General features: G+C 36.6%; 1 protein-coding gene across 1 annotated transcript; it reads right to left on the reverse strand.

Annotated features, from left to right (window-relative positions):
- Positions 1 to 29861: 29861 nt before the first annotated feature.
- LOC307105794 (chromosome-associated kinesin KIF4A-like) lies at positions 29862 to 33536 on the reverse strand (the record flags this gene model as incomplete). Its single annotated transcript, XM_079781675.1, has 1 exon — positions 29862 to 33536. The coding sequence occupies one exon, from the start codon at positions 33534 to 33536 to the stop codon at positions 29862 to 29864; it is 3675 nt and encodes a 1224-aa protein (XP_079637801.1).
- Positions 33537 to 72089: the final 38553 nt, after the last annotated feature.

A 72089-nucleotide genomic window follows, 5' to 3' on the forward strand; every position in this document is an offset into this window, starting at 1 on the left:
TTCTGTGTGTGTTGCATGTCATAATAAAGTTGTTAAAAATAAAGCAGAAAAATAAAGCAAATTTGTACAATTAGCTGACTTGCAATCAAATTATAATAATAAAGTGTTTATAATATTATTTCATAAAAAGGAAGCAGAATAGTAAGGGGATTTAATGAATAACAAGTGATATTTTCTATGAAATCAGTTTTACTTCTTCTTTATTCTCAATTGGTGGCTTTTTCCCGATTCTGGTCCACTCCTAGCTGTCTTTCCCTATCCGCACTTTTTATCAGAAATCCCAGCTTGCCCCACCTCGCTCACCTTTTGGCTCCTATCTTTTTTCACATGTGGAGTGGCTACTTCAAACTTCATCACTTTCCTCTTTGTAATCAACCTCGGTCGTTTTCTTTCTGTTTTCAGGCATATCCAGTGATCCTTGAAATGCTCTTGTTTGACATAATTACCCTTTTCACTTACCGTTCTCATTTTGATTCTAAATACTTAGAGTGTATGTTCTTTTCTCGTTATTTACCATATGTTTTTGCTAGGCTCACTTTAAATTGGTTTTGTCTCAGGCCACACAAGTAAGATGTCTATGGACCACTTCAAAAGCATCTCCAATACCCTCTTCTAAATACCCTAATGTTAGTGCCGCAAACAGCCATTCTTCCCAACTTCAACCTTTCTGCCTAGGCTCAGTATTTACTCACTAACCTTTTGGATGTATTTTTGTATGTGCCTTACTAACCCTTCCTCTGTACTTTCTAATTAAAATGAGAAGCTCACCAGCACTCTATCTTAAAATCTCAGCTCTCCTCACTCTACTTTCTTGCTTATTTAGATAAAATACCTTCGAATATTATCAATTATGTAGAATTGAGCTACTTTTTTCCTTTCCTTCATTAAATCTGTACAAAACATATTCTTGTACACCTGCCAAAAATCCTGAAAGATATTTTGCATTTTGTATTGTATTTGCTTCTTTTATACTCCATATATAAGCCGTAACTGAAATTTTCCTCTTATTTTATTGCATTACTGTACTCACTTATTATAGCTTGATTACAGGATGAAATGGCTGAGAGAGGTTGTATCAATCGAGGTTCAGGATAAGCTTCTTTAAAAAAAATAATATATATATATATATATATATATATATATATATATTATTGATTTCAGAAAGGAAGGAAAAGGAAGAGATAGAAACATCAATGATGAGAGAGAATCATTGATTCGCTGCCTCCTGCACACCCACTACTGGGGATTGAGCCCGCAACCCAGGCATTTTCCCTGATGGGAAATCAAACTGTGACCTCCTGGTTCATAGGTCGATGCTCAACCACTGAGCTACACCCACAGGGCCAGGATAAACTTCTTAAATTAGTCAAGGAATGGCACAATATGCTATAGTAACAAACAGCCTTTAAATGTCAGTGGCTTACAATAACAAAGATTTATTTCTTGCTCACATACTAAGTAACCAGAATCAATGGCCTAGGCATTGCTCCATGTTGTCTTTAGTCCAGAAACTAATTAGACAGATAAAACTCTACCTGGAACATAGACATTCTTGTGATATAGAAAATGTGACCCAAAAAGCTGGCTCTTAAAAGCATTCTTTTTTAAAGTATTTCATCCCCACTCACATTTCATTGGCCAGAGCAAGTCACACTAACTTCAAGGGACCAAGAAAATGACAAATCCACACTAATGTAACACAGTAATCTAAAGCAAGAATAACTTTTAAAAAAGAGGATTACTTTATATAACAGTCTTAAGTTAAGCAATTCATGTATGTAGGATGGTTCTGTAATCAATTGTTAATCAGGGCTCCAGGTTGATTCTATGTTGTTGTCTACTAAGAGTATTGTCATTGGGTACATAATTGAAACTGAATCACATGCCCAGATACCAGTTAGTACAATGAGGAAGCGGGTTAGGAGGAACACAATCTTAAGACCCAGTCCTGGAAATGGTTTAAATCATATCCCTTCACATTTCATTGATAGGAAGTTTGTCACAAATTTTTCACAAAAAATATTTGGATTTGGATTAGAATTTCATTGAATTTGTACATCAACTTTTTGCAGAGGTGAAACATTTATAATATTGAATCATCCAAACCATGAGTATGGCATACCTCTCCAATTATATATATTTGTTTTCAATGACAGTCAAGAAAGGCCACACTTAACTACCAAGTTCAATAAAAAGTGCCACTCCCTTGGTTTGGATAAAGGGGAGAATGAATTTTTAGGACTATAACATTTCCATCTTAGTGATTCCATGGTAAAATAAGGCATAATTAAAAAGTAAGTTTTATTTCACTGAAATGTACTACAATTCCATGACCTAAAGTTTCATATATTGAATTTTCAACATTATAAACCAAGGAACCTGAACGTTTTAAAGTGCATAAAACATTAAGATATTAGAGCCAACTCATCATTTTAATGTATATCTTCAGATGTTCTTCTCATTAAATAGAATAAATTCTTCAGGATGTATACCTTCACAAATTAAAAAACAACAACATTTGTTTACATTTTTAGTAAAAAAGATAAATTATAGTCACTCTTTTCCAAAGTTTGGACTTTATTTTAATATTTGGATAATAAAAATAAATATATAGCAACAAGAGATGAGTGTGACTACAACTGATGACTGAATGTGCCTGTGTCATTGTCTTTTTGCCTGTGCCCCCCTCCCTTTGAGAACAAACAACTCCCAAGTTCTATGCAGCTGTAATAACTTAAAATTCTCTTTTTCTTGTTGCTATTTTTGCTAATTCCCTGATTTTTCTCATAATTTTTAAATTGTGTGGCACTTTATATTTCAGATCCTGACTTCTTGAACATTTGAAATAATTGCTCCTTCTAGAGTTCAAATGCTCTTTCCTTGAAGACTTTAAATCTAATCTCTCAAGTTATCTTATTCTTCTTTAAGATATATAAATGTTAATGTTGAAAACATGTATTTTTTACTCCTTTGTGCCTTTTAAAACAAAACTTTGATTTATTATTTACTACATTTATCATTTTGCCTGCACCTACAAATTTTGGAATTGTGCGTTTGCGTATTAGTGACAAATGTCCCACTAAGCCAATATTTTGATCCTTCCATTAGCGTTTTTATAGCCAATTACCATAGAGAGTTTCTAGAGAATGCAGAGTTGCCTATGTAATGCAATTGTAAGCTGGCGCACAAATTAGCATAAACACATTTACACTTTATCATAAAAATGTTTAGCGATACATTAATTCCACAAACTATGCCTCTAACTGCAGCTCTATAAAAGATGGAAACGACAGAGAATATTTTCTAAAGACTTTTGTCCCTGCCATACTTATTTACCCTGAAAACAAATTGCAAAGTGATGACATTAAGGCAGCTTGTCTTTATTTAATAAGATATAAAGGGTACACTAAAAGTAATAAACCCATGGGTTTCTCTATTCTAATTACCATCAATGTATGGAATTTTCTGAAAGGAAAGTGATTTAATAGTGGTTTATATGTAGCTGAGAAGGAACAATGAAAGTTGTCAAGTGATATTGAAATAGTTCTAATGGTGGTTATTTTTAGGAGAACTCTCATAATGTAAACCAATGTAAATACAGTGATTGCTCTGTGGAAGCATCTAAATTCTAGAGAGATCAGAATTTTAGATATTGCCTCCCCTCCAAAAAAACATTTCAGGAGTAATTAATAAGCGTCCACTATTTGCTGAACTCTAGGGAAGGCTCGATAAAAGGATATAGTGGAGATAATAAACAGAAATCTAAGATATACTATTTTCTTCTACTCTCAACTCTTTTATTTGTCAAATATATGAGGAAGCCCAAATTAAAGAAATATATTAAACATTGAATATTATTATGATCATGAGGCAAATTACCATTAACTTCTGTTTTTCTCCTCAATTATCTTTAGGCGAATTTTTCTTGAGATGAGAAACTTAATTAGATCTCCCTAATTCTGAAAATGAGCTAGTAACAGAGCATGTTATTGTGTTCATCTTTTGTCTGGTGCTTTCTTCTCTCCTATTTTCTTTGTCTTGGGAATTATATAATTTTATTCTTTTCCTATCATTTTGCTAATCCATCTTCTAGGTAAATATGGTCATCCTTTATTTCTCTTTTTAGTTGTCTTTCTCAGACTTTCTGTATGTCTTCACTGATTTAAAGGCAAAACAATTCATTATGCGTAGCCAAGAAAATTATGTATCACAGAATATTTGATGGACAAAATAGTTCTGTAGGAACATGACAGAGATCACATGGCAAATAGAGAAGTGGGGGTCCTGGCCCGGCAGATCAGTTGGTTAGAGTGTGAGCCCCAAACACCAAGGTTACAGGTTTGATCCCTGGTCAAGGCACATACAAGAAAATCATGCGGGTTGGATCGTTGGCCAAGGTCCATATAAGAAACAACCAATGAATGCCTAAACAAATGAAATCGCAAATCAATGTTTTTCTCTCTCAATCTCTCCTTTCCTTTATATTTAAAATCAATCGATTAAATGAAAGTGAAGTGGGAAGCAGAAGAAACTATCGAGGCCAGTTTGTGAAGGATTTTGTGTGTCATACTAAGGGCATATAATTTAACAGTGTGAATCACAGGAAGACAATGAAGGGTTCTAAGTAGTCATACTCTTGTTAGCATTTAGAAATAGAAGGGCAGCAGCTGGTACCAAGAACAGGAGAGAATAGATAGAAGCCAAAAACCCATTTAGGAAAGTTGACAACAATCAATGGGTAGGGTGATGAAGACTTGAACAATAGTGGTAGTGAGGATAAAGGAAAAACAGGCATGATGGGATGTGTGAGTTATATGACTGAAATGTTTCTAATAACTGAAAAGTTTCATGAAAAATTGACTAAACATAAGAGATGAATGAGAGAGAAAATCGAGGAGTAGTTTAAACTGGAGGTATGCAAACTTCTGGAAAAGACCGTAGTTTGCTGTGCCTGCTTTACACAACTGAGTGAGTTGTGGTGGCATTGCTTGCTTTCTTCTAGGAGTTTTATGGTTTCAGGTTTTATGCTTAAAAGTAAATTCAAACTATCAAAGAATGCATGGCAGTGGAAGCAATTGCATGAAGAATTTTTTGACAAGTAAAATCAAAATAACTGAAAAGGCAAATACATCAAATGAGAATACTACTTCATGTTTTTTAAAACCTTATTTTAATGAAGACAAAGTCACTTTTAGAATATTCGAAATGATGTCATTCAGAAAAGGGTCAAAGAAAAATACATGCTATACTGTTTGAATCATAAAATTCCTTTTAAGTTTTATATTTTACAAATTAGGTTCAACCAAAAGGTCATTTCCTTATTTCTATTCTACTTCTGGTACTTTGGTCATGGTATTAACTTTTATATATTAGTTCCTTTGGGGTTGTTTTCTAGTGCCTGATACACATTCAGTCTCACAAGCAACTTAATCTGTGAATTCTAAAATAGTTAGTAGCCTAGCCATTGTGGCTCTGTGGTTGAACATGACCTAGGACCAGGAGGTCAAGGGTTGATTCCTGGTCAGGGTCCATGCGTGGGTTGTAGGCTTGGCATGCAGGAAGCAGCCGATCAATTATTCTCTCTCTCATCCCATCTCTTTCTCTCTCCCTTCCTCTCTGAAGTCAATAAAAATATCTATATTTTTTAAAAGTCAGAGTATCCATGAGCTCCCAGTTAAAAAAAATAATTTAAAAAATAAAATAAAATAGTTGCTTTTTACATCAGTCATACTAAATATGTTAGGTGGCTTTGTTTTAATCTTATAATTTTTAATTAATTGACTTTTTATATTGGTAATGTATTTATAGGATGCATTTACATAATCTTGGGCTCTCTCATCCTGTGAATACTTCTCTGTCCCCTGAACTTCCACAGTCATTCACTGGGGAGGGCCTTCTCACTCTCATCTGAGACAGGAAAGAAGATTGCACAAAGTATGAGAGGCAATCTGAAGGTTGGGAAAAATGAAAAAGTCAGAGTCAAATATGTTATGAAGAAACCCAAGCACTTATTACCATGATTGATAAACTGGCACCTTGAAAATTGAGTTGAAGGTAATTGCCTCCATTATTTTTCAAGATAGGAGCCAAATTTAAATAAGTCAAATTTAACAAATTTTGAGTTCCCAGTAAAGGAAGTGGAAAAAAAATCTATATGAAATATTTTCCCAGGAAAAAGCATTAGACTTTAATGACTGCACACTGGGTGATGGAATGCATTTAAATTTACCTAAGAAAAATGTTTTTTAATGACTTCATTTGTTCTTCTTCTTTTTATAACCCTGTGAAATTGTCATGTAAAAATTTCAGAGATACACTGGAGTGTGATGTTGAGAGGCAATTTCAACACCTATTACAGAACTTCACAATGTAATATAACCTGTTGTGCCTCACTGCTTAATCACATAATGGCACTTAGAAATTGTTCATACTGCCTGGCAAAAATATCTTGCCATACGCTATTATGGTGACATGTATTTTTATTGTGATCTTTATGTCATAAGAAAAAATATCAAAGCACTCAGGAAACATCTTAAATGAGTAACCATAACAGAGTCACCAAGCAGAGCAAGAACTTAATGAACAAAAGGTATACCTAATAAAAATTACATTTTCAGAAGCTTTTGATATTGTAAAATATGTCTATTTTTAAGCTCTCCTAATACTGTGCTACAGAAACATCATCCGAGCGCAAGGGCCAGTGAGACCACTTAGTTCCACATCATTATATATTTTCAAAAAGAGCAATAAATTGATAGTACTTTTAGCATACCAAAAATAAAAGATGATTACTTAATATATCCTGTTATAGAAACCATAAAATATGACAAATTGTTTATAATAAATTCCTTATCTTTGTGTTAGGCGCACCTCCCATTCTTAACCATAAAATAAAGTTGTAAACAAATTCCTGAAATGTTTAAACTGTAAAACAAAAGCCTGCTATAGGGCAAAATAAAATGTCTCATGATTTCCTTCACAGGAACAACATGGATTGGGAGAAAACATTTTAACTTAGGTTGTTATGTTAAAAATATGTTAAAGAAATTGTCAGACATGTGTTTTAGATGAAAAAACACATATAATAAAGTGCATCTGAGGAAACACTACTTCAGAAAAAGTATTTTTTAACAACAAAAAAAATAGTCAAAACAGTAGATGAGAATGCTCTCCTGTTTTAAGATCAGTTTCATGTGGGTGACCACTTTTGGGACAAGTAAAGTTGTCCTTTGAAGATATTATTGATTTCTATTGGCATTGTGTTGTGCTCTTTTAGTATGATCATGTGATTTTTTTTTTTTTTTTAGCTTGGTGTGATAGATTGCATTAATTGGTTTTTGAATGTTGGAACCGCTTTGTATATCTGGAATAAACCTCACTTGATCATTGTGTATAATTATTTTTATACATAATTTAATTGAATTTGCTATTATTTTGTTGAAGATTTGCATGTATGTTTGTGAGAGATATTGGTTTATAATTAACTTTTCTTGTATTGTGGTTTTCCAATTTTGATATTAGGGTAATGCTGACCTCATAGAATGGTTTAGAAAAAATCCCTCTGCTCCTACCCTCTGAAAGATATTTCAGAGTTAGTATAATTTCTTTCTTAAATGTTTGGTAGAATTCACCAATAAACCCTCTCTGTCTGAGCTTTCTGTTTTAGAAAGTTAATTATTGACTCAATTTCTTTAATTGATATAGGCCTATTTAGATGATCTATTTCTTCTTGTGTGATATTGGTCAATTTTTTTTTTTATGGAATTGGTACTTTTCATCTAGCTTATCAAATCTGTGGGCACAAAGTTGTCCACAGTAGACCTTTATTATCTTTTTAATGTCCACAGGATCTCTAGTGATATCTCTCTTTCATTTCTACTATTAGTGATTTGTGTCCACTCTCTTTTTTATTGTCTTGGCTAGAAGCTTATTAATTTTTGTGAAATTCATTTAATTGATTTAAGAAGATTGAGAAGACTATGACATTACTTTAATTCATTTTCTACTGGGTGGTTTTGGCTATAGAGGAAGTGTTAAACTCGAATCTCAATATTTTGCTACCATGTGGTAGACACATTTCTGAAATTTAATTCACGTTTAGGAATACAATGGAGAGAATCAGAGGGTGATCCTGTAGTTAAAAAGGGAATTTATGCCTTCCTAAAACCATGATCTTTTTAAAATCATGGTTTTCTAAAATCATAATTTCAGGTTTCTCTCATCTCTTTTATTAAAATGGGCTCAACAAAACTATTATCTGGGCACATAACACAACGTTATAAGCCACTTGGTACATAAAAATTACCAAAAAATATCGTACTCCTTTTTTTTGTGCAGTATAGATAATTGAGAGATATTTTTTTAAATTTCATGTTATCTTGAAATTCAATATCATTATTATCATTATCTTTATAATGTGTTCCCTACCTTAGGGAATGATCCATAATTTATAATATTTAAATAATGATTCTACTAATATTCTTAGCAATTTTTGATTTTAGATGGATTAGACTGAAATGGACCCTCTGGAATGGATTTAGAGTCACATTTACACATATACTCCCCATTTATTTCTTTTTTAGACAGTCATTTAGAGCAAGTATTTGAGACATAAAGCAGTTGAGCCAAGTGTTAGAATGACCCTGATATTTTGAACTGGAACCATTTCTATATTTAAATTACTGTATCCTAAAACAATTCAAAGATCAGATATAATGGAAAAAAAATAGTGATTGTGGTTTTTGAAAAAGATGCAAACATTCTGGTGTATAAGGCGGTTTCCATTTTCAGAGTTATTATTGTGTCACGTGTGCCACATTAGCTTTGTTAATTCCATGCAGGAGGCAGTATTGTTATCGTTACATTATTTCTAAAGAATGTTACTCATTATTTCCTGTAATCTTTACCCCTTGAGAATACTAAACATCATTGTTGATATTGCCATTCATATATTATCTACTGATAGATAATAAGAATAGTTTAAGAAATTTTTATTTTAGGTGATATTTGGGAAGTATAAACCAAAATAAAATAAGATTTTTATCCCAGTTACCTTGTTTATTGAAGTGCTTAACTGTGACTGTTATACAGTATCAAGATACATTAGACCTTTCCAAATGTGTTTGCCAGATTCCAGCAGATATTATTTATATTATGGCAAACTGTTTACATCTGGAAGCTTCTTTTGGAGCTTATTGTTTCTGTCTTTTAAAAAAAAATATTTTACCCACAGTCTTCTCACCTTCGATATAAAAATCCTATATGCCTTATTCCTCTTTTTTTTTAATTAAATGTATCAATTTTTAAGCCATATGGTGCTAAAAATTATAAATGTTAATTACGGTAGAAAACAATTTTTAACATGTGCTAGCAAATGTCCTGGAACATCAGCTGTACAAAGAATCTCCACTAAAATTTCCTACCAAAGACAATTTGATTATAAACCTCTCAAGCAGAAAATAGGCAATCATTGTACAAACAATTTCTCAGAAAGGTTTTCAACTTTCAAACAACCCTAAGCAAAGCATCACGATGACATTGGCTTCCCTACGAGGAAAGCTCACCGGTCCCCACAGGAAAGCACGCCTGGAGCAAAACATGAAGAATGGAGTCATTGGCGAGTGGGAGCCTTTCATGATGCACAGAAAGGGAAAATGTTTCTCCTTCCCTGGGCACTTAAGAGGAGTCAGTTAGTTTCAAAGTCTTTGGGAAATGGTACAGGCTTGAATGGTAGAGATTGCATATAGACCATAAAAAAGGACACCGAGACTTATTAACCTCTTGGTGAACTGAAATACAGCCCTAGCCTTTTTTCACAATTCAACGTAATTAGTCTGGAGTCATTTAGAATATAAAGAAACATAAAGGTAAACGCCTTGTTGTTTTCCTTTACACTTTCTTTTTAAGAATACCCTTAGCCCAGCGGGTGTGCCTCATTTGGTTAAGATCTTCCCATGCACCAGAAGAAATCGGGTCAGGGCACATGCCTGGTTGTGGGCTTTGATCCCTAATAGGAGGCTTGCAGGAGGCAGCTGATTGATGTTTCACATTGTTGTTTCTATCTCTCTCTCCCTCTCCCTCATTCTGAAATCAATAAAAACATATTTAAAAAAAGATTACCTTTAAAATGTAAGACATTGGGTGGGTACTGCATGTCCCTAAGACTCTGCCCCTTGATTATTATATACATACTAGAGGCCCGGTGCATGGAATTTGTGCACTTGGGGGGGGGTGTCTCTCAGCCCAGGTTGCACCCTCTCGCAGTCTGGAGTCCTTGGGGGATGTCCGACTGATGGCTTAGGCCTGCTCCCATAGCACTGCGGTAGAGATGGGAGAGACTCCTGCTGCTGCGCTCACCAGCAGTGAGCCCAGCTCAGGGCTTCCGGCTGAGTGCACTGACCACCAGAGGGCAGCTCCCATGGTGAGCATCTGCCCCCTGGTGGTCAAGTGCGCATCATAGCAACCGGTCATTCCACTGTTCGGTCGATTTGCATATTAGCCTTTTATTATAATAAATCCAAACTCTATCTCTTACCTTAACACAACTTTTAGATAATTACATTTTGAATACAATTACATTTTTAAAAATTTAGGTACTGTCGGCTGGTGTTGCTCAGTGGTTGAATGTCGACATATGAACCAGGAGGTCACAATTCGATTCCTAGTCAGGGCACATGTGGGCTTGACCCCCTAATAGGTGGCATGCAAGAGATAGGCAATTAATGATTCTTTCTCATCGTTGATGTTTCTATCTCTTTCTCCCTCTTCCTTCCTCTCTGAAATCAATAAAAATGTATTTTTAAAAATGTAGATACTAATACGTTCAAGAATAAATTTGAAATTGAAGTTAGAAAGGGCATTAGGAATTATAGAAAATCTATCCTAACAGTTGACTTAAAACATCATGACAAAATTTTTCCACAATTCACTAAAATGACCATATCAGAATTAAGAAACATAATCTAAAATTTGAAACTACTATGTCCTAAAGAAAGTTGACAAGAAAGCATATATTTTATTGTAAAGGAGACTCTTAGTGTAGAGGTGATCCAAGCCCTGTTTTCTTACCCTTAGGTTATACTCAATTATAAAATGCTTTCTTATCTAGATTGTCATTCCTAACCTATTATTATCTTCAAATGGAGGCTTCTAGGCTACAGTGTTTTAAGATGCAATCAAACATAGGACATGATGTTAAGGTAAAATACAACCATAGGACTAAAATGCCCAGTGTAACTTAGCAGCATAGTGTAAATAGATCGACAAAAGCATGTGCTCACCTTCACATCTATTAAGTGCAGAAAGGAATCAAGCAATGAGGTGGCTAGGAAGCAGCCCCAGCAGCTGGGTTAGGACCCTAGGTCTTCCAATACCTTGCACCGGTGACTCTTACTGAGCCTCAGTTCATGTTTTGCAAAATGAGGGAGTTGAATTAGACTAAATGTCTTTCATCTCTAAAGGTCAACAATGCAAATGATTATGAGCTGAATTCCTCAGAAAACATTTAAAATGTGTTTACTATTTTGTTGAAGGAGACAGTGTTATAGAGAAGGGATTCTAAGAAAATTCCATTAAAAATGGAAAAAATAGAAACACGCATTGGTGATTAAAGTGGATTAGCTTCACTTACTTTAAAACTTTAATGTCTGTATAATAATTTATTTCTAAAAACAGTGAGCAAATTGACAGTCACTGCATTTAAATCAAAATTTAAAAGTATTACTAATTCAAGAGTGAAGTATATATTATTGATCCTAACATGCATACCTAGTATAAAATATCTTGTATTCTTAAAAATTAGGTTATTGAATCTAATTAGCTATATACTCCAAAAATTCCAATTCACTCATAAGTTTGAACAAAATAGTAATGGATTGAAAGTGGTAGCTCAGGATACATCTGTAGCAATAGAATGTGGAAGGTGATAATAAATTTTCTAGAAAGCTGTGTGGGTTATAAAAGAACAGTTTTGTTGATTGATTAATCCAAATATAGGCATGTTAGGTATGCAATTTCATGACAAGACTGTAGTATGCAATTTAGGAACAGAAGTGGTTGACAATTTAAAATATGTGTCTTATTGAAAATGCATTGAATAGATGTTTGATCGCCACTAAATCCTATCATTTTTATTTTTTAAAATTTTTGTTTTGTTCATGTTTATGTGTGGCAGAAGTAAAAGCAGATTGGTGTAGGGTTGAGATACTTGGATTCTACTTTACCTTTAATTGGCTTGATGGCCCAAAGTGATTCGTGGAGGTTCGTTGAATTAGAGGTTTTGACTAATGACTATCAGCTTTCAATCTCTCAAATAGTTATCTGCTTATAAAGAGTACGTTGGGGGAAAATGACTAGCAGGGTAGTCTGGGGTAATTTATTTCCACCAATGAGTGTTTCTTATTTCACCCTTTCTGATTTTGCCCCATTTCAACCTGTCCACTTCTCCAGTAACTTTTGACAACTGTACATTGACGCTGTTACTTCTCTCAATTCCCCACCTACTCAAACCTCAGTAATCTTCCCCTTGTAGCTACTGTCTTTATAATTCATAGCTGTAATTTTTGTCTCCTGTATCTTTACATATATTTTTAATTTTTTTGAATCTGAGAACAAATATAGGAGTTGGACTAACACAAATATAAATGGACAGCCTATATATTAGCCAAACTTTTTGTTCAGGGACATATTTGATACGTACACACTTGACTACATAATGACACAGACTGTGAGCCTCACAAAGTGGATGATCTAATCAATGTTTCCAGAGAATGTTGTTTTGGCTATGGATTTGGCCAAGTAGATCCATTACATATTGTGTTTGTAAGTAGTGCCTGTGTCTGTACATGGTTGTTTGGCTTAAACTGACATTTTAGCCATATGTCTACTAACTGATCTTTTACACACTATTGTTGGTTTTAATGGGTTTTGTAACTGAAAAGGTGCCTTTTATAAATTTAAGATTTTTTTTTAATGTAATCTTCATGAAAACCCAAATATGTAGAATTTGGGGAATTCTGAATTGTATTAAGGTGACACAACACTACTATTACTCCTCCTACTACTACTACTAATGTATATTCATGTGACAAATAAATACCCTTCTGATAAAGAAATGGAGCCAATTTATTTATACTGGGTTTTTTTAAGGTAGTTACTATTTCTAACTAATAGATGGAGTGAGCTTTGACATATACGGTGTGATTTAAACTATACTGAAAGCACCACCTTTCTATACCATGAAATTTCTGTGAATTCTTAAGGATTGCTCTTATACTAAGGAGACATACAACCATGGAAGTCCACTGTTTGTTTGTTTTAGTATTAATTTATACTTACAGTGAGTGAGTGTTCAAATGTGAGAAGAGCTCAGATCTACATTTTGTAGAATAAGAAAAGAAGAAATACTTGAAAAGGAGTTAAGTATCAGGAAACTTCTGAGTGAGGCTGACCTGTCTGTATTGCCACTAAAAGTTGGGTTCTGCATAGCCAGAGGAGAACAGCAGAAGAGAACAAAAAAGAGAATTGAAAAAGCACAGATGGGAGATGTGAGGGCAGTGTTCCCAACTTTAGGGTAATTATCCTTCAAGCTTCATGGCAAATTTTTTTTAATTGTAGTTTATTTTTTCCTTTTAAAATTGAGCAGTAAATATTGCAGATAAAGATTTCTTTAAAATATTTTTTATTGGTTTCAGAGAGGAAGGGAGAGGGAGAGAGATATGGAAACATCAGTGATGAGAGAGAACCATTGATCAACTGCTCCCTGCACATCCCACACTGGGGATCAAGCCCGCAACCCTGGCATGTACCCTGACCAGTAATCAAACCGCAACCTCCTGGTTCATAGGTCGATGCTCAACCATTGAGCTACGCTGGCCGGGCCAGATAAAGATTTCTAATATACAAGAATCAACTGATAGTATATATTACTTTGATTGGGAGGAGCAACTTCATAGTGTTGTTTGTTTGTTTTGTTTTGTTTTTGGAAAAATTCTAAGTTCTCATGCGATAATTTGTGTACAAATGGAGAAGTTGTACTTTCTATTAGGAAGACAAACTTTTTAACTTTCATAACGGATCTACAACTCTAATAGACTCATTCTGGGTTTGGGAGCATTTGAATTATCTTCTACTTTATAGGACCCCTATGCTTCTGAACCTTATATAAGAGAGCAAATTGGAAATGTCATCTATTCACCTCTTGTCAAATGTGAAGTGGTATTTGGAGAAAATTTTATGTTTATATAATTTGTGCTACTCAAATATATTTTCAGATCAAAAAGATACCAAGTAAAGTATAATTTGTTCTAACCATTTTAGTACATGATGAAAGTGCTTTGAATAAATTCAGTTTTGAAATCCACTATGTGAAGCTAGGTTATGATGAGTAATAAACAACTCCCCAATCTCAGAGACTTTAAACTGCATCAGTTTTATTTCTTCTTCATGCTTTATGTCCATTATAAGTCTCCAGAGGTTCCGCTCTAAATTATTCTCACTCTGGTACACAAGCTAAGGAATCGCTACCATCTTGAACATTGTCATTGAACCATGACAAGTCAAGACTGCTGTGGAGGACCCACACGGGCAATTAAATAACACATGGTCCTTACACTTAGCCACCATTAACTAACCCGTCCACATTACTGGACAACCACAGGGAGTCAAGAAGTGGGGCTGTCACCTGTGTCTAGAAGAATGAGAATCGGATACATTCAAGAAGTAGAATATATAACCATCACATACATAAATAGTTTAAACACACATCTAAAATATACTACGTGATCTTTTTATGCCATTCTTCCTATGCATATATTATTAAGAATATACTTTAATTACGTAGATTGGTTTTAAACATGTCATAATAGATTGTCCAGATACACATGAGAATTTTATTTCAGATTACATATGAAGAACAGTTCCATTTTTGTTACTTTATACTCTTTGATTTATTTCCTATCTGGTTATTTTTCAATGTATGATTGACAATATTTTCCTTATTGTCATGGCTGCCAGGAAACAAGATACATTTAAAACTTAATTATAACAATTTTGTTGAACTTTAGAATTATAAAGTGTTTGTGTGTGTGCAAGTGTGTATGTGTTTTGTTTTCCCTGATAGGGATTTTCTATTTGTATTTCTAATTTAAGGTTTACTGTCTGTATTATTTGTTGTGAAAAGTATGACATTTTTGTAGAATAAGAAAATATAGCATAAATAACGCAGAGCCCCCCCTCCCCACACACACACACTGACACACACGATGGAAAAACAAATTAATCAAAATAGAAATTTAAAATTTTTTTCTAAATAATTCAAGTTAATGAGGAAATTGAAACTAAATTCAGCAACTGTTAGGAAAAAATGATAACCAAAAATTGCATACTGTATTTCAAAATGTATAAAAGTAAAAATTGTATGTAGAAGAAAATGTTAAGGTATTAAAAGCCTGTTAGAAATTTTCTTAAAAAATTAACAACATATAAAAAGAAGAGATAGTTAATGATTAAAATTTAAAATATGTTCAAATATGAAATAAAGTAAAGAAAAGCTTTTCTTTAAATAAATAAAATAGCACATATTTCTAAAGAATCAAACCAAAATTGTCTGAAATGATTGTCACATTGTGAAGCATCATTAGCGTCATAGAGTAAATTTGCATATATATTGTAACCATTTTCGAACTGAAAGCACAAAATAACTTCTTTTTACAACATTAGTATAATCTGACAAAATTCTGACATATGGAAAGAAAGTGTTTTGAGGAAGAATCGCTTCTTGATCACTGTGTAGAAGCACCATAGGGGTGGTGGTGGCCTGCTGGCAGACACATCACATTATACTTCATTTCTTCAAATTAAGTAAAATGTTTACTTGAAATGTTTAATGGGGACTTTTTAAACTAGGTCAGATTTGACAATGATATTATTATTATCTAGTTAATTGTCTCAATGCAATGCATTAGTATGCTCAAAGTACATAAACTTAAGTATGTAGCAATTAAAAGCACTTCTTAAATGAGTAATATATTACATTTAGAAAATGTTTAAAAGTGATTTTTTATAATAAATTCAACTTGAAGATAGTTGTCTCCTGGATATGATTACATAATCATATCAGCTCATTTTCACTTTAATTCTATGCATCCTATAATAACAAATGTGTATAATTTTCTTGTGACAGTTACTTAGAAGTTGGGATTTCTTTTTTGCAGGAAAAAAAACTTTCACAGTAAATGGCCAGCATGCATGCATATATTTTACATTTCCTCAATCAGTCTATCTCCATAGAGCTCATAATTAATGTTCAGAAGCCAGATTTAATTAAGAGGATGCCAAAAAAGTATATGTTGGAGCTGAATGATTTGGGCGTAGGAATGTTTTATATGTGCATCTCAAGTTTGTAATTAAGCCAAAATAGCTTTGGATGAAAAAGATGATTTAGCATCCTTAACTGAACACCCAAGTTTTTAAACAAATGTGTAATTTGCATATTTTAGGTGATTTATAGTTGCAGAGCCTGTATTTTGAGTTCTATACCAGGCTATTTGAATTCAGGTTAAGTGGGAAGGAAAACAGTACAATGCATCCATACTTGTGAAAACAACAACAACAAAACCACAGCCAAACTTTTAATGAAGTGCCCGTGAACTTCTATAGTGATTTCCCAGGGTCAGACTGGGAGTTGCACTGATCATTCATATGCTCAAAGAAAAGCTACCACGTCCGTGATAAAGAGAGCATCAGCAAAGGAAAATGGAACCAAAGGAAATAATGATATTTGTGGACTTCAATACTATTTGATTGGGATGTAAATGAATACGTCTTCTTTAGTATGCTCAGTAGACCTTGAATTCTTCTATTTACGAGATTTGTGTAGTCCTTAATAGACTGTCTATCTGTTTACTTCCCCGGGACCCTGAGATGAGTTAGCCATCTTCACAAACCTCTGAAGAAAATGAAATGAAAGGGATCTGATCACCAGCATCACTGTATGGCAATCATCCCTACCTTTTGCCTGAAGGTTAACACTAATATTCACCCCTGTCTGGGATCCTGTTTTTTTTCCACTGAAATCAGGAGCCCAGGGATTTGAAGTGTCTTTTACTACAGTTTCCAGTCTGTAGTAGAAATATGCCATAAAACTTTACAAGGATACTTTTGTACTCTTCTCATGTCAACCTATATAGGTAGATTTCTCTGTGTTTCTTTCCTCTTGTTTTAAGTACAAAGGCTGATGTAGGACATATAAAGTCTGTTATTCCTAATAATAAACTTCTCTCTGATTGAGTCACCTTGGTTTTGCCTCTTTGTGGATTATTTAGGTCATTCTTTCAAACTTTTGCCATATCTTATTAACATTCTACATAGTCATTTTGCTTATTATTTATTTAAGATCTCTTATAGCAATATATCTCTCCTAAAGATTTTATTTTATTGTTGTTGTCATTGTCTTGTTTTATTTAGTCATTGTTCTCCTGTTTCATGGTATATGGAGTGTATGTGCAAATTACATGCAAATTATCATGCAAAATTAAATTATTTTAACTGTCTTTAGATTTTTTCTAAAATGATTACTACAATTTTAGACATATACTCCCAGAATATTACTATTTTTCTTTTGAATATTTAAAATCTAAGTAAAGAATATTACTTAGATATACAAAATACAAAATAATATAAGACCTTGTATTATTCAGATTGATATTCCCAATACATAAAAAAGTACCTGGAATATTCCTTAATGTAAATAACTGCAAAGCAAAAGAACAGGATTGAATAAAATATAGATATTGAATATAGAATTATATTTTTCTAAAGAATCACTGAGTGCTAAAAAATAGAAAATATTAATCATTATCAAAATAGAAATATGTCATGTTAGGAAAGAACTATTATTTTTATACTTGAGTAAACTGTAGCTTTAAAATGAAGGATTTATCCATTTATGCTACCTACATCCAATTATACAAAATTGTACATTGCCATTGTTTCTGTATCCAATGATAACTGAATGCTTTTTGCCACTTCCTACTTCTTTTCATTCAATAATATATTCCACTAAAGTACTATGTGCAGAAAATCAAGATGCTTTATAATATCTGCCCATAATTCTTACTGTTGCTATTGATTGTTATTAGAGAATAAAAACTGTTTCATCACTGTTGCAGTCAGTTGGAAATGCTACATGTAGGTTATAACACAGCAACTCTGGCTGTCAGCAGCTTTCATCTGAAATCAAGGGATTTTTAACATCATACAGTCTAAGCTTTTCATTATATTTAGAGAGAACATAAAACTCAGAGATAAAAGTGATTCGTCTTAGTCACACAGTAAAGGTCAGAGCTATACAAACCATATTTCTTTTAACTCTCAAATACACATAGAAGGAAGAAATAACTCAAGGTTTAAATTTTCTTATGAAACATACTGAGGAGTATATGCATATCTGTTTTTATATTTCTTATATTTTTGCATTCTTTATTGTGAATATGTCATGAGAATGTATGATGTTTATTTAAATAATAATAAATAATAACCATAATAACAGATGTCCCCACTAGACAGCAAAAAAATATAGACTCTTACCAATGCCTTGGAAGGCTTTAGTTTCTCTGTCCATAGTTGTGAACTCCTACCTCCTCACTTCCTTTATTTATTTATGATCTCATCACTAGAGAAAGATGCTATAGAATAGTGTTTTAGGAAAGTGAATTGTAGATTAAAAGGAAGGAGTCATTTTTTTCAAGGACTCATAAAAGATTTAAAAAAGGATTAATTTTGCCCAAGGAAAATTGACAAATGACAGTCAACACCAAGCCATATGCTGGCTCACATTCAAGGTTAGAGAAGGAATCATGAGAATACCTGTAGAAGACTTGGGGAAAATCAACCTGATAAGTTTTGCACTCGGCAATATTAGTTTGCTGAATATAGAATAACTAGAGGCCCAGTGCACGAATTGGTGCACGGGATGGGAGTGGACCGTGAATGGTTGGCTCGATGGGGGAGGGACCACTGGAGGTTGGCCACTGGCCCCCAAAAAGGGAGCTGACCCTCAGCCCCCCTGGGAAAGGGGACGCGGCTACTGCCACCCACCCCCAGTTCCCTGTCCCAGCCTGGGCCCAAAGGCCTCGGTGGGGTCAGGAGAGGAGACAACAGTCGCCAGGCCAGGCACAGAAGGGGAATTTGTGACAAAGTCTATATCTTAATTGCTATTGAGAAAAAATCTGGGCATGTAAATAAAGCTCATGAAATTGAGAAATGTGGATGAAATTCATAGTGCTAATTACCATGTGAGAAAACATTTACTGTTTTCAACAAAAATAGTCATATAATCCAAAATATATCTGTTCATACATAAACTTTACTTACTTTTTTAATATTTTATGTTCATTCTAGTTGTAACTTTAACAACTTCCTTTGTTACTTATCTAATGACATAGAATACCCTCTAAAGTTCAGAGAGTAATTAGTTATGCATGGGTGAGCAGTTTTTCTTTTGTTTGAATTAATAAACCTGTGCTTTGATTCAGACAGGATTTTTAAAATTTGCATTTCATACAGAGTATTTTAAAAGGAATCCAACTTATTGTAGTGTGATTTATTGTCAGTTTTATTTGTGGGGGGAAATTTTGGAAATAAAATTTTAGTGTTCATTATTTTTTCATGGGAGTTGTAACAAAAATCCATATTCTCCTTAATCAGGAAGATGTTGCACATTATTATAATAAACTGAAAATGTTATGATGCAAAGCTGCAGTTGAAAATACTTAGTTCAGAATTTTTCCAGGGGACTTGTTAATGTTGCTAATAATGCATGAAGAAAGATGTCCCCATCACAGTCACCTTAAATCAGGTAAATAGAGTTGTCATTGGTTATCATCAATGCTAATTATATCTGCCCTCAAAAATGTTATAAAAGAACTCCAAATCCCTCCCCTTTAGAGGTAAAAGGTTTGTATCCAACTCTATAAAATGTAGGCCGTCTCATTCTACACAGACAAATTAAAACCTATGCATCATATAACCAAAGGTCAAAACTCTGTGATAATACTGGAATAATTTGAATGTTTTGTTTTGTCTTTGATTGTTTAAAATTAGTGGATAGTGAAGCAGCAGACTAATAAATTTCTGCCTACACAATAGATTGTTAGTATCCTTTATTTTCTAGCTGTTTGATTAATTAAATATCACTTCAAGCTTAGAGAAGGGAGTCATCCCTGCAATAGGCAATATCTATTATAAGTTGTATTTACAATTAAAGAGGAAATTTGATGCATTTGTGCCTGAGGAGTCATGATATTTAAAGAGTACATCATTTCTTCCCTTTCAATGCATCATGACATTAATTCAATTAGAACATTAAAGTTAGATACCTGATTGATGTCAATGCATATTAAATATTAGACTATAATTGGAAAAGCTTGATGAATCTTTGGAGTTTATTTGAATAATAAATGTGTGCATGTTCCATACATAATAGCATAGAGATTTAACTTTGCCCCATGATCAGTGCTTTATTTGAAGTTGATTATAAGCTCGTTAAGCATGAGGAAGCTCTTTCCTTTATGTTAATTTTAAACTTATTCATCATCTATCTTTTGAAGAATCCTAAAGACTGTTATAACCACACAACTAATTCAATATAATAATCTTTGAGTCCTAGGGGAATATACTTATGTTAATAATCATCTTAAACTCAATTCTTCTTCTTTGCCTTTCATCCTTAGATTCCTGCCAGTGAAAGTTGTCAAACCTTCAAATTCTTGAAGTATAATCTATCTGCTCCTAGATAAATTCTTACACAGGAGTAGACGGGGATTCACCTCTCCTTATGAGCTTGGGGGCAGTGGGAAGCAATGAACAAACCCAAGGTCTTTCAGATACTTGAGGGGATGGCATTGGGAGATGTTTCTACTCTCAATAATGTTCCTGACATATTAGACATTCCAACATTATCAAAGTTGTCTGTTTCTATTTGAAAGTTCCATTTTGCAGGGATAGGCTCCCTATCACTGCCCTTTCTTTCACATAAGATACCTGTCAAATTGTTATATTTGTTGCTTCTACTCTGCAGGCATTGCATTCATATTCTAGGCTTTATTTCAGCCACATCTGACCTTTAGAGCTACATCAGATAAGGAATTACTTTAAAATTGTCTAAGGGGCTTTGTAAGCTTTCTAATTTTTAATCATGTTTGTAGAATTTATTAATTTAAGACATTATATTTGTACTTTACTGTGTATGATCTCTAAGGCAGCAGAAGTGTCCAGACTACCCAATAAATGTTGGTAATCACCATTGACGCTATATGACTAAGTGCTACAATCACTTTTTTAACAAATGCTCAATCCTTCATCTCTGTGTTACCGTAAACCACTATTGTTGATAACTTATGTACAACTGCTTACCATGGATTGATAGTTCAAGTATTTTATACTGCTTTATTTTCTTCGACATCTATGTGTTGCTAAATTTATCAATATTGACTTATCTCCAAGTCATAAAGTTTATCATTTTCCTAGCATGTTATTATTGCCCAAACACATTGGAAATTTCTCATTTGGATTTATTTTCAGAGAGAAAAAAATTTAAAAAAAACTTTAAAATAAATATTATAAATGCGAATATTTCTCCTAAAACACAGTAATTTAGTAATTTCCTTTGAAATTACTAAAAATTATTCAAAATAAAGTCTACTCTTTAAAGTGAAATACAAAATTGGATAAAACAATAAGCGAACAATGTTCATTTAAAAGAACATTGCTGGGGCTGACCGGCAGACCCTGAGCGACCGATGAATGATTACTCTGACACACGTTTCTGTGAAAAAGAGGGCTAAGGGACTGCTTGGCTTGAGAAACCAAACAGCCCTGTTCACCTACCTCCTTAGGCTTTTATTGTAACAACAACTTGAACTAAAATTAACTATTAGATACTATCACCAGGGTAAGTATCCTTGAGAAGACACATGCATCTGCAGTGTCCTTTAAGCAAGGACGTCTGAAGACTAAGCATAAAGATTTTAGTAAACACATGGGGGTTCCGACTTGTTTGGAAAAGTCGAGGCAAGGGCAGCCACCTTTAGCCAACTCTTGTCCCATGCCTCCCCGCAGAACATCACTAATTTATTTATGACAAAACTAGACAGATGTCTGAAAACTATAAAACAAAATGAATAAATGTAATAGATTCGTGTCAAAAACCACAACAATTATAATATTGCAATCACCTTTTTATAAAAGTATTTTTCAGTAGAGTTTTGAAGTTTGATTTAGAAAATGAGAGAGAACTTAGCAGAAAAAATATTGAAGCAAAGCATCTGCATCTCCTATACTTGAATAGACTTGACCCCAGTCATCGGGTCACCGTGTATTTTCCTGTGTCGGTCTGCTTGGACTGCCACGACAAAATATCACAGACTGGGTAGCTTAAGTGACAGAAATTTATTACACCACATGTCTGCAGGTCAGAAGTTCCAGATCAAGGGTGCCTGCAGATTCATTTCTGGTGAGGACTCTCTTTATGGCTTACAGATTGCCACCTTCTTACTGTGTCTGACATGACTTCTCTATGCACACATCAGAAAGAGAGGGGGATCTCTGGTATCTCTTCCTCTTCTTATAAGGATACCAGTCCTATGGAATTAGGGCCTGACTTTTATGACTTTATTTAACTGTAATCACCTGTTTAAAGCCTCTCCAAATACAGTCACCTTGAGGGGCTCGGGTTTCAACGCATGAATTTTTGCAGGGGGACACAATTGTCCATAATATCACTTCAGCACATATCAAACCCTAAAAACAGATATGATAGATGTAGTATCAAGAAAGGAGGCAAGTATACTTATATTGAGGAATGCCTTATCAAACTTTTTAGGGAAAACATATAGTTATGAAGGCTTTGATTCTATAGTGAGCCATGAGGGGCATTAATTTCTATCTTCAAAACATAACTTCTGCCATCTGAAGTAGAAAATACAACATAGCAGAAAATGCCAGATGAGTTCTGAAAGAATAAAGTATCTTAAAATTAATATCAAATTGGTGCAGAACAAAAGCTAATCAAATGTGTTTTCTCTGCTAACACATTTTTCTCAGCATTGAGAAAGGAAATTGAGTTATATATATTTAATCATAAAACCTGTCATAATTGACCTGTGATTAACATGCCTTGAAACTGTATTATATAACTGATAAGGTTTATGTAAACATAACCGACACCAAGTGACATTCAAAGAAGGGTGACAAGAGAAAGATCAATCTTTATTATATTTGAAATTCTTTAGTGTAAGCAAAAAAAGATCTGTAGTTCTTAAATATGCATGAGCATTTTGAATATGCATGACTGTTATAATAAGAGAACTTTGCTGATCCTAGAGTCATAAGAAAGTCAAAAGCAAGAAAATTCTATTCAGAAAAACTCTATTAGGTAAAGTAATATTATGAAAAATAATAACTGAAAGCCAGCATTATACACAATAGTCATGAGACACATTCTAGGAATGAAATTATTTTTTAGTGTCAAATAGATATTAAATCTTTCAAGTTATTGTAATGCTATTTGCTACTTATGTAAATGGATAATAGTAAATTTCTATCTTTCTGTAATTGTACACAGAACTGGCTAGATGGACTTTTCAGAAGCTATTTGAAATGGTCTGACCTGAACCACCACACTGGTCCTCTTTCCACATTTCATTTTTCATTGCCTGATTTTCTTTCTCTGTTAGATCCCTAAATGTTGACATGCTAGGGCTTGATTGTAGGAAATCTTCTATGTACTAGTATTCTTTCCTTGACATTGTCACCTGGGTATAATACATTAAGACACTTGAACAATAAGGGTTTGAACTGTGTGGGCCCACTTATATGCGAATTAATTTCAATGGATACTGTACTGTTTTTGAGCATTGATTAGAAGTCTTCAGATGTGAGGGGCTTATTGTATGTATTTATATTTGCCACTTCATATAGGAGACTTAAGAATGCTCAGAATTTGGTATCTGCAGGGGGTCCTGGAATCAATCCCCAATACAAAGAGACAACTTAACTTTTCGAGAAGCCAAAAGTTATATGTGGATTCCCAACTGCTTGGGGATGGGAACACCTAACTTCTGTGTTGTTCAAGGTTCAACTATATGTGCTTTCTACTACTAATTTTCCACTCCATGAGTTCTAAGCATGTGCATCCAATTGCTTACTTGATATACCATTTACTGGTATGGCAAAACTTCCAACTTAATGTGGAAAGAGGTAACAAACTCCTGAGTTTTCATCCAAACCTCATCATATTATATTATGTGGTCTCAGGTTATTTTCTATAACAAACATTATTTTATATTCTAGGTAACATATTTATGGCTCCTTTAGATTCATTTATTATCTACCTTTTCCATCCTAGAATATAAGCTCCTTGGGAGCAGGAATTGTATTTATCTTGCTTAGCACAGAATTTCCATCCTGGAATGAAACAGTTGCACAATAAATTTGAGCTTAATAAATTAATGAAAGGAAGGTTAAGACAATGCATATTGTTGATAATTTACTTGAAATAAATCAATAGTCATAATATAAAGATACTAATGCTAAGGTATCATTAAAATCCCTTGTAACTAGGAGATATATGCCACTTGGAAATGATGTGGACAAAAGACAAATAGTAGTGGTTTCTGAGCAATAATTTTCTACTAATAATTATCTAACAACTAGAGGCCCAGTGCATGATTGAATCATGCACGTGTAGGGTCCCCTACACACTTTCGCTTTCGATCGTGGGGGAGCTGGGTGCCTGTCTGCTGGTGCACCAGGCCTTTTGGAAGCGTCCGGCTCGGCAGAGGCTTCTGAAAGGCCTGGTGCTGGAGCAGACAGGCACCCAGCTCCCCCGCTTTTGATGGTCCGTGGCGGGACGTGAGCTCGCTGCCCCAGAGGCCCCTTCTGTTCCGCAGCACAGCCATGGCGCAGACGCTGGCCCAATCGGCTACCCCTGCCACCCTGAGTCCCGCCCCCTGCGCCTCCTGCTGGTCCAATCGTGGGTGTAGCAGAGTGATGGTAATTTACATATTACCATTTTATTAGGTAGGATAATATCTGGATGACCTAATCAGCTATTTAAATTACTTCTTTTTTGTATCAGTTTTGATAAGTGTGGTTATCCAGTTATCTGTGAATTTCATCTAAATCAATAAACTTATTGCCATAAAGTTTTTAAACTATCTTACTACTTTCTTAATGTGTATATCATTGGTAGTGATTTCTTCTCTTTCCTTCTTTTTATATCTGTCATTTTGTTTTCTGTAACTTTTTTTCTTGACTACTTTTGTTAGGAGATAATCAATCTTATTAAATCTTTTGAGGGGTCTATTTATTTCTATGTTCTTTCCTATTATTTGCACATTTCATTGATATCCACTGTTACTTTTTTTTAAATTTATCTTATTATTGAAAGTATTACAGATGTCCCCTATTTTACCCCATTGAGCCTCTCCAAACCTCACCCCATACCCCAGGCCTTCATCACACTATTGTTTGTGTCATGGATTATGCATATCTACACTAATAAAAGAGAAAAATGCAAATTACCATCACTCTGCTATACTACCAGCCAATCAGAGTGAGTATGCAACTTAACCTGAAAAACATGGCAGCAGCCCCGCGCCCCCTGCCGCTCTGGGCCTGTGGGGTCGGAGAAGTTGGGCGCCAGCGTCTGAGGCTGGCTGCAGCCCGGGAGATGAAGAAGCCACCTGCCGTGTGATCCCAGGCCAAAGACAGCAGCAGAAGCCTCACGTCCACCCTGCCCCACATCCTGGGGAGACAGAGAAACCGGGCCCCAGTGCCTGAGGCTGACTGCAGCCCGGGAGATGAAGAAGCCGCCTGCCCCATGATCCCAGGCCGCAGACAGCCGAAGAAGTCACCCACACTGCATCCCAGGGAAGATGGAGAAGCCGCCCACCTGCAGTCCAGGTGCCAGCAACTGCGGCTGGCTACAGCCTGGCAGATGGAGAAACCGCCCACCCGTGGTCCTGGGCTGCCAGCACTTGAGGCTGCAGCCCAGGCAAAGCCACGTGCCCACCATCCCCTGCGACTGCAGCCAGCCTGGGCACCTATGGCTGACCAGAGGGAGGGAAGCCCGGATCCCGGGTGCTTGTGATTGGCTGGAGGAGGGAATCCTGGGTCCTGGATGCGGGGCCGAGGCAGAGATGGTTAGGGGCAATCAAGCCAGCAGGGGAGCAGTTAGGGACAATCAGGCTGGCAGGCAGAAGAAGTTAGGGGCAATCAGGCAGGCAGGAGAGTGGTTAGGAGCCAGCAGTTTTGGATTGTGAGAGGAATGTCCAACTGCTGGTTATTCCCTAGGGGTCCCAGATTGGAGAGGGTGCAGGCCGGGCTGAGGGACACCCTTCTGCCCCCCCCCCCTCTCCATACACGAATTTCAAGCACCAGGGCACTAGTATGCGTATTAATTCTTTGGTTAATCTCTTCCTGCCCACCCCCACCCCTTCTCTCTGAGATTCATCAATCTGCTCCATGATTCAATGTCTCTGGATCTGTTTTGTTCACGTTTATTTTGTTCATTAAATTCCACATATGAGTGAGATCATGGGATATTTGTCTTTCTCTGACAAGCTTATATAGCTTAGAATAACACTCTCTAGGACCCTCCATGCTGTCTCAAGGGTAAGAAATCCTTCTTCCGTATAGCTGCATAGTATTCCATTGTGTAACTATGCCACAGCTTTTTAATCCACTCATTTATTTATGGACATTTCGGCTATTTCCAGATCTTAGGTATTGTAAATAGTTCTGCTATGATCATAGAGGTGCATATATTCTTTCTGATTGGTGTTTCAGAATTCTTAGGATATATTCCTAGAGTGGGATCACTGGGTTAATTTCCAAAATATGTAAAGAACTCATATTAACAAAAGGAAGACAAACAATCAAATAAAAAATGGGCAAATGACCTAAGATACTTCTCCAAAGAGGACATACAGATGGCCAAGAGACATATGAAAAAAATACTCAAAGTCACTAATCATCAGAGAGATGCCAATTAAAATGACAATGAGGTATCACAACTGCCAGAATGGCTACCATCAACAAATCAACAAATGACAAGTGCTGGTGAGGATGTGGAGTAAAGGGAACCCTAGTGCACTGCTAGTGGGAATGCAGCCACTATGGAAAATAGTATGGAGTTTCCCCCAAAAAAATTAAGAATGGAACTGCCACTCTTATTTTTAGTCACTAATTTTTTTCTACCTAACTAGGATCGATTTGTTTCTTGTTATCTAGTGTTTTAAGGTAAAAGCTAAAAAAAATTTATTTTATACTTTTCTTTTATGATAGATACATTTAAGTCTATAAAATTCCCTCTAAATAGTGCTTCATTTTTGACAGCTATATTTGCTCTCAAACTCGATTCTTAGATCACAGTTTTATTCTTATAGCACTTTCAAGATAGTGTCCTATTATCTCCTGTCTTTCATTGTTTGTGATGGGAAAACAGCTGTCACTTATATCCTTTTACCCACTGCATGCAATGTGTTTTTTATTCTCTGGCTGTTTTTAAGCTACTTTAATTTTCATTTTCAGCAGTTCACATCTGATGTACTTCAGTGTATTTCTATTTTTTTTCTTTTTTTCTTATCAAGTTTGAACACATTAATATTTCCATATCTTTGGGTTAGTCTCTATTATCAGTTTTATAAAATTCACAGTTCTGCCCCACTTTCTCTTCCCTAAAACATTACAGACTGTATGGCATTTTTCTATGGATTACAGTTACTCTGTTTCATCTTAAACTATTTTTCTCTTTAACTTGTTATAATTTCTATTGACCTACCTTCATGTTAATGATTATTTTCTCTGTTGTGTGAAATAAACTTTTAACATCTTAAAATCAGCACCTCTGATATCACATATTTTCTTAACATTTCAATTGGCTCAATTTTACACAATTTTATCTCTGCTGATGTTATTTATGCACTAATCTTTTAACATATTTGTCATAATTATTTTGAAGTTCTTTTTGATAGTCCCTACATTTTATCTCTTTATCTTTCATTAAACTTTCTTTCTCTTGACCATGAGTTACCTCATCTTCTTCAAATGCCAGATAATGTGTGTTACAGAACAGTATAAATGGAGATAAATAATACTTATAACAGGAAACAACTCTGCTTCTCTAAGCCTACTAATCTGAATGGAACTGAATGTATGCTATGTAGCTGGTCCCTTAACTTCAACTACAGCACAGCACATGTTCCTTATGTGGTTCAAAGTTTTAAGGTGGGGTGTGTCTTTTATGGTTAGCCTGGCTTGATACTGAGTCCTAGAAACACTCTGGAATATGTTTTCCTCTCCAGCCTAGCAGCTAGTTTTCTGAATCATGGATATTTCTCTGTGCTTTATAGCATGGCTGCCAATTTGGGGGTGGGGGGTGTTGTGGATTTTTTTGCACACTCTAATTTTAATCCTGACATTAACTCTCTCAGCCCTGCTACCCTATATCCAACATTTGAAGGACCTCTCCTTTATACTCAGTGTGAATGCAGAAAGCTTCAAAGTGATTTTTTTTTTTTCAGGTCTTCTCTTGTACCATCAAAACCCAGCAGCCAATAGCCATTGGCTTGCTCTCAGTAAAGTCCATGAATTTGTGGGAGAAATTTCTTTCCCCTCTCTGGCCCTGCTCCCCCCCACCCCTCCCCACCTCCCCACCCCCACTCCCCCCGCTTTACTCAATGCTGTGGATATTCTCTCAGTTCCCCTGTTGAGCCCAGCCTTCTGTGTACTATTCCCAAGCAGACATGATCTTCGGGAAAGAACAGAGGATGGGTACAAACTCTCTGACTGGAGCTCCTGGTATATTTCACCTGTTACAGCAGTTTACATAGGGATGCTACAGTTTATTTAAATGTGTGTTTTTTTATTATTACTAATATGTATTGCAGATCCCTTCTCCTCATGCCTCTTTGATCGGGACAAAAGCAGTTTGACTACCTTCTTTTCTAGAAATTTCTTGGCTTTCTCTATATTTTAATTAATTTGAGTTTATTCAATCTTCAGCTCTCTCATAAGAAAATAATATGATATTATAGTCTGGTTTGTTTTGTAGTGAAGGTTGGGAATAAAAGTCATAGACTTTCTCTATCCTACTAAGAAGCAAAATCAAGGCTGTTGTTTCTGTTTATACTGAAATCATAACAAGTTAGACATGAGTTTTAAAACACAAATTCGTTTATTTTTACTTGTACCTGAGTAATGGGATGTTAAGGTGTTCTTTCAATGCCTTTCATTTTCAACAACATTTCTTTAGTCAAGTAGCTATTGGACATCCAGTGTCTGTTTGGTCTCCATATAATTGCTAGTATTTTTTCAGCGTTATTTGTTTATTTATATAATTAAAACATTAACATTTTAAAAGACTTTATTTACCTCAGCACCACAGAGACCCCATTCCTGAGAAGGAGCGAAGGACTGGTGCCAGGCCTCCCACCCAGGCCAGGCTCCGGCATTAAGCTGAGACAAACCTGAGATAAGACAGCCCTGGCCTCCTTCCTCTTGGGAGACAGCCTTACTGCTGGCAGATCACAGGGAGCTCCACTGTACTGGGGACTGGCTCCTGAAGTCAGCAGCAAGGGCAGCTGGTTCGCTCTCCAGCAGGTGGCTTAGCACCCTTCTGGGGACCACTGTCCGGGGCTGCAGGCCTGGAGGCTGAGGGCCGACATCCAACTCAAGGTCCTAATCTTTCAGCAACATGCTGCCCCCTTTTCAACAGCAAGAGACCTGAATTCTCAAGGAGTCATTAGAAATCCCTTCTGGCATCTTCCAAGCCAGACTGGGGCAGAGATGACGAGCCCAGTTCAGGGGGCCTCTTCTTCCATTGGGGAGCAGCCTGGGAAGAAGCTGACGTTGCTGGTCAGAGCTCGCTTCCTTTTCCTCCCTGGAGCTATATTTCCTTGGGAATCTTCGGCTACATGTTTCAGCTCAGGGAGGCCAGGGGAGGAGGTGGCCAGAGTGGTCTTCCACAGAACCTGCTTCACCTCACACAGCTCCTCCAGCATTCTCCTGTTCGGAGTGGCACAGACAGGGCTGAAGAAACTCAATCCTGGGGTCACCTCTGTGGGATCCTCCAGTGTGAAGGAGCCTTCGGAATCTTGGGTCCGCTCAACAGTGTCCAAGCTATCTTTGTCTTGCTGACGGTTCCTACACTTTGTGGGGTCACAGCTACAGTCCACCCCACAGTCCGATGTCTGTCTCCTGCATCCACAATGCTTATTCCCACACCAGCCCTTGCAGGAGCATCCTTGGATGGTCCTCTTGGACATCTTAAATAATTTTGTTGGTTTCCATTCCTCATCATCCCCAGCATCAATTTCACCATCCTCGGGCTCACTCACAGAATGCTCTGAACCGTATTTTAGATCCTCAACATCCATGCTTTGCTCCAGGAACTTTTCTTTAAAACGGGAAGGTCTTGGCTTAGGTGGGATATATTCGAAAGGAGAGCCTGGGGATGGAAGGGCATTCTTCAGAAGATGAGGTTTCTGTTTTCTGGCTCCTTGCTTCATGATTTCATTCTCTCGGAGAAGCTGCTGATTTTGCACACACCCTTCTTGCTTCTCCTCCGGTTCTCCCTGACACTGCCGTGTGCTCCACGGCTGTTGCTCCTTTTCCCTGTCTGACAGCTCGAGCTGCTTCTCTGCCATTTGGCTTCGCTGCAGCTGGCCCAGAAGATACAGGACCTTCTCTTGATGCTGCTGCTCCACTCTGAACAGCTCTGCCTGCAAGTCTGCCTCTATTGCAGCAAAATGATGGCGTTCCTCAAACAGCATCTTCTGCATGTCAGCACAGCAGGCCTTGTTCTGTTTCAGGAGGCTTTCAAGCTTGCCGACCTGTATTTTGGAGGAGACCAGCTCTCCGATTAAAAATGTCACGGCACACTTGGCTTCCAGAATGGAAGCAATATTCTCCCAGCGGTGTCTTGGCCTGTCTTCGCTCTCTGCATCCAGCAGCTTCTGCTGTAGGTCGGCGATCTGAGCACTCCTGAGCTCCATTTCAGTCTCCAGACTCTCAATCTGCTTAGTAGTGGGATCCTCTGACTCAGAAACTTGGCCATGCCGTTCAGCAAGTAAGAATGTGTGCCTCTGGAGTTTAGGAGGTGGATTCTCCCCAGGTTCCCTTTGTTCTTTGAGATGAGCCAGATCCTGAGCCAGGATCTTTCTATCTTCAAGAAGGTCATTCAGGTGGAATTTGGCTTCCTCAGTACTGACCATAACTTCAATTTCATTTCCAAGCCAACACTTCACTCGGGCTGCAGTGCCTTCCACCCCTTGGCTCTTAGCTTCTTTCCTCCTCTCTGAGATCTCCCGTTGCTTTTGGAGAGCATCCTTGAGCCTCTTGTTGGCAGCTGCTGCCTCCTCAGTTTTACGTCTAAGCACGTTAGACTGTCTCTGGAAGTTTCTTTCCAGCTTGAGCATCTCATATTGCCTTTTTCGGTCTCGTTCTTTCAATTGGATTACTTCTTTGTCTTTTTGTTGCTTCCACTGTCTAAACTTCTCAGCATCCTCTTTCATCCGACGCATTAACTGGACCCGCTGGTTTTTCATCGCCTGTATGTCCTGGTTCAGCTTGGAGATGGTGTGCTCTGTGGATTCCTTCAGCTTCAGAAGTTTGGACTGTTCACTCAGTTTCTTCTTCAGATCAGCTATTTGACACTCTAGCTCCTGTAGACGTCTGTGGCGGCGCTCACCCAACTTGGCTTGGTTGACATGCTTCTTTGTTGTCTGAAGTTCAAGCAGCAATTCTTCCTTTTCCTTTTGCAGATTGGTGGCTTCCAACTCTAGGTTTTTGATGTTTTCCTGGTACTGCAACTGAATGGGCTGAAGTTGGCTGCCATCCTGAGTCATCTTCCTGGCCAGGGCCTCTTTCAGTGCAAGGGCTTTATTCAACTCAACCAGCTCCTTAGACATCTGAGCTTGACGCAGAGCATGTGGCGTGGAGAAGCCATCAGAAGCCCTGCTGGTCTGTGAACTGCTTTCCACCTGAGCTTCTGGTTCCACTGCAGTACCAATGGCTGCGGCCATGCAAGACACAGTGTCATCCGATATCTGGATAATCAGTTGCTGCAGGTTACGAATCATCTCTACATCTTCTTTTAATTCCTGGTTTTCGGAAGCCCCCACCAGCTTTTGAAGATCCACTTTGCAAGCTGCATGCTGCCTGAGCTCTGCTAGTTTGGCATTCATTCTTTCATTTGCTTGTTCTGTCAAAATGATTCTCTCCAACATCTGGGCAGTCTGACCAGCTGCCTCACTCAGACCATGACTTAATTTTTCATTCTTCTCTATCAGGGAATGATTCTTCTCCATCAGAGATTGTAGATTCTCTGGTGGTTCCACATTTATAGATCCAGGCAAGTCACCGCCACGGGCTTGTAGCAATAAGACCTGTAGCTGTCGTACTTGTTGCTTCAGATGATTAAGTTCAGCTCTCTGGGGATCAATATTAACAACAGGTTTGTTTTTTATTTTTCTTGCTCTGTCAGCATAGCGAAGGGTATTTAATGTTTCTTCTAGGTTGGAGTCCGCAGGACTGACACAGGCTATCATAAGAGTGTGGCTGTTACCTCCGAGGGAATCTTGAAGCAGTCGAGTCAACTTGGAATCTCTATAGGGCACAAAGCCACCCTTTTTGTCATCTCCAAGGGCACTGATTACATTTCCCAAGCATAGGAGGCCTCGGTTAATATTAATACCCTCTTTTAGCCGATCCCCTTCAGCCTTGGTTTTTTTCTGTCTTTCTGATCCAGCAAGATCTACAAGGTGCAGCTTGGAGTGGAAGCTGCTATTCTTGTCACTTTTCTTTCTTTGCTCCATGGAGATTGTAAAGATGGCATGAGACCGGGAAGACTGGGAGTTCATGGCTGTGGAGGCCACAGTCCTATAGTTGTTGCCCTGCTCCAAATAGGAAATCATATCCGGGGCAACTAAAACAGTCTTCTCAGTGAGTCCCATGATCTTTATGCCTCCCTTAGGATCCTCTCGTATATTTATTTGAGAGGCTTTCTCACGAGATGGGCATAGAAGATCCACGATTTCTTCATTGTAAATCTCCAAATATGAGACTTTCAGAGTAAATTCGAAGTCGCTCTTCTTTTCAGTTTCTTTGAAGAGCAGTTGTATTACCCTAGGAATGACCCCAACTGTGGGTTCATCCCCTTGCTCTGCAGTGTATACACCGCCCATGGAGTAGGTTTTCCCTGAGCCAGTCTGTCCATAGGCCAGGATAGTTGCATTGTATCCTTTAAATATGCCTTCTATGAGGGGCGCTACTGCTGTACTAAAGACTTCTTCCTGCTCAGTAGAGGGGTCAAACACAAAATCGTAGGTGAAGGATTTGTCAGTACCGACCACCACCTGTGGTTGCCCGGGTATGAAGGAAAGGCACGTCTGGCAGCCTTCACTGATCTCTTTGGGGGCCAGAGGGCGACAGCGCAGCGCCACTCTGACAGGAATTCCCTTCACCTGTTCCTGCATGACTCTGCCTCAGCAATGTCTCTTCTCTGGTCTGCCTCTGCCCTGTCCCACCGGAGATCTAACCGCCAAGTTTCAAACTGGCTTTGGTTCCAGAGGCGCCAGCCAATCAGAAAGCAGAAAGCAGGTAGATTGGGGGGGGGGGGGGGGGAAGGGAGCACGCATGTTGCTGCGTGCGCAGCAATTGTTAATATTGACTATAAAGTGAATCATCAAGCGTCATGAATTAGTTTTAAAAGATGAAAACTGGAAAGTCGTTAGGAATTGAGAGAGTTCACTTAATCCTTACAACAAAACAAAAGAAAAATTACAAATCATGCAAGACATTTCCCATAGAAATAAGGCCCCGTTGTACTCTTGGAAATGTACAATGATACTGCTGCAATTATTTTTTTAAGAAACTTTTCAAAAACAATACTGTGGCATTATTACACTTGGATTCATATCTCTGCTTTATACACGTATTTCCAAAACTACTGTGGTTATAGATGGACCACATATATCATCTTTGTTTCTTCAACAATATTTTCTCTAAATTCTATTCTAGTTATTCTAGTAACAATTGGATATTTTTGCATTGTCTTTGTTTATAATTAAAATAACCTTTCTTCCAAAAGGTACTAGTGTCAGAATTCTTCAAAAAAAATACTAATGCAGTTAAAAGGGCAGTGGTGAAAGACTGTTCAAATAACAAGTAATTGTCCATCACACTTATTGATTAAAAATAAGTGAAAGAGAGAGAGAAAGAGAGAGAGAGAGAATAAATTAAATTAAAAATTAATTTTTAGTATTAAGTTGAAAAAATGATAAATGGCTTCACAGGAAGATAAATTTTATTTAGTTTCATAGTTATATATTCCTGTCTATTAAGGATATAATTATAAATGGAATTCAGTATTGGTGTCTGATGTTAGTTGATCAGAACAGCCTGTAGACCCGCTTTTCCTGTTCTGATATATGGTGAAAATTAATGTCATTATGAAAATCTATTAATACCAATCTGAATTTGAATATTTAGAAATCATGTATGTTCATGCATACATGATTATAAATTGTGGTAAATATTATGTATTCAGTGTTTTCTGATTGAAGTTATGCAAAAGTAAAATGAATTGAATGGAATTGGGAAACTTAATGGGAGGAAAAATAGTGATCAATCAATATTATTACATTATAATTAAAAAATATATCTGTTTTTCACCTACAATTTATGAAATTTGATATTTCATTGAAAAAAAATGAAAGAAATACCTGTTTGTATTAAAAGTACAAATAAATATATGTGATAAAATAAACCAATATCATACATATTTTCCCCAGTATCTTTTCTTCCCAAAGGAGATCATGTTTCTCTCTTTATACTTGAAATAATTTTAAAATACTGATGCTTTCCTATGAGAATGCTGGCCAAATACTTCCTCATTTTAGCTAATTTTGAAAACAAATACAAACAAAAAAACAACTATTAGGCAAGGAGACTTTTCACAGTTCCCTTGGTTAGAAATAGAAATTAATTAAAACCCTAATAGAATCCCCATTTGTTGTTTGTACTTTTGAGACAAGAAAGGGTGAATACAAAGGTAAACTTTTAGATGCTCCTCATTCCCTAATCATCTCACATGTGTCTCTTGGAAGTCTGTTTCTTCAAACTCTAGGGACTTAATTCTTAATGAGAAGCTTTTTCTGATTAGGAAACAAAAACATAAAATCTACAACTTTAGAGCAGACTCTAATACAACATTAAAAGGTAATTTAGAGAAAATATGAAAAAATAATTAATGATACTTGGAAGAACTCGCACTAAAAATGTTTTTTTGGTTGGGTTTTATTTTTGTTTGTTTGTGTGTTTTTGTTTGTTTTTGTATGCCTTTCTTAAACAACTCATTTCAATATGTAATTATTGAGATATTTTACCTTTTTTATAATTCTTAGAAATTCATATTAGCAACATTTCAAGTGTTCAATAAACACATGTTGCTAGAGAATGCTATGTTGGACAATAAACAACTAGATTCTTAATTTAAAAAACAACAACACTTAATGAGTACACCATGAGCCAACACTAAAATAGCTCCTAATTAAATAAGCTTCCTGAATTTTAAAATTTGGTGTAATGAAATAAGGTTAGCAAATAATTCAAATAAGACAAATATTTCATAGAAAGTGAGTGTAATAAGAAAATAAAAAAGCTTTTCTTTACAGTGGCAAGATTTAGATAGGTAGACAATAGATATATAACTATTGTTACGTAGGTAGTTTTATATATAGTTTTTTAAAGTGTTTCTAAAATTTGGAAAAGTATTAAAATGTCTGAAAGTTATTTAAATTTTGAATATTTTAAATGGCTTTAATATAGTAGCAACTGTATTAACCTTAAGCTTTCCTAAGCACCCTTTTTAGATTGCATCTGTCTTAGCTATACTTATAGAAATTCTGATGTACGGAGTGTTTTCCCGGACTGGGAATTTGTGTTTATTTTTAAAACATCCCATAGTTTCTGCTACAAGTAGCCCACATACCACACTTAAAGAAACACTCTTCTAGTGTCTACAATGGCTTATTTTTGGTTGTTTGTTTTGTTTTTATCAATAGACTCTTAGAGATTTTGGTCTACATTTAGCACTTTGAAAAGAATTAGGGACATTTCTCTGGGTTACATGTCAATCAATTATCTATCTATCTTCCTATATATTTATTGGTTTATTTTTTTACATTTCATGCATAAAGGAATTATCAACAGCTTTATTTTTAATGGTTCTTTTTTCTCCCTTACTATTTCTTATTCACAACCTGCTTCTTACGTTTTATATAAGTAATGTTACCTTCAATTTCTCTGAATATACTACTTAGAGCTTTTTAAGAAGTATTTTGTTTCCTCCAAGTTCAGCTACTAGGATTATTTCTCTTTCTCTTTCATTATGCACATGTATGATAATCTTGGTGGTCCACTTCATTTACTTTACTGAAATTATCACACATCAACTTCAAGTTTATCTGCATTAATAAGTCTTGTTTTGAGAAATATAGAATATTGCCTTTTCTTTTCAGAATTCTTTTGCCCCTTGACTTTTTGACAAATGTTTTAGGATTTTGAGTTGTTGATTCTGATTAATGTTCATTCTTTTTTAAAAATTCCTAAAATTGTTTATACTCTTTCAGCTTTCTAATTTTTACTTGGGATAAAGGCCAACTTTTTAATGACCAATTTTTTATTACTCAAGACTTAAGTGAGAATGTGAGAATGATTTTAAATGGAGCATAGTGGGTGTTTAAAGTTTTATCTTTAAAGTCTGCCCAAAAGTTATATTGCTTTTCTTCATCTTAGAGATATTTCAAAGCCTTTAAAAGATAACTGTATTCCAGCTTCTGTTGAGAAATCATGAAGCTATGTCCTTGAAAAGTATATTTCATCCTTGCTTCTTCCTTCCTCTGTGCCTACAAAGTAAAATTAATATACTTGTAAACATTTAGAATGATATAATTTGTGACTTTTAAAATAAAATATCTATTTCATATAGTATTCTTCGTTGTTTTTGCTTCTATTGCTAAACAGAAAAAGAAACAAAATATTTCTAAATAACTGCATTACTATAAGTATAAAATAAATAAGTCATTGCCCTGAAATACTTATCTAGGTATATGCAAATAACACTAAAATATTAGCTACGGAGCATTAACCTCTCAGTGTGTACCTCAGCATAACATGTCTGAACTGTTGCCCATACAGGACTCTTTCAGAAGAAAAGTAAACTGTTGCCTGAGGAAACACATCTGCTTTCCCTAAGTGCAGCAAAATCAACCAAATTGCACATCAGTGGTTAGGGAACAGACTAGGTTGTACATGGGTTAAATACATGGATGAACATATGCTCCCTCAACAGCACTTTTTATTTTTTGTTTTGTGGTGTTTTTGGCACATGAATACTCCTAGGACAATTTTTTTTTTTCAATCTGAATATACACCAAATTAGAAATAGAGCTTCAGAATTTGGGAAAAAATAGATAAATGGATATTTCTAGGCTTCCTAGGAAAGGGGAATGGAGGCAGAGATGAAAGAAATTTGTAGGAGATTCATATGTATTCCTTGATGAAGCAAAGATATGTGAACTTACCACATAGTTTTATTACAAAATATCGCAGAATTTTTATTTTAGGAAAACTGAATCATGAGCAATACAGACGATCTATAAGCAAGCCATGATTGAGAGGTTTTCAAAGAGAAAGAAATGTTGCAATTAATATTGAGGTGTATGGTATGCTTAATAGAATGTCTGGCATGTAAGAAAATTAAAGCAATGCTTTGGATAATTCACATTAATATTACAATTCTCTTTATAATACTTTTGTGCATTGTCTTAAGAAAAAAAATATTAAAACTCAAATATCTGAATAACCAAAATAGTCCCCTTAACCTTCTCATATATGTGTACAGGTATGGGGGGAGCAATCTGAGAGAGGTGAGAAGATAGGAAAGCAGGAGTAATGACTTAGATCATGTCAATGATTAAGCAGGTCAGTACCTGCTTTTCCTTTTACCTCATATATCCAAGTCACAGAAGAGATCATATTAAAAGGGGAAGATGCCCACCTGGTAATGGATATCAAGCAGGAAGATGGCACAAAGGTGCCCCACCTTCCTCACCATACTGCCACCTAACATAGGAATGTTTCCCCATGCTTTGGGCCCCCTGATGAGACAAGAAGACAAATAAAATACCCTGCATACATAAACCAGACAGTCAATAGCTCTGAACATAAAGTGAATGTGGCTGAAGATGAGGCCTTAGCCTCTAGTACTGTCAATAATGTTTGTGTGGCTTCCTTTTATCACTACGGCCACCCAGAAAAATCATGTGCTGTAAACCAGGCAAGGCCAGCTATAAATAGTTGTATTGTGCAAGAGAAGAAATAATTATGAGAGAGGTAATAAACAGAAAATCAGGCCCCTTCCCACTTTTTTTCTAAGTCAAGTAAGCTCTGAAGTGTCTATTATAATTAAAAAAGGGGACAGGTTTCCAAAGTTAATAATTATAAACAAATTAACTGCAGTGAAAAGTGTGTGTGTGTGTGTGTCTGTGTGCGCGCGCGCACACATGTGTGCATGCATGTGTGTGCAGTCCAAATATAATGAGATATTTCTTAAACATCACAAATTGTAGGAAATTTTATACTTCTTATGAGTAAAGACTTTTTTCTTCCCTTTCAATGTGTAAAGCAGATGGATGTGGAAACCAACAGAGAGTAAGAAGGCTTCTTGGGAAATGAATTAACATATCATTATCATCTTTGCCAATTGGCATTTATTGAGCAATTGGGCACTTGGTACTAAGAGTCACCACAGAGACTGAATATTGAGACAGGTTTTCATATTCTGTAAATTCATGGTCATCTTTTGGAGGATAGAATTAATCTGGTAATGCATTACATTGTGTGGAATTGTTCTAAGGTTTGTTTCTCTAAAGGAAATTATATTTTTAAACAGGTTAATCTGTATGTTTAGGGTTTTATAGAGTTAGAATAAAATTTACCTTGTAAATTATTGCTGTGAGCAGTGGGTAGAGCTATGAATCAATTCTTACCTATAGATCTACAAGTTGACTTATTTTTTCCAATTTAATATTTGTGAGAGCAAACATCTGGTTCACTCCAAGGGAGGGATCATTTTTCATGTTAAATGTCATTTAACATAAAATTCACTCTGACGTTATCAGAATCTTCCTTTTTGTAGCAGCTCTAATTTGGTATAATCTATATATATAAAACCCTAAAATGCAAATAGACCTAACAGCAGAATAATCGAACAACTGGTGGCTATGACATGTGCTGACCACCAAGGGGTGTGCACGGAACATGGCGGGCGTTGGCCGTGGCGGGATGGTGGAGCAGTTGAGCGGGGGCACCAGACCAAGGTGGGGCACCAGTCGCTGTCATCGCGGCAAGCCTCTGGTGGTCACTGAAAATTCTTTGCTCCCGGGTGCTGCAGTTCCGCCCAGTGCTCACACCTGCTGCTTGTGCCAGCCCCAATCGCTCGACGCCCTCAGTGGGTGTGAGCAGGGCTTGCGCCTTCAATGTGTGGGAGCGGTGGCAGCGGGAACTGGGCTGCCGGCAAACTGGGGACTGGGGGCCGCAGCGGGAGGGCCTGGGCAGAGGCACAGAGGATGGACTAAGACCCGCCCCTGTGCCCATCGCAGCCTTGCGGCCCAAGTTCCTTTCAAGGTGCACGAATTCGTGCACTGGGCCCCTAGTTTTTATTTTAATTGTGGTGTTAGAATCAACCAATAAAAGGAGTATTGTCTGTGCTTCTCTTTTTCTTAAATATATTTTTTTATTGATTTCAGAGAAGAAGGGAGAAGGAGAGAGAGATAGAAATATCAATGATAAGAGAGAATCACTGAACGGCTGCCTCCCACACACCCCACACCCGGAACTGCGCCTGTAACCCAGGAATATGCCCTGATCAGGGAACCAAACCATGACCTTCAGGTTCATAAGTTGATGCTCAATGATCCAGCCATGCCAGCTGGGCTATGCTTGTCTTTATGCTAAAAATGAATGTTAACAATTTATTTTGGAGTCTGACACTGAAGCAATGGTCATCTCATTCTCAGATCTTCCTTATAAGATATTCCTTTTTTATTTATTTGCCTCAACTTATATTGCTGTCTCAGGCAGTTGCAATATTAAATAATTGCCCTTGAATGGATTTTTTTGTTTGTTTGTTTGTTTTGGGGGGCAGAGGGAATCATATAAATAGGGTTTTTCTCACTGGGAAAATTCTGAGTGAGATCAAATAAAGATGCCATGAGAATATGGCTTTTCCAAGGAGCTACCAGGCAGGTCAAATAATGAAAATGCTCTGGGGATGTCTTGTGTTTTTATTTTTAAAACCCTACCTGCTACCTCCTGCCAATCACACCTCTGTGATAGGTAGGCCATTACTTTTCATATCAATTCTCCCTGAGAGTTGCCCTCCGAAAGCACTCATCAAAAGCTTGTTGAAGAAAATGCCAGGCCTGATTGTTTGAAAAGCTCAGTTGTACATATTTCCATTATAATCCCATCCAGGTCCATTTAATTTATTCACATATAAACTAAATGCTCTTTATTGCATTGAATGCAGTTTTGATAGATGGCTGTTAGCATTCTATCCAGGTGTAAAAAATACAAAGATAAATGAATCCGTTCTTTAATCCACACACTTTATGACTTTCATCTCCACCTGAAAGCATCCTTTGGCTCTCTATCTACGTCATGTTCCACTGAGAGAGGTCCTTTTCTAGCTGGAGCTTGTTTTGTTGTGCTCCTAATGAGAAGCTACCTCTGCAGACATTAGAAGAATAGCATTAAATTATACCCGTAGTGATCACATTTTCAACCACAATCCCCATATGTATACTAATCCTTTTTTATCCTATCATCAGCATTTAACACAATTATCACCCCACCTCCTGAAAAAAAGTTCTTCAATTTGATTCAAAGACAAAAAATATGTTTGTTTTTCTTTTAACTCACCAGTGGCCCCCTTTTTAATCTTCTTTGAATGTTTCTACTATTCTTCCATAACTTATAATGGATGGAGTGTTCCAGAGAAAAGTCCTTGGACATCTTAATACCACTTATTTCATGAAAACCCTCAAATCAAGAACAATCCAATCAAAAAATGGACAAAGGACCTAAATAGACACTTTTTGAAAGAAGACATACTGAAGGCCATGAGACATATGAAAACATGCTCAAAGTCACTAATCATCTGAGAGATCCAAATCAAAACAACAACGAGGTACCATCTCACACCTGTCAGAATGGCTATCATCAACAAATCAACAAATGACAAGTGCTGGGGAGGATGTGGAGAAAAAGGAACCCTTGTGCACTGCTGGTGGGAATGCAGACTGGTGCAGCCACTGTGGAAAACAGTATGGAGATTCCACAAAAAGTTAAAAATGGAACTCCCATTCAACCCAGTAATCCCACTTCTTGGAATATATCCCAAGAAACCAGAAACACCAATCAGAAAGAACGTATGCACCCCTATGTTCATAGCAGCACAATTTATAATAGCTAAAATTTGGAAACAGCCTAAGTGCCCCTCAGCAGATGAGTGGATTAGAAAACTGTGGTACATCTACACAATGGGATATTACCCTTTTTACACTGCTGTAAAAAGAAGAAATTCTTACCATTTGCAATAGCATGGATGGAACTAGAGAGCATTATGCTAAGTGAAATAAGCCAGTCTGAGAAAGATAAATATCACATGATCTCACTCATTTGTGGAATATAATGAACAACACAAACTGATGAACAAAAATAGAACCAGAATCATAGAAGCATCGAACAGAATGTCCAACCTATGAAGGAAGGCATGGGGTGACGGGGTAAGAGATTAACCAAAGGACTTGTATGCATGCAAGAGCATAACCAATGGACACAGACAGGGGTTGGAGGGTAAGGGCATGTGCTGGGGGGTAGGGGTGGCTGGAGAGTGATCAATGTGGGGAAAAGGAGACTTATGTAATACTTTAACCAATAAAGAATTTAAATTTTTTAAAAAAGATTAGATTTCAGATATCAACCCACCCACCCACCCACCCACCCAGTATTTTCACTCTCATGTCAAATACACTTCTATTTTAGAATACAAAAAAATATCATAAGAGAAGGAAAAAGCTTGGAAATTTCTCGAGCTATAAAACTAACAGAGTCAAGATGGAGAAAATAGCAGAAAAGCTATCTGAGAAGAGACTTGAGAGTAATAAACATTATTGCCTCAACATTCCCTCTATCAGGGATTGGTAAAACATGGGCCAGTTGTGGAGGTGTGAATTGACACGTTATGAGTTTCTCATACATTGAGCAGCTGGCTTCATAATTCACTCAAAGAGGTTTATTCAGTTCAGTTGACTCACTTGGAAAGTCAAAGATTGTTAAGGCACAGGTTACATATAAAAAGTCAGTTAAAATGGGCAAAAATCTTACTTATATTTGGGAAACCTCTATAGAACTGAGAGAAGAACAAAAAAGTACTGACACAAATTAAATGCCATGATTTTATCTGAATCTTTTTTTAAGACTTTTACTAGGATATAATTATTGCATCATAAAAGTCACCCATTTAAAATTTACAGTTCAATGGTTTTTAGTATAGTCACCACAATCTAAGTTTAGAACATATTAAACATACCAAAAAAAGAAACTACAACCATTAGCAAATCACTTTCCTTTCCTGCCCTGCCCTCTGAAATAGGTAAATACACATATAACATCTGTTTTTTAAAAAAATTATCTTTATTGTTGAAAGTATTACATAATCTCCTCCAGGCCTTCACCACACTATTGTCTGTGTCCCTGGGCTATGCATATTTGCATATATATTCACTGGTTAATCTCTCCCATTCACTCCTCACCCCCCAGTTTTTCCTCTGAGATTCATCAGTCTGTTGCATGCTTCTATGTCTCTGGATTTATTTTGTTCATCAGTTTATTTTGTTCTTTAGATTCTATATGTGAGTGAGATCATGTGATACTTATCTTTCTCTGACTGACTTATTTCATTTAGCATAACACTCTCCAAGTCTCTCCATGCTGCCTCAGAGGGTAAGCTATCCTTCTTTTACAGCTATATAATACTAGAGGCCCGGTGCATGAAATTCGTGCACGGGTGTGTGTGTCCCTCAGCCCAACCTGCACCCTCTCCAATCTGGGACCCCTTGGGGGATGTTCGACTTCCGGGCCTAAACAGGCAGTCGAACATCCCTGTCACAATTCTGGACTGCTGGCTCCCAACTGCTCGCCTGCCTGCCTGATTGCCCCTAACCGCTTCTGCCTGCCAGCATGATCACCCCCTAACCACTCCCCTGCCAGCCTGATCAATTGCTAACTGCTCTCCTGCTGGCCTTATCATCCCAACTGCCCTCCCCTGACAGCCTGGTCACCTCCAAATGCCCTCCCCTGCATATTCCCTTTTTATTAGATAGGGTTTTTTCTTTAATATATTGGACAGCCCTAACTGGTTTGGCTCAGTGGATGGAGCAATGGCCTGCAGACTCAAGGGTCCCAGGTTCGATTCCAGTCAAGGCCATGTACCTTGCTTGGGGGCACATACCCAGTGGGGACTGTGCAGAAGGTAGCTGATTGATATTTCTCTCTCATAGATGTTCTAGCTCTTTATCCCTTTCCCTTCCTCTCTGTAAAACATCAATAAAATATATATAAAAAAAGAAACATTTAAGATTCCTCCACATCTGCCTGGCTGATGTGACTCAGTGGCTGAGAACCCAGGCTGGGCTGGGAGGGGATCATTGCGTGGGTGCGTGCGCCGCTACCGGCCTGAGACCCCAGGCTGGTGGCACGGGCCGATCGCCATGTGGGTGCCGGCGCCGCTGCTGGCCTGAGACCCCAGGCTGGGGGCACGGCCAGATTGCCGTGGGTGCACGCGCCGCTGCCGGCCTGAGACCCCCAGACTGGGGGCGTGGCCTGATCTCTGCGTGGGTGCACACGCCGCTGCCGGCCTGAGACCCCAGGCTGGGGGTGCAGCTTGATCACCGTGGGTGCGCGCGCCGCTGCTGGCCTGAGACCCCAGGCTGGGGGCGTGGACCCGAACCTCCGCTTGGTGATAGCATTGACAAGTGGCTGCAGGCAGGGCGGGAACGTCGTGATGCAGGGATGTTCCGGCCCCGACCCCAGCCGCTTGGCCCTGCACTCATAGGCTCCGAGTGGCCAGGGGGCATTTTGTGACCCCTGCCACTCAGGGCCTACTGGCCTACAGGCTAGGAGCAGCCTGGGTCCTGAGGATGTTCCAGGACCCAGGCCAATCAGCGCATGCATATGCAAATTGCCCGCCATCTTTGTTGGGTTAATTTGCATACTTGCTCTGATTGGCTGGTGGGCATGGCTTGGGTGTAGCAAAGGTGCGGTCAATTTGCATATTACCCTTTTATTAGGTAGGATTCCATGGTGTAAGTGTACCATGGCTTTTTTATCTGTTCATCTACTGATGGGCACTTGGGCTGTTTCAAGATCTTAGCTATTGTAAATTGTGTTGCTATGAACATAGAGGTCCATTTATTCTTTCTGATTGGTGTTTCAGGTTTCTTAGGATATATTCCTAGAAGTGGGATCACTAGATCAAATGGCAGTTCCATATTTAATTTTTTGAGTAAACTCCACACTGTTTTCCATAATGGTTGCATCAGTCTGCATTCCCATCAGCAGTGTACTACAATTCCCCTTTCTCCACATCCTCGCCAGCACTTGTCATTTGTTGATGGTAGCTATTCTCACAAGTGTGAGGTGATCACTCATTGTCATTTTAACTTGAACCTCTCTGATGATTAGTGACTTTGAGCATTTTTTAATATGTCTCTTGTCCATCTGTATGTCCACTTTGGAGAAATGGACCCAAGCCATTATACTCAATTAATATTTGACAAAGGAGGAAAGAACATACAATGGAGTAAGGATAATCTCTTCAATAAATGGTGCTGGGAAAATTCATTAGACAAGTACATGCAAAAAAACAATGAAACTAGATCACCAACTTATACCATACAGAAGAATAAATTCAAAATGGATAAAAGATTTAAATATAAGTCGTGAAAGCATAAAAATCTTAGAAGAAACCATAGGCAGCAAAATCTCAGATATCTTTCATAGCAATATGTTTGCTGATACATCTCCTAGGACAAGAGAAACAAAGGAGAGAAAAAAACACACACAAATGAGACGACATCAAAATAAAAAGCTTCTGCATAGCAAAAGAAACCATCAACAAAATGAAAAGGGATCCCACTGCATTGGAGAACATATTTGCCAATGATACATCTGATAAGGTGTTAATTTCCAAAATATATAATGAACTCAAATAACTTAACAAAAGGGAGACAAATAATCCAATTAAAAATGGGCAAAGGACCTAATATCTCTTTTTATAAATGATTTCTTCTTGTAGCAGAAACTTTTAAAGAATTATCCAGTTGCAGTAGTATGTTATTCCTTTTTAAAAATAAAATGTTTATTAAAACAATTGTAGATTGACATAAAGTTGTAAGAAATAATAGAGACATCCAGATACACTTTATCCATTTCCTCCCCAAAAACAGCATTTTGCAAAACTATTGCAGTGCAGTACGACAATGAGGATAATGACATTGACTCAATCCATTGATTTTATTCAGTGTATATTTGTGTTTAGTTATATAGAATTTCATTACACATGTAGGATTTTGTATCTATTAACACAGTCAACAATCTGAACAGTTCCATCATCATAAGTATCCCTCCTGTTGACTTTTATAATCACAGCAGCATCCTTTCTTTCTCCCTCTCCTCCCATAACCCTGATTCTGGTACCATTAATCTGTTCTCCATTTCAAAAATATTTTATGACTGAAATAATACAGTATGTAATCTTTTGGATAATACTCAGTATACTTTCCTGGAGATGTACAAACTTCTTGGATGCATCAGTAGTTATTTTAGTGTGTCTATATGATGAATTAAATACTATTAATATCTCTATAACCATGGAAGAAATTGAATTTGTAATTAAAATTTCAGAAATATGTCTATCAGTTGCTGAGAGGCAGCTTCTGGAGTTCATACTACAACTCTGTATTTGTTCTTTTTTTCAGCATCATCAGTTTTTGCTTCATGTATTAGAGATTATTTTTTGGTGCATAGTTATTTAGGATTTGTATTTCTTTCCATTTTATCATTATGAAATCTCTTTATCTGTGGTAATTTTCTTTGCTCTGACATCTACTTTAGAAGATTCTAATATAGCCACTCCTTTTTTAAATATCAATGTTTGCCTATCATGTATTTGCCCATCACTTTATTTTCAAAATGATTGTAACTGTTAATTGTATCAACAAATGTTAATCGTTGTCAGCCATATCTAGAATAGTGTTGGACCTATCACAACTGGGCACCAGAGCCTAATCAACTTGACATAAAATTAGGCCTTACAGTACCATTATACAACATTTTGCTTCCATTTATCCGTTAATAGGCATTTGTGGTGCTTTTAGGCTATTATAAATAATGCTACTAAAACATTTGCAACATTTTTAATATTGCCATATATTTTTATGTCTCTTGTGAAGAAATCCCTCTGAGAGGAATTTATGGGTCAGGTGTTAGTTCTCTGTTTAATATTTTGTGGAACTGCCAAATGTTTTCCAAAGAGCTATATCACTTTACATTCCCACCTGCAATGTGTGACGGTGCCAATTCCTCCACATCCCCACCAACATTAGCTATTGTGTCATTTCTTATTATAGTCATCCTAGAAGAATACAGGGATATTGGAGGAAATAATGGAATAGGCAGCCATCCTGAATGTGTAGACAGAGCTCTATGTGGCAAGGCTTAGGAAAGCTTTTTCAGAGACTGGCCAAAAAACAGTAACTAAGAGCATTATTTTGGTTCTAAATAACAGGTGTACCATTTCTAGTGTATATAATGTTGGACAAGTTATTTGACTCCTCTGTGTTCCTTTCTTATCTAAAAATAGAAACCTTACTAGTAACGCTCTTACTAAAAAACGTGCTATATAATAACTAGTGCTAAGATAAACTGAAGACGTTGGGGGTACTGTAAAGTGGAACTGCCTTTGATCTCATGCAAAGGCAATGATGATTAGTCAATCAAAGTGTGTTTATTTTTATTAGGAACTTTAATATCATGGAGTCCAATAATATTACTGTAGTACTCATGTGTGTTTTACATTTTATTTCAAATTAGAATGTCTATTTTCATATGGGGCTGTTTTAAATCACAGGACATATTTTATAAGCAAAGTAGAAGCAGATTGATGCAAATGAAGCAGCCCTGGGATGGAAGTTCGGTGTGATTTACTCACTGGAAATCATTTATGGTCTTGAACTTTACTTTCCTCATCTGTAAAAGAAGGCGATGTGACTGGATAACCGCTGGGGTTTTCTAAATCTTCTCACTCATGGTTGTGAATATAGTTTCCATATTTAAAATGTCTTATTTAAATCACACCTTCATCTTGCTTTAATGACACAGACGTGTACCAGTAAATCTTATCTGCTCTTTTGGTATTCTATGTGCTGTCAGGATGTGTGTCAGGAATCAAGGAGACAGACAGAGCTGTCATTTACTAATAAATTACTTTCTTGATGCGGAATTCTATATTCAAGCAATACTTGAATTTTATCTTACATCATTGATATATTACTGCTGAACTTTTAAAATATTTTTTAATCAGGTAAACTATTCCCTCAGGATAGATAGTCTCAGTAAGGTTGTTTTGCCATGTTCTGAACCTCAAACGTGCTCGTGTACATCAGAATTTTAATGGAAAACTTTGGAATTTTTCATATGATATTCCTTATAAATAGTAGCAAACAACACAAAACAAAAAGCTCAGTGTACCTGTGACCATTTAGAAAAGCAATTAAATGGAAACCATAAAAATAACGGAAAAAAGTAAGTTCAATGATTAGTCCATGGATCAAGCTTATTTGTCACTCATTTGCCAGTAGGGTCATGGTGTCACCTGGAGAGCAAGATTAAGTCAGACTCCCCAGTCAGTGTGGCTCAGTGGTTGAGTATCAGCCCATGGACCAGGAGGACAGGGTTCTTTTCTTGGTCAGGGCACATGGCCGGGTTTCAGACTCAATCCCCAGTGTGGGGTGTGCAGGAGGTAACTGATCAATGATTCTCTCTCATCATTGATGTTTCTACCCCTCTTTCCTTCTCCCTTCCTCTCTCTGAAATCTTTTTTTTTTTTTAAATTTGAGATTAAGTCAGACAACAAAACTAAATATTTTCTTGTTTTGAGTTTAATTTCTTCCATCTCCAAGGCTTTCAAGGGTCATTTAAAAATGTCCCATTATGTGTTGACTCCAACTATCACTGGGAAAAGAAACTTAGAATAAATTGTTTACAGGATTATTATTTGTGAAAATAAGTAACAAAAGATCTCTTAGAAAACAACTTGTTAATCCTGGCTTATACAACTTCAAAACTACTTGCATGTATTAATACTTTGCAATTCATGAAAATATCACTGATATTTTTCCTGTTTGGCCTTATCACTCTTCAAGACACAACTCAAAAGCCATCTTTTGATTTAAAACTTTGCTAATCCTGTTTTCCACCGTTATTGACATAAGTCTGAAAAGCCGAAATAGTGGATAGATTCAACTCTTTACCTTCTTGTGGAGAGGCTGGGATTTGGAGTTATTATTCACCTGCTGTTTCTGGAATGAGCAGGAGGGAGAAATTACAGCCAATAAGTGTGTACCAGTCCAAACTGTTTTCTTGCTCTCAGCACCTTACAGCTAAGCAGCCCTTTCCTGTCTTGGCTCAGATTCGGGCATGACACATCCAGTGCCTTGGGCAGCCCGCTGCAAAGCCAGAACGTTGAATGTACTATCTAGTCCTCTCTCTCCCTTGAGAGAAACTGGGAGCTCAGAGTTTCTTTCCCATTATCTGGTACTGTGCTTGGGAGAGAGATCATGGAGAGAGCATGCCACAGATGTGGCTGGTTTCTCACATAGGATGCTGGTTCCTATATTGTTGTTGAATCATTGTTTCTGTGCAGGGAAGAAGAGTAGGGCTTCCTCTTTCAACATCGTGCTGATGTCCTCCAATCTCAGTTTTCTAAAGTGCTTATTTTATTAATTTTTAAGAATATTCTAGTGCTCGCATTGTAGCTGACTTCTACCTTAATTACACTGTGGTCAGAGAACAAGCTCTACTAGTATATGACTTTAATTATTTCAAATTTGTTAGCGCCCTGGCCTGTGTTTCCCAGTAGTTAGAGCATCAGTCCTTGCATGGAAGGGTTGTGGTTCGATTCCAGTCAACGACATGTAACTGGGTTGTAGGTTTGGATCCCAGCCCCTGTCGGGATGCATGCGGAAGTCAACCAATCCTATGTCTCTCTCTCTCTCTCTCTTCCTCTTTCTCACACCCCCTCCATTCCTCCCTTCCACTCTCTCTAGAAATCAATGGAAAAAAAATATCCTCAGGTGAGAATCAAGTTTGTTAGAAATTGCTTATTGGCCAGGCAGCATTGTATAATTTTCTGAAGATATTATTTGTTCTAGAAAAAGGAAATATGCTCAAATTCTTGGGAAGAGATTTCTATACGTGTCTACCAGTCAATTTTGATAATCATGTTCATATTTGTGAAATCTTTGTTTTGTATTCTTTATTAGTTCATTATTAACTAAAGATGTGTTAAATCTCTCATTTTGTGATTTAATTTGCCTATTAATGTTTGTAGGACTGTAACTTCTTTTTTGCTTTAAATATATGGAGGTTGTGTTTTAAGATGCATATAAATTTAAAATTGTTACATCTCATATGCTTTTTTACAACTGTATTTTCCATGCCTCTTCCTGGTCAGGGCCAGTCTCCTTATCGTCCCCTGGGGGAGGGATAGTGCTGGTGGTTTACTTCTGGTTCATTCCTACGCTGAAGGTGGAGCCAGTTGTGGATGGACACTAATTTGATGCTAAACCCCATTTCCTTCTTTCAAGGTCATCAAAACCACACTTCAATTTTACAACTTGATTTCATGCTTTGTTTGCATCTCAAGATTTTCTTTTTCTCCTCTTATTTGTCTTACTAATTTGTCTTTCAGGTTCTTGGTTAATTTTGAAGATGCTTTTTAAAATATTTTATCTAGAATTTTGAAGTATGTTTTGTTTATCCAACAGGAAATGGCTTTTATGTAAAGTAGCCCACATTCTCTGAAAATCAGGATTCATTTTTTCAATACTTCCTTGAAAGGTCAAAGCTACTGTTTGCATGTTATTACCATTAACTACCTTCAAAAATTAGCTTCAGCTATACTGATCTTTTTTTTTTATTAATATCCCATGTGTCCTATACTCTCTCCACTATATGGTTTTGCTTATATCTGAAAATTTCTTTCTTTCCCCCATTTGCATAACTAATTCCCACTAATTTTGCAGCTTAAAACTCCACTGTAGGGAAGCTTTCTCTTATCCCAAAAAAGACTAAATCCCCTTTTATACTCTTAGACTAGCATCTCTCCTTTATAGCATTTATCACAGTTGCTCTTTACATTCACACATTTGAATGGAGGGAAAGTCATATGCAGACAAGGACTATGTCTGATTTTGCTACTTATATTATCATCAGATCCTATTACTATAGCAAAATATACTCAAAAATATGTATGAAATAACTGAATGAAATAAATAAGTGAATAAGAAATTGAAATATAGGAATATTTACTTCAGGTATGCAATTTTAAGTCTGATCACAATTAATTTCTTCATAATTCAAGTTTGCTTATTTTTACCTATATATTTTATTGCCTGTATATTTTTCATATTTCAATAGGGGGAAATACATCCAGGTCCTATTGGCCTTATTCACTTATTATTTAAAATTAATCCTGGCCCCATGGGTGTAGAGGTGGAATTTCCACCTAGGGACCAAAAAGCCACTGGTTTGATTCCTGGTCAGGGTTCATGCCCAGGTTGTGGGTTCAATCCCCTGTGGGGGGCGTGTAGGAGGCTGCCAATCAATGATGTTTCTTTCTCATCGGTGTTTCTCTCTCTCTATTTATCTCTTTCTAAATAATCAATTAAAAACAGATTAAAAATAAAATTAACTTAATCTTGTTTTTTTCTCTTATTCAAGGTTTAAGTCATTGTTTCTGCCATTCAGTATTCTTAGAGGAAGGACATTTATTATTGTCTGTGGGCCATTGCTTTCAGTATACTTTCTCTTTATCTGATTTCTCTACATCCTGAAATTATTTCCCCTGGGTTTCTCTGCTTCTGTGCCCTACTCTGTCCCAATATCTCACATCTCATTTGAGGTTTTATTTATTTTTTCTTCCTTCTTTTGTTTTTGTCCCTTGTTTTGAGTGAACTAGCAACTTAAGTGAGAAATTGAATTAGAAGGAAGACCCTCAACCTGTGGTCTTATTTGGTGGATCAGAAAATATTTTTCTGTGCATCCATTTGTGCCTGAAAGGTGTTCTATAGCTATAAATTTGGGTCATAATTTACTCTCTGACTCTCTCATCTTCCCCCTTCAGTTCTGCAAGAAGGCAGGGGCAGAAAATAAGGCTAATATAATTGCATAGTTTCTTTGTTGTCCTTGAAGCTAATGCTGATTCACAGTTTGGAAGTGGGTTACATGTACAATGATTTTCATATCCTCATGTTTTGACAAGTTTTCCAGTATCCTGCCTAATTACAGGAGACGAATGAGAATTTTAGAAATGCATGCAGTTATTTTATGTCATGATGCACTCTGTTGAGTAAAAAAAAAAATTGTCAATTCACAATTTCTTTTTTCCCATCAGATTTTAATTTCACTAAATATTGGAGTTACTCCTCAGAGTTTATAAAAGGATGCTGTATTTATTTGCTAACTTTAATTTTGATGATGTTTACATATCTTTATTTTTGTTTCTTTTGTTTATTTCATTGAATATCATGGAAAGACTTTATACTTGAATCTGCACTAGAATCTACCTTTGAAATTACCATCACTAAAAAAAAAAAAAATAGGGGCAAATGATAAAAGTCATATATATTTATGCAAGGCAACTTAGAATAAGAGATTTGTAAGTTAGTATATGAAAATTAATACATGAAAGAGAATTGCATGAATGCCTTGCTCTAACACAGTTTTAGATTTTAACATTTGACTAATTTCTTATCAGAAGCACATGGATACTCACTGCTGTATACAAGCTTTTTAACTAGCAAATTATTCGAGTTTATATACAAGAAAGCATCTAACTTTTAACAACTAAGGAATATACTTTGTAAAAGGAATAGATTTTGAATAATGTTAAAAATGAAATATTCAAAAGGATGAATATACTTTTTCAGATGTTCCTCATATATTAAAAGAATCCTCTATTAAACTAAGCAAATTTTATTCTATGTAAAATATACTTGACAGCTATAGAGATCTAGGTTTATATAGTAGTGCTTTTAAAAACAGTTTTTAAAACCTTCAATATTGTGTATAATTAGCACTTGGCTGTAATTATTTCAAACCTGTTATTTGATAATACACATTTTTTTCTAATAAATTCTGACCATTTTTTTATCATATACAAAGTCCATTGAACTGCATGATCAATTTCCCCATGACAGACATATTGAATGAATTAAAAAGTTACACTTAAATGTGGTTTTTTTTTGTTTTTCCCTTTTCATACAGCACCAATCTATTTGTTTCAGAAGTTTGTCTTGCTATTCTGCAGCAAGCACTCATGTGCCGGTCTACTTGAAATAAAACCAAGGCCTCCACATTGAACTTTACAGCTTTTACCTTCTTTAGAACAACATTTACTTCCAAAGAGCTCTGCTCACATGCATCAAGTTCTTTACTCTGGACCAATATCTAATGCATTAGAGAAGATGTTTAGTGTAAAACTATCATCTTTATCATGAGCAACAACAAATAAATATCTTTGTGTTGCTTTTTATGTTGTTAATCTTCATCTGAGGATATTTTTCCATTGTTTTTTAGAGAGAGTGGGAGGGGGAGAGACAGAGAGATGAAAACATTGATGTGATAGAGACACATCAGTTGGTTGCCTCCCAGATGTGCTCCTACTGACTGGGGCCCGGGATAGATCCTGCAATCAAGGTGCATGCCCTTGAACAGAACCTAACCTGGACACTTCAGTCCTAGGGCCAACGTTCTATCCATTGAGCCAAACTGGATAGGGTTGTGGTGCTTCTTTATACACTGCCACTCTCCCTATCACTAGAATGCAACCCAGCTCCACGTAACAGAGATGAAAAACATCATGTCTGATGAATGAGTTATTTTATCTTGATATTTAAGTGAAATATAAACACAACTTGTGTTTTTCTTCTCTTTTATTTTGCTTATTTTGTGTCATGGACACCCTAATTGCAATTTAGACATATGCAATACATATGTAAAGTGTTCAATACAAACAATATTTACATGAATGCAGGAGACAGCAAGCAATCATATATCTGTGGTATATATATATGTCTAATTCAGTGGTATTTTATAGCCAAACTAGAGGCCCGGTGCATGAAAATCATCCATGGGAAGGAGTGTCCCTCAGCCCGGCCTGCACCCTCTCCAATCTGGGACTCCTCAAGGGCTGTCCGACTGCCAGTTTAGGCCTGATCCCACAAGCAGTCGGACGTCCCTCTCACAATCCAGGACTGCTGGCTCCTAAATGCTTGCCTGCCTACCTGCCTGATTGCCCCCTAACTGCTTCCCTGCTGGCCTGATCGCCCCAACTGCCCTCCCCTGCCAGCCTGGTTGCCCCCAATTGCCCTCCCCTGCCGGCCTGGTTGCCCCCAACTGCCCTCTTCTGCCGGCCATCTTGTGGTGGCCATCTTGTGATGGGGTGGCCATCTTGTGACAATGTGGGGGTAGCCATCTTGTGACGATGTCACAGTGGCCATCTTGTGACAACGTCGTACAATGCCATCTAGGCTTTTATTATATAGGATGCATTGACAAGTGAGAAGAAAATTAATCTAAGAAAAAATTTCTCTGTTTACTTAATGATATTTATTTGGCATTCTTCATTGCTCAAGAAATCTTGGTTACTAGGAAGAAAATATAAATCCTATATTTTTATGCTCTGCTTTATTCATTGCTACCCTATACTTCTCCACATGCTCATCTTCCAGCCTACCCCTGCATCTTCTGTCTCCTGCTCCAGCACACTTCTACCCTAGGAACAGCCATAAAACGTTGAGGGGAAAAAGGATATATTACTCTTGGCAATGAACCCTTTTGGATGAGTGCTGGTCTGAGGGTTTCTAAAGGACCCTGAGTAGCTTGCTATTCATGAGCATGCTTGCAGAAGGCTGGCACAATCAAAGTATCAGAGAAGCAAATAGGAAAATCTCTAAATCAATGAGAAACCAAGGCCCAGTATTCATTAAAAACCTTTATTGACAGTGAGTCATTGGCTTGTAATTGGGCACTTGTGAGTAGATGAGAACTTTTTAAAAAATCAGTGATCAAAACAAATAGATAAGCAAAATCACATTGTTATCATTAAAAGTGACTTAATGACTAAACTCCTTTTCTGTGGATATTTAATCAACATTTGAATCCCCAAGGGAAACTAAAATAGTTGAAAGCACACGAATCAAGACGTCCTTGTGGAAATGAAATGATAAGGATCTGTAAGAAACAGGAAAATAAACCTGTAGAAGATGTGGATGTAAAGAATGGTGGCAATACAAATAAAAGTAGAAAATCTAGAAGAGATCATCATGAGTTAGACCCCTTTTTTTGGATACAGCATACAGAAAAGCACTAAATTCATCCTTTTTGCCTCTGTGTGATTAATATTGCTTTATTTTTGAAGTTGCTGCTACCAGAACCAAAAAATTACTATCATATACAAACCTACATAATTAGAGATGACCTAATGTCAACAGGATTTTTCTATTACATTAGGTCATAATTCTAATTTTCTACTATTGAATATTTACCAGATATAGAGCTTAATGCAGGACAAGCTGGAATGGGAACATTTTCATAAGAAAATACTATAGTTTAAATCTCCAAACTTCATATAATGTTTGGGGTTCTCCTTGTTAAAGACACTGAAATGTTTGAGTTTAAAGAATCAGGAAATAAAAAGCTGATCATCTCCTTAGGTTCTGTACTAACCTAAGACAAATTACTGGAAGAGCCTTCCGATCCCTGATTTTATGTGAACATATCCAGCCATGAAGGAAAGCCATAGCTAGACGCCTTCAGGAAAAATGCTGGGGCTCAGCCAGTAGAAAGCAAGGTGCCTGCATAAATCAGATTTAGAATTTTAGGTATTACCAAAAGTGTCTTCTCATAAATAAATAACTGTTATTTTGCTAGTCCTACAAGTTTTAATGTAATAATTTGTGGTACTTAGTGTCAAAAAGTAGCTGCTGTTAAGAAATAGATTATTGTTAAGCACCAAATGTCATCTAATCATCCATTCAATCTCAAAACAAAAGTTACTAAACCTTTTTCCTGGACAGAGAGTAAAATGAGAATCATTCTGAGTCATACATTATAGGCTTTCTATTTAGTTAATTAATGATCATGGAACTGGACTTAACCCATTTAACTAGAGCAGTTTATCTTGAATTGGGAGGAAAAGATTAGGGAAAATCTAGAAGGAAATGATGTGCTAAATATTTAGAAACTCAGGCTTTAAAAAAATTAAGTATTTCAATAGTCAAATGTAGTTCCAAGATAGGAGACTTGTTAAGTTTTACAAGTTGTAAGGCAGAAATCCATATTTAATATCCAAATGTAATTATGCTCTTGTAATTTTCATTTTGAAAATTTCAAATTGCTAAACCAATAACAGTACAGAATATATTATATATTATCAGCTGCTACTTTAATTTATTTTGAATGTACTGACTTAATCTAATATAATTTTCTCTGTGATTGTAGTCCTGAATATCTTAAATTTACTTTTTACATTATTAGTCAATAAGTCTGCGCATGAGTTTGTCTTTGCCCATTCTACTAATAATTTACCTCACAAATAGAGTGTTTTGGCCTAATAGGTAAAGCAATGAGATGCTTTCTTTTCTATTTTCCATTATTGAAAACATTTGAAATATGTCACAAGCAGCCTTAGTCATGCCCCGTCAAAGCTGCTTAATCACTACCTAATGCCTATTTGACAGAGGAATATGATGGATGAATTATTTTTGTTCTTTTGTATAGATTTCTTTGAGACACTAACTGCACATACATTAAGAAGTAATGTTTGTTCTTAAGTTAAATGACATTTATTAAGAAGGACATGAGGCACAAGACCCATCTTTTTGTTTGTTTATTTGTTGCCATCTGAGGCGTATGGATTCTATGCCACATAGAAAGTAAATAAACAATTATCTTCAAACAAGAGGAATGAGTCAAATGGAAGCAAATAAATGGTGTAATTATGAAACACCCCTGCGTGCTGGCCTTCTTGTTATTCAAAGATGTTACTCTGAGTCTACATAATTGACAACCATTGGCCTAAATATGTATTTAACCAGGATGAAAAAGAATATGAGATCTCTTCTACTTCCTTCAAGCTACCAGAGCAGTGATTTATTTTTACTTTACCACAAGCGTTTTTCTTACATGCTCGATCCTAAAGCAAATACTGAAAATGAGGTAAAATGGGCTAATTCATCACACTTACAAAGTTGTCTCTCTCTATAGAAATATGTGTTTACTTTATGCTGAGAGGTTAAAATGAGAAGAGACTGTCTTCTGTAGGTTTCAGAACCAGTGGAAACATCAGATCACCTACATTCTGCTAAACATTATATAAACCTTTAAAAAATGAGAATGTGAAGAGGTCAATGGGGAAAATAAGGGGACATCTGGAATACTTCCAACAATAAAGATACATTTTTTTAAAAATGAGAATAGGCCATTCCAATTTTGCTTTTCAAATAATAACACCTAAGGAAGGAGGGCCATGCAAGTACAATTTTTGGAAAGCAACTATTAAAAGTTAAATATCAAAGAATTTTTTATTCTCAATATAATCATAAATATTCATGATAATATATTCATTTTAACTGTCTGGCACCAGAGTAAGGATTTCTGAATTAGCATGCCTGATAGAGGATAGTACATTACTGGAAGTTGAAATGAATGCTGGGCTTTTTTAACCTTTATAAAATCTGTTGCTGAGCCCTCGCCTATTCCTTTTGCATCTTGTCACATCAGCCAAAGCCATCAACTCAATGGAAAGACTGAGCAAATAAAATTGGCTGATACAAAAAAATCACCAGAATGGTTGTCAGGAAGAATAATGATAATTTTTCAAAACTATTAAACTCTATTACTAGAGTACCAAATAGAGAAAAGCAACCATAATGTATAATTGCCTTCATGTAAAATGGCTTAAAACATAAATGTTTTCTTCAACTGGTGTGCAGAATTTTGAAAATCTGACTAGTAGGTCAATTGTAAAATTTTTCTGAAAATTATAGCTGTAAAGAAGGAGTGAAATAAAAGAGAAAAAATAGAAAATTTTGCTTTATTTTTAAAAAATTGTAGTTCAATTTAACCAATAGTCAGTTAATATAAATTAGAATAACAGCTTTAATTAATGGGGACAAATAACAACAAATTGATATTGAGTGCTTTGTTAAAAATAATTAGCTTTAGTAAATGAAAGGCTGGCCATAAACTTTAAAACTTTATGTCCTTGGAGTTTGCCAAATTAATTCCTAATCTATTTGTAAAGTTAATGGAAATGATTTGGCACTTTTTCTTTATCTTTTAAGAGGTTATCCTTTGATAACCAGGAAAACAAACTATAATATGAGCATGGAGGAAGATTGGCAAAAATAATCTTTTATATGTGAAATTTGGTAAACATATGTCCACATTTCTGTTGGGTACATATTTTTACAAGTGAAATTTCTGAATTATAAAGTATGGGGAAGTCTAGCTTCAGCTGTTACTCTTTGGACAAAATTATTCTGACACATAATTACAATGTTCTTGTGAGACATTTTAATAAGCAGAATGACTAACATTTATTATGTAATTGTTGTGTTAGTTTTTATGTATCGTTGCATGTGTATATTTACCTGGACAAATTATCTGCACACTTCCTGTGTGGGTGAGGCTAGCAGGGGTGGCGTGTGTGTGTGTGTGTGTGTGTGTGTGTGTGTGTGTGTGTGTGGTGGGGGTGGGGGTAAGAAGAGGATATACCATTGTTCCTAACCAGGTGTTTTCAAAACTCAAAGGTTCTATTCTCTATTGCTAAGATACTTTTCTTATTTCAAGTAGTTTTGTTCATGTAATTCTTTGTGTAGTCAGGTGGCCTTTACTTCAATGAAAACAACAGGTTTTTGTCAATTGTTGCAAGCATAGGGTTTGGATTTTGCATTCCATATTGTGCACCTAAAGATGTCTTTAGGTGATATACTTTTCTGTTTTGTTGTTGGTGCATTCTGAACCCTACTGCCATTGGATTCTCTTACTGCTGAGATTTTCCTATATGTTTTTCTGTACTGACCCCATACTTCTCTTAAACACCTTACCTATATTTTGGAGTCTTGGTTTTATATTTTTCCTCCATTTTTTTTTTGCTGAAATATAAGTGTGTGGGATTTTTCCCATTAATCTCCCTAATGCTATTGAATCATTTCCAAGAGGAAGAGAGACAATCCTAATTTATGCAGTAACTTCAGAGGCTGTTTTATTATTATTTTATTTTTTCCCATTAATTATATTTCATTGGAATCCATTTGCTTCTTTTTCTTCGTGTCACCTGCTTCATTTCCATCTGTTAACTATCCATATATGTCAGGCTACTGAACCTCAAAAACATGTTAAGTTAAGGAAGCCAGTCACAAAAATCACATATTTAATGATTCTATTTATATGAAATGTCCAGATTAGGCAGATCTATATAGATAGAAAGTAGGTTAATGGTTACCTAGGACTTGAGTGCAGGATAGATAAGGGAGAGTTACTGTTAATGGGTGTATGGTTTCTCTCGGGGTAATGGGAATCATTCTAAATTTAGATTATGGTGATGAGTGCACAACTCTTTTACATACTAAAAACCATTGATTGTACACTTTACAAGGATAAATTTTATTGTGTATGAATTATGTATCAATAAGTTGTTTAAAATCACTTACTAGTATATGCTAGGCACTACTGTAGCCATCCTACAAGAAACTTAGAAGCATTGTCTTTAATTATTCTAGCCATCTTGCAAGTTTTATTGTCCTTAAGTAACTGATGGTAAACAACAAAACAACACAGAAACATAAGTTTGTGAGTCCTTTAAGACCAAATGGCTGGCAGAATAGAAGAAGAGATTAGAAGACAGGTCTCCCTGGCTCCAAAGCAGTATGCATTATAAGGCATTGCCTCCTCAGGGTAAAAATGTTCCTTGAGCTATTGTGCATGGGAAAATTTTTCTACAGGACAATCATCCCCCAGGTACATGTTAAGTATTATTTTGAATCAGCCTAATTTAGAAAACAAAACTTTTCCTTAAGTCTTATTAAAGATCCTTTATGCACCTCGCATTCTAGGTCCTATGGGATACAAAATTCTTCATCTCAAGATTCACATTTGCTTCAGTCAGTGGAGCAATGTGGTTACATGAAGGTTTTACATACACACACACACACACACACACACACACACACACACACACACAGCATAGAAGGACCATACAATAAACACATAAAGCCATAAATAAGTGCATAACAAACAGGAAAAATATTCTCCCTCTCCCTACCATATTTTTATATTATAGAGTACACAGTTTATCTTTTACAAGATAAATTATTAACATTTTCTTGCTCTCTTTAAAAATACTCAAGAGACCAAATAGTCTTTATCAGAGGCAGTTTAAAAAAATAAAATGTTTTCTAAGTGGAAATCCATCATTTCTAGAAAGGGAGTGAGGTCTTTTTTTATTTATTTTTTTATTTGACGAGACAGGCACCATCTGAATCTTTCTGTTATACATTTCTCAAAGCTGTCATACAGAAGTAGCCTCTTGTAAGGAAGTATTTTCTTAAGTGGTGCTTAGATGCTAATTAACTTCACCCAAATTCTGAAATATCTTTCAAACACATTTTCATAAGTGTTTCTGGCATAAGTGAATAGATTCCCATTTTACCAGCACACATTGATACTCTATTAACTTAATCTTAGAATCTATTACTTAGTTTTTTTAATAACACTGAACTTGTTAAGTGAACTTCATATTAATGAACTCATTAAATGTACAAAGTAAGGGGTGATTTAAAAAAACGGATCATTTCAGATTCATAAGCCAAAGTCTGACTCACTTTAAGGAACCAATTACTTTCCGTCAAACCGATGCAGGGTAGAGGTTTTATATAGAGAGTTTTTTTGTGTGTTTCTTTTTTTGTAGAAATGTAAAAGAGAAATATGTTACAGATATGGATATGTCTACCAAATCCTAGAGGTTTGTTTAGTAATTATTCCATTTTTTTTTTTCATAGAGTTTTAGGGATTTACTTTTTTTTTTTTTTAGATGATTTTAGAAAGATCCAGTTTTGCAGGTCATGATAAGATTTCTCAGGGAGAGCTTGGGAAAAATAATAGTTTGATGGGTGGGGTTGTGGGGAGAGAGGGGCTGTAGGTCTGCCCGTGTTTGGCAGGCACAGCCTCACTTGTACAACTACAGGGAACCACTCCACCTTCCTTCAGCCAGAGATGGAGAATTCTTTCTCATTGATAGGGAAACATTTAGCGGTTATTCACCCCCTTAACCCACCCTAGGGGTGACATTCCCAGTCTCTCTCTCAGGGACTTGGAGAGGGTAGAGCAGCAGCATGCAGTAAAGCAGCCCCGAAGGAAAAAGCTGTCCCTTCCGCGTCCGGATGACCTTGAAGAGCAGGCCACAGGCGTGATAGCACAGGAGCAGTGTTGGAAACCATGATGACCGTGAGCACAGGGTGCCAAAAAACAGATGAGAAGGGGTCAAGGTCTAAGCCTCCACGTGTTCACAGAGGTCCTCAGGTGGCAGAGGCCTAAGAAATATTTTTGTAATCTCTATGAAGTGCAGGGATTACAAATTCAAATGGCCGATGCAGTCCACCCTTAAGAAAAATCAGTTGACAGAAATATCATCAACATGCCCTTAAGTTACGACATAGTTCAAAGATACAGACAATAATACTGTAATCAATATATTTTCATTGGTGCTATATTTGATTCAGGTATTTCTTCTTGTAAATAAAACATTACAGAGGAAGTTACAATTTCCTCTATTTCCTTACTCATTTTATTCCTCTTCTTCCCCAAGAGATAAGCACTATGTGTAGTTGATATAATTTTTTGCATGTTTTTTATGGTGATTTGTTTTTGAGTGATAATAATAGATGTTATGTATCATCTTATAACCTATTTTTGTTGCTTGCACTAGTTTTTTTTTATCTATATCTATGTTGATACATATAATGTATATATATGTATATATATATATATATTCAATGATATGTATACTATTTTATTTAAAAAAAAAACACCCTTTATGAATAACCTTTGCTCTTTGTGCATAGGTCATGTCTAAATATTTTCTTCACAAAAATGTTGCAATAAACACATTCATATATGGTTTCCTAAGGAAATGTACCAAAATTTACTTAAAAGAATGTATAAAATGATTGAATATATGCCTCTTCAGTCTTACCAGTTGTCTCCAAACTATTATCTAAAATTGTTATATATATATATATATATATATATATATATATATATATATATATATATATTTAAAACATGTCAAATACCCAGGTTAAGAAACAATGTTAACAGGAACTTAGAAGCTCCATTAGGCTCCATGCTGATCACATTTCCATACTTCCCCAGAAGTAATTACTATTCTAATTTTGTGATAATGATTTCTTAGTGTTACATTCTTTTATTTTGTTTTGTGATTATTATACATAAAAGTGATGTTTTTCTCTTGTTACACAGTTCTTGGATTTTTAACACACATATTTGTTTGGGTTAGCATTCTGAATAACTATCATTATTCTGATCCCCATTCTTTCTCTTCTATAAGTTTTATCACAGCATCCAGAGAAGTAACTATGCAGACATTGCTTGAGTATTGGCAGTGGGCAGAAGCAAAGGAGCATTAGCATAATCACTGCTGTGCTTCCAGTTTCAGAGAAAGATCTCAAAATATTATCTTTATATTTTCATATATACTTTGGGGCTATATTACAGAGTACATGTGACGTGAAATTTTAAATGGTCCTTGCTTTGATTTTTTATCATAAAAACCAATACAAATATATCTATTTCAATCTGAAGATCACTGTTTATATTGAGAAATGATATCTGGTTTCAGAGATGATATTAAATATCTATGACTACATATTTGAATTTTGAGTCCTGCACTAATTTGAGTATTGAGAATTCCTGGCATTTCCAGGAAAAGGAGACACTCAGTATGGAAAGCATGTAAGCTGCATAGTGTAGATAGTTGGAAGCTAAGGCTGGATCATAATTTTGATATTAAGAAATCTTTGCAATTAGCTCTAGAGCTATGGGTCTAAAAGGATATTAAATGGCATATACTGCTGTACATTTGTAAAGTGCAATTATTATTATTTCATCACGCCTTCTGACTTCACCAGAGTGTAATTTGACCTCTCAGTAATGCTCAATTTATGTGCCAGTTCAGATTCAACATAGGTCTTCCAGGTGCTTGAAACAGGACTAGAAAATGCCTAAAGTGCTTCATAGACTCATCTATACTAATAAAAGGGTAATATGCTAATTAGATTGGACATCTTCTGGACATCCGACTTCCTTCTGGACAAAGCCATGGTGGTAAGGGCTGAGGCAGAGGCAGTTAGGGGTGATCAGGCCAGCAGGGGAGGGCCATTGCGGGCGAGATCGGGCTGGCAGGGGAGGGCAGTTGGGGGCAACCAGGCCAGCAGGGGAGGGCAGTTGGGGGTGATCAGGCAGGCAGAGGCAGTTGGGGGCGAGATCAGGCCAGCAGGAGAGAGCAGTTGGGGGCGAGATCAGGTCAGAGGCCATTAGGGGTGATCAGGCAGGCAGGCAGGTGAGCGGTTAGGAGCCAGTGGTCCCAGGTTGCAAGAGGGATCGGGCCTAAACCGGCTGACGGACATCCCCCAAGGGGTCCCCAATTGGAGAGAGTGCAGGCTGGGCTGAGGGACTCCCCCCCCCATGCACGAATTTCGTGCACTGGGCCACTAGTTTGTCTATAAAGGTTGTTATTACTTTTTTATAATCCTACTAGAGGCCCAGCACACAAAATTTGTACACGGGTACAGTCCCTAGGCCTGGCCTGCAATCAGGGCCATCTTCCCCAGCTGCCTGCAGCCGGCCCCACCCCCGCTGCAGGTTGCCCTCTGTGTGTGGGGCAACCAGCGGGGTGAGGGCCTTAGCCTGGTACCGCCCACGTCCCCCGCCACCCAACCCCGGTTCCCTGTTCGCCATCAGGTGATCGGAGCCTGCCAGCCAGGGAAAGGGACTGATAGGTGGTTAGTGGTCCAGGGGTCCTTCTGGTCATTCTGCCATTAGGGTCAATTTGCATATTATCCTTTTATTATATAGGATAGAGACCTGCTGCATGGGTGGGGGCTGACTGGCCTACCCTGATAGGGGCCCCAGATCAGGATGGGGGACCCTGCTGGGGGGTTTGCAGGCCAGCCATGCCCCTGATTGGGGTGGGCATCCCTGCGGGGGGGCGGGGCCAGACTGGGCGAGGGGCCACGAGTTGTTTGCAGGCTGGCCATACCCCCGATTGGGGTGGGGGTCCCCGCTGGGGACAGGGCTGGCCAGGGCAAGGGGCCGTGGTCATTCTGGTCTCTGGTCGTTCTGTTCGTTCCACCATTTCGGTAGCTGGGCTTTTATTATATAGGATGACGTGCAGTTTTGTGGCATATCCTTCTTAAATGTCTGTAAGCCTTCTATGAATTTATTGTTCATCCTGAAAAACTCAGCTTCTACCTGTTCAGTGGCAATTAATTTCATTATGTTCTCTTAATTTCCTCTTAGAATGATACAGACCATGCTCTTTTACCTTTTTCATAAAAATATCACATTAGCGAGAAACACCTTTAATTATGTTTAAATAATGGAGTAAACTGGAAGGTTATTTCCTTTGCTCAATTCATCAAATAGCATTTATTTTACACTAACTCTACCTAACCTTCCTCTGGGTACAAAAATGAATGAGAGTATTACTGCCATCAAATATTTTACCTTCTAAGGGCTAAAGGCATTATAAAAGCTTGCAGTGTTGAATAACATAAATTCTGACCTTTGATATTGTGAAAAAATTTCTCAAAAATGTGCCCTGTCAACTTAGAAAGTAAGGGCTTTTTTGTAGTAAGGAATTGTTAAATAATCATTTATTTAAAAATTAGTTATTGTTCTTTCTGACCATTTTGCTTGTTAAAGTTTGTGGGTATCAATGTTAAAATCTATGAATAATTAGTTCAATATACACAAAGAATGAGGACAGATGATTAACCTAACATTTGAAAATAATTTTTATTATCTTTAATTAAAATTTTTTTAATCCTCACTGGAGGATATGTATATATTGATTTTGAGAGAGAGACAGAGAAACATCAATGTGAGAGAGAAATATCAATTGGTTGCCTCCCATTAGGTATGAGTCCTGACCTGGAATTGAATCTGCAACCTTTTTGGTGTAGGGGACCATGCTCCAACCAACTGAGCCACTTGGCCAGGATCACCAGCATTTTTAAATGTTCTCCATGAACTAGAGGAATCATAAACTCCCTTCCCACCACCTTTTTAGGTTTAAACCTTAATTTTCAGGAATAAAAATAGGACCGCATCTTGTGATGTACTTAAATTAGTTTAAATTACAGAAATAAAAGCAAGCAAGCCAAGAAAACTGCCTCAACAACAACAAAATGTTATGAGATTAGAACTTCTTACCTATTATGTGTATGTGCACATACACATGTATGTGTGTACATTACATGGACCATATTCCCACACCAGTAAAAGAGAAATCTTTGTATAGTTTTTGTGGAGTTTTTTCAAGACATAACTTATCTACAGAAAAACAACTCTGGGACTTAGATAGCACTCTGGGTAACACTTTCAGGGCATCCCTTAAGGGAGTAAGAAAGAAAGCAATATCTGGTGTAAGAGCTTTGACAAGAGCTGTCTGAGTGCCAGCAGAAATGGACATTAGTTCCCAAGATGTATCATGTGCAATGTGGCCTTCTTATGGCTCCTGTCAAGTTACAGCATAATCGGAAGAAAATCAACATCATTTAAGGTTGCAATGAACTTCTAAGGGCTTGTTTTTAAGAGCATAGGTTAAAAGGCACAACAGTATGAGTCACTGAATATGATTGCACTAAGGCAAGTTTTATGGCACACCATTTTCTTTAAACTCTGCTTGTGAGTTCAGTGGCTGTCGTATAATTACTTAATATTTTTGGAGAACAGTGTGTGAGGTTTTTTTTTCTTTTTAAATCTAATTTTCTACATAATCTTAATAAAGCTTAATGCCTATTAAAATGTCAGCCACAACATGATAGAGATATCCTAGAACAATATAAGAATTGAATAACAATATAATCAATTTATTTTATGTTATTTTTTCCCATAAAATAAAACAAAGAACATAATTCGTGAATGAGTGAAGGAAACTAATGTGAAAAATATTTGGTGACAAATCAGAAGACAGGGAACTAGTTCATAGTGACCTGACAAACCGGGTGGCTTTTATAGCACTTGAACTACCTGGGAGGAAAGTTACAATTCACTGTGAAGGAGGGGTGGGTGGGAAGAGATTAACCAAAGAACTTATATGCATGGACACAGACAATAGTGTGGTGAAGGCTTGAGATGGGGGCAAGGGGCTAGAAAGAGTCAATGAGGGGGAAGGGGACATCTGTAATACTTTCAATGGTAAAGGTAAATTTTTTAACAAGTCAATGGGAGGTTCTTGTCAAGGCAATAGAGACCAAGCACACACAATCTCTTTTTTCTTAGAAATCTTGGAAATTAAAAAAAAAATCAATATGTAAAATAAATAGTAGACTAGTAGACAATCTTGAAGAGAAAACTAATTACTAGATTTATAAGTAAAGATGTACCACAGAACTTATCAGAGAGAAATAGAGGTGACAGGTTTTGAAAGCTGAAAGATTCAAAGAACACACTGAGAAGCTTCGGTTGTGTCTAGGAGGACTTCTAGGAGGAACAACTGTTCAAAACTGGGGGGAGGGAATTCAGCAATAGTGCTTGTAATTTATCAGGAACTGAAGAAAACTCATTTTTTATATTAAAAATATTCATCTACAAACTTTATTTTAAACAAAACATTCACAATTAGAAAAATCAGTCTATGGAGACCCTTCCATGTTATTGTAAAACTCATACAGACTAGTTTATTTTCCCTATACCCTATGTCCCCTAACATTTTACACAAACTTTAATCTCCCCAGTCTAGATGTTTAGCCTTACACATTTTTTTTCTAATATAACTGGGACCTTTATTTTCATTTTTTGAAATTCTTTCTAACCTTTCACTGTATGTATTCATTAATTTATTAATATATTTATTGATTTCAGAGAGGAAGGGAGAGGGAGAAAAACATCAATGATGAGAGAGAATCATTAATCGGCTGCCTCCTGCACCCCTCCACTGGGGATCCAGCCTGCAACCCAGGCATGTGCCCTGACTTGGAATTGAACCATGACCTCCTGGTTCATAGGACTATGCTCAGCCACTGAGGATGCTGGCTGGGCGACCTCCCACTGCATTTAATATGTTCCCCAGTCAGCTCAGGAAGGCTTGCCTTTCTTACTGAAATCACCTCTAGCTTCCTATCTGAATATATATTGTAATTATGTTCTTAATTTGTTAACTTACTATGCAAAGAAACATGTCTTATTTATATTTGCAACCTCCATACTTTCCCACAGTGTTCTGTGTATAATAGACCCTCAGTAAACATTTTAAAATAAAGCAGTGAATGAATGAACCCAGATAAAGTTCAGCAATTATTTCCAGCCATCAAATAGGCTCTTATTTAAATATTTGTTTTATTGGAAGGTTTAACATTTTAATACTTTGGGATAAAAACACAGTTGGATCTCACGAGTTGTAGTAAAATTTGCTTAGTTGTAACAAATGAGAAACATCGTCCACAAAAATGCTGGTTTTTAATGGGTTTGAGATAAATAAGGATTAATAGAGTTTTCTTTACTCTAGGCAAGTTAGAGGAAAGATTTATAAATTATCTGTTACCATATGAATAATGTGATTAGATTTTATTGAAAGCCAAAAAAAAGGAAGAAAAAAATTATAAATCCATGTGTTAGGTTCATAATGACCTATTTTCTTATAATAGAGATTGATAAACATTAAAATAAAAATTTTAAACAATGTCTCCGATCAATGAAAATACGGAAAAGGTTTGAAAACCATCTCTCCTGAATTGTGCAAGTGGAAGGATATGAGGTCGCTGTTGGGCTTTCTCTAAGTTATAAATAATCTCCCTCTGTTTTGTTCATTTTTGCTCAACTGGGGCCATTTCTCATTTCCCTATTACCATTTTATATTCAGTTTGACCATTCCACTTTAAAATAGTTTTTATTTAGTCCTACTGCTCTCTCGGAGAATATTTCTTAAATGTAATTAGAAAGAAATAGTAAGTAGACTAATAATTATAGAGAAAAGCAAACCTGTGTATGTATGCATCCATGTATACTATAACCTATGTGTGTATTCTACTCAGAAGGGTGGCTGATATAAAGAAACAGTACTCTAGGTATTAGACTCTTCCTCCATGAACACAGGAGAGGAAAAAAAACATTTTTAAATTAATGGGACTTTGATAAATCTATAATAATAAAAGTATAATATGCTAATTAGACCAGACGTTCTTCCAGACAATCTTCAGGATGAAGCTGGAGGCTGCAGGGAAGCCTGGGTCCCGGGTGCCAGAGGGAAGCTGGTGCCGGTAGCTGGGGAGAGGAAGGCCTACTCTTGCACGAATTTCATGCATCGGCCTCTAGTGTAATATATTTAAATGGAGCATTCTATTGCCCAATGAGGATTAGAAACAGAGTACTTACTTGGCTGATGACAAATTGTATTTTAACTATCAAAATTAATTTAAAATGACAGTTTCCAATATGTATTCTTTATAAGCCATTATATAAACCCAAAATAGCTCTTTAGAAAGAATAAGATAAAATTTTGCATTTTAAAAAGTAGACCACTTTCAGCTTACCACCGGTGGACACAGAAAACGTTTATGGTATCTGATTGTCTGAGTGATCACACACTAATTAGATAATGCCTCTTATATTGACAGCTTTGGCTATTCCAGGTAAATATCTCAGGAGGAAAGGATGATGAATGACAGGATTAACAGAAAATTTAATTTACTTAGATCTCAGGCATTTCTGGTAACCCATAAAATGTTCTGGTTACATTGCAATTATATGAAATAATTTTAGATAATGGATGCATGATATAGGGAGTGCTCTCTATTTCTATTCCTTCGGAAAAGCAATTGTGGTTACAGCTGGCATTTTTTTAGTATAAATGCTGTTCCTATACTACCAGCTCCCCTGAAATGTTTGGCAATAAATGAGATTGATGACTGAGAACCATGAAACTCATGGAATCATGTGCTTTCTGAAACATCCGGAGCACCCATCTCTGTCCTCTCATTTTGAATATTGCATAATGGGAAAAGCATGAAATTGGGAACCCAGTGATAGAGATTATAGTTCAGGCTTTGATTCAAACTGGTTGTGTAACCTTGGACATCTCTCATAAAACCTATTTTATTGCAAAATGAGTGATTATATTAGATTGCCACTCAAATCTAGCTCTAAAATTTTGTGAATTATTTTAAAATATATTTTTATTGATTTCAGAGAAGAAGGGAGAGGGAGAGAGAGATAGATGAGAGAGAATCATTGATTGGCTGCCTCCTGCATGCCCCCACTGGGGATCAAGCCTGCAACCTGGGCATGTGCCCTTGATCAAAATCAAACTGGGACCTTTCAATCTGCAGGCCAACACTCTATCCAGTGAGCCTAAATAAATAAATAAATAAAATTTTGTGAATTTAACAGAATCTGTTCCCCAGCCGGCATGGCTCAGTGGCTGAGCATCCATAATTGGACTCCCAGTCAGGGCACATGCTCGGGTTGCAGGCTTAATCCCCAGTGTGGGGCATGCAGGAAGCAGCCAGTCAATGATTCTCTCCCATCATTGATGTTTATACCTCTCTCTCCCTCTCCCTTCCTCTCTGAAATAATTAGAAACATTTTTTAATAAAAAAATGAAAAAGAGTGTTTGGAAACATTTCATCTCTCTGATGTTTTAAAGTGTCATTTAAAAATATTTCATAAATAATTCCCTTCCATTGTATAATTATCCTATATAATAAAAGGCTAATATGCAAATAGGCCGAATGACAGAACAACCGGGACAACCGTACAACCAGTTGCTATGACATGCACTGACCACCAGGGGGTGTGCGCAGAGCATGGCGGGCATCAGCCACGGTGGGATGGTGGAGCAGGTGAGCATGGGTGCCAGACCAAGGCGGGGCACTGGTTGCTGTCATCGGGGCGAGCCTCTGGTGATTACTGAAAATCCTTTGCTCCTGTGCTCTGTGGTCCCACCTGGCGCTCATACCCGCAGCTGGCACCAGAGCCGCCACTCGCACCCACTGCCAGCACTCGGCGCCAGTCCCGATCTCCCCTCAGGAGCAGGGTGGGGGGAGAAGCCCTCAGGATGATCAGGGCTGACAGCCACCGCTTGCACCCGCTGATGACGCCGAGCGATCAGGACCAGCGCCAAGCACTGGCAGTGGGTGCGAGTGGTGACTCCGGTGCCAGCTGCAGGTGTAAGGGGGGCCAGAGCTGGTAGTGGGTGCGAGTGGCAGCTCTGGGACCATCAGCAGATGTGAGTGGGGCTGGCACCATCAGTGCGTGGGAGCAGCAGCAGCGGGAGCTGGGCTGTCGGCAGAGAGGGACCAGGAGCCGTGGTGGGTGGGGCCAGGCGGGGGCACCAAGGATAGGCCGAGACCCACCCCCGGGCCCACTGCAGCCTCGTGACCCACAGTTCCCTTCAAGGTGCACGAATTCATGCAGTGGGCCCCTAGTCTAACAATAAATACATATATGTCATCCTAATTTCCACTAAATAGAGATGCTCAATATTCACATTTCTATAACTTAGTTCAAGTCTATCTTCTCTTCTCTTTAATTATATCAATCCAGCTTCATCAATTTTACTCTTGTTACCATATGTTTCTCTCTAAAAAAGTAGCATATATTCCACTGTCTGTAAAGTAAATGTTATGAAAGAATTTAAGGAAATGGCTTTGCAGTTACACATAAAGCTCTCAGCTCTAAATGACAACAGAGCTGTCGGGAAATTGGAAAGCTCTTCTTATTTACACAGCAAACACAGTCATTGTTTTCCCTGTGGGATTGGAAAGCCTGCTAATATAATGTTTGGTTGCCAACAGTTTTCCCTTGGAAAACTAAACTATTGTCTTATTTAAATGATTATGTGGTCCAGAATTTTATCAGTGACTGACTTAAATTATCTCTGGCCATAAAAATTATTAGCTGACAGATATCCTAAGAAGATAAGAAATATGACTTTCCATAAACTGTGTTATGATGAAATTGTTTTCAACAATATTTCTTCAACATATTCCCCCATGAATAAGTGTTTAAATAGCCAAAGATATGTTGACATATTTCTAATTATTTACCCTTAGTGATAAAATATAGACATTTGCGGATTAAAGTGCCTGAGAGGGGAGATCCATCTTTTTACTTCATTATGGAAAAATGACCTGTTCAATGATTTATATGAGGCTAACATTTAAAATTAAACAAATGCATATCGCATTTTTAAATTACTTAAAACCAGTAGTAACAGAATATTTCAAAATACAATGACATATTGAGTTATCAGTGATCAAGTTCTTGGCTCCAGAAACTGTTTTTTAAACTTAGATGCATCCCATGTAATATTCATCTATAAAATATGATTTGGGGGAGAAATTATGGATATCTGGGTACTTTTCTAAAAATTATTTTTTTGAAAATCTGTATGAATTCCTAAATCCACAGTAATGAACATATATTTGGTGGCTAATACATATTTGTTGATTGATTAAGTTATAACATTAAATTACAAAAATTGTATTGTGCTTTAAGTGAGTTTATCTTCTAATAAACCATCTACCTATTCTACAGTTTTTAATATTTTGCCATTACACATTTTAGTTTTTACTTCAGCAATGGTAATAAAATCAAGAAAGGTAATGAGACACATAGTATTGAGATAAATATATGATTACATGATAAAATTAATTGTAATTTTTAAACTGATGAAAGTTCTAGAAGGATTAAAATTTATTGATTATCATGTTTTGTTTATACTTTTTAGTACAGCTTTATCAGAAACATATAATGTATTTAGATTTTACTGTTAATGGGCAACTATAAATGTGTGTGCCTTAAAGCAATATAGTTTTCATTTTTATTCAACTATATTTCGTCACAAATTGACAGGAATCTCTACTCATTGTAGTTACTCAGGAATTCAGCCAGATTCAGTGTCCACATCTTGAATGTTTCCCTCTCTGTGTCAGTCTCCCACAGGCAATTAAATATTAGGCCTAAAAAGTATACACAGAATTGACTTACCAGAACTACATGAAAGTACCAAACACTTACAAAGAAGACAGAAAGGGCAATGTGGTCTAATTGTTCTCTTTAGTTCTTATTTCTTCATAGGAAATTTTAGATTATTGATTAAAGATTATTTATTTTCTAATGCAAGTATATAAAAGCTACACATTTCTCCATGCATGGCTTTTTCTGTGTTATCTATGAGGTATTATGAAATCTTACCAGATGCTATTGATTTCAAATATGGATTCTATTCGTTAACCTTTAGGTGCAAATATAATTCAACAATCTCTTGTATTGTTAAAAAATTAAACTTAAGACTGGATAAGCTAAGGCAGCAT

The sequence above is a fragment of the Cnephaeus nilssonii genome, assembly GCF_951640355.1.
Source record: "Cnephaeus nilssonii genome assembly, chromosome: 9".
NCBI lineage: Eukaryota > Metazoa > Chordata > Mammalia > Chiroptera > Vespertilionidae > Cnephaeus > Cnephaeus nilssonii.